General features: G+C 34.3%; 5 protein-coding genes across 18 annotated transcripts; 4 read left to right on the forward strand and 1 right to left on the reverse strand.

Moving 5' to 3' along the window:
- Positions 1 to 1012: 1012 nt before the first annotated feature.
- On the forward strand, positions 1013 to 6100 carry LOC110646187 (phosphoenolpyruvate carboxykinase (ATP) 1). The gene is made up of 13 exons (XM_021799547.2): positions 1013 to 1168; positions 1327 to 1604; positions 2459 to 2628; positions 2713 to 2866; positions 2950 to 3034; positions 3608 to 3708; positions 3926 to 4224; positions 4401 to 4574; positions 4737 to 4802; positions 4900 to 5078; positions 5198 to 5367; positions 5467 to 5635; positions 5795 to 6100. The coding sequence occupies exons 2-13, from the start codon at positions 1336 to 1338 to the stop codon at positions 5936 to 5938; spliced, it is 1980 nt and encodes a 659-aa protein (XP_021655239.2). The 5' UTR covers positions 1013 to 1168; positions 1327 to 1335; the 3' UTR covers positions 5939 to 6100.
- A 1243-nt stretch (positions 6101 to 7343) lies between these two features.
- Positions 7344 to 10000, reverse strand: LOC110646189 (uncharacterized). Of its 5 annotated transcripts, none has more exons than XM_058154391.1 (8): positions 9870 to 10000; positions 9645 to 9722; positions 9520 to 9566; positions 9266 to 9406; positions 8829 to 8870; positions 7978 to 8114; positions 7770 to 7871; positions 7344 to 7677 (listed from the first exon to the last, which is right to left on the reverse strand). In XM_058154391.1, the coding sequence occupies exons 2-8, from the start codon at positions 9719 to 9721 to the stop codon at positions 7549 to 7551; spliced, it is 675 nt and encodes a 224-aa protein (XP_058010374.1). In that variant the 5' UTR covers position 9722; positions 9870 to 10000; the 3' UTR covers positions 7344 to 7548. The 5 variants fall into 5 exon arrangements, with proteins under 5 accessions (XP_058010374.1, XP_021655248.2, XP_021655247.2 ...); XM_021799556.2 differs by having other exon boundaries at positions 9499 to 9566; XM_021799555.2 differs by having other exon boundaries at positions 9499 to 9566; positions 9805 to 9944.
- Positions 10001 to 10153: 153 nt separating this feature from the next.
- Positions 10154 to 16191, forward strand: LOC110646188 (uncharacterized). Of its 4 annotated transcripts, none has more exons than XM_021799548.2 (10): positions 10154 to 10303; positions 10916 to 10998; positions 11099 to 11325; positions 12645 to 12759; positions 13311 to 13391; positions 13565 to 13688; positions 13780 to 14225; positions 14316 to 14455; positions 15196 to 15288; positions 15746 to 16191. In XM_021799548.2, exons 2-10 carry the CDS (start codon positions 10978 to 10980, stop codon positions 15855 to 15857), a joined length of 1359 nt encoding a protein of 452 aa, XP_021655240.2. In that variant the 5' UTR covers positions 10154 to 10303; positions 10916 to 10977; the 3' UTR covers positions 15858 to 16191. The 4 variants fall into 4 exon arrangements, with proteins under 4 accessions (XP_021655240.2, XP_021655241.2, XP_021655242.2 ...); XM_021799549.2 differs by having other exon boundaries at positions 14319 to 14455; XM_021799550.2 differs by having other exon boundaries at positions 13314 to 13391.
- Positions 16192 to 20265: 4074 nt separating this feature from the next.
- On the forward strand, positions 20266 to 32484 carry LOC110646191 (probable starch synthase 4, chloroplastic/amyloplastic). 7 transcript variants are annotated; one of them, XM_021799568.2, is made up of 20 exons: positions 20266 to 20531; positions 20594 to 20641; positions 20743 to 20776; positions 20862 to 20940; positions 21073 to 21201; positions 21673 to 21877; positions 22179 to 22313; positions 23319 to 23423; positions 23599 to 23697; positions 25291 to 25420; positions 26247 to 26297; positions 26391 to 26501; positions 28541 to 28650; positions 28906 to 29074; positions 30246 to 30368; positions 30581 to 30649; positions 31061 to 31174; positions 31526 to 31587; positions 31702 to 31798; positions 31880 to 32484. In XM_021799568.2, the coding sequence occupies exons 1-20, from the start codon at positions 20422 to 20424 to the stop codon at positions 31997 to 31999; spliced, it is 2100 nt and encodes a 699-aa protein (XP_021655260.2). In that variant the 5' UTR covers positions 20266 to 20421; the 3' UTR covers positions 32000 to 32484. The 7 variants fall into 7 exon arrangements, with proteins under 7 accessions (XP_021655260.2, XP_058010376.1, XP_058010377.1 ...); XM_058154392.1 differs by having other exon boundaries at positions 20267 to 20531; positions 30246 to 30332; XM_021799566.2 differs by having other exon boundaries at positions 20280 to 20531; positions 20748 to 20776.
- Positions 32485 to 34537: 2053 nt separating this feature from the next.
- On the forward strand, positions 34538 to 51968 carry LOC110646186 (probable sphingolipid transporter spinster homolog 2). Its single transcript, XM_021799546.2, has 16 exons — positions 34538 to 34818; positions 35018 to 35149; positions 35351 to 35452; positions 36278 to 36382; positions 36500 to 36575; positions 36700 to 36774; positions 36959 to 37061; positions 37159 to 37224; positions 44625 to 44673; positions 46100 to 46197; positions 46906 to 46982; positions 47125 to 47238; positions 47516 to 47635; positions 48720 to 48848; positions 49299 to 49377; positions 51584 to 51968. Exons 1-16 carry the CDS (start codon positions 34760 to 34762, stop codon positions 51709 to 51711), a joined length of 1512 nt encoding a protein of 503 aa, XP_021655238.1. The 5' UTR covers positions 34538 to 34759; the 3' UTR covers positions 51712 to 51968.
- The last annotated feature ends 18747 nt before the right edge of the window (positions 51969 to 70715 follow it).

Below are 70715 nucleotides of genomic sequence, written 5' to 3' on the forward strand. Positions count from 1 at the left end.
GAGAAGATCTCCTTGCCATGAATCCCATAACTTGTCTTGATAGTATTATATTATTATTTTTTATTAGAAAATTATTTTTATATATTTATATATTTAAATATATAATTTTAAAAAAGGTATAGTTTATATTATTAAGATTATGTTTAAAATTTATATTTTTAATTTATAATTTATTTTTAATAAAAAAATTTATATTATATAATAATAAATTAAAATAAAAAAATTTTCACAAGAATCTTGATCTCCAATGAAAAAGTTCCTGTCCCAATCCTGATATCCTGTGAGGCAAGCATTCCCTAATCATGAGTTGGTTTTTGTAATTTCACTATCTCATTGATAGTTTGGTATGTTAAAATTATTATTAAAAAAATTATTTTTTAAAATATATTAATTAAAAAATAATTAAAATTAATTTTAATTATAAAAATATTAAAATAATTTTTTAAATTATTTTTTTTAATAACACTTAAAATAATATTTTTATTTAAAATAAATAATTTTAACCTTCGAAATCCAATACTAGCAGTTTTGTTTCCAACCATTTCCTATAATAATTTTGAGCAAATTGAAGAATCTTAAAAATTTAAATTCATATTGGGTTAATAAATAAGATGTTATTTATTATCTTTTTATTTAAATATATTAATATAATAAATTTTTTAAATATAATAAATTTATTTTGAAATATATATAAAAATAAATAAATAATAATAATAAAACATAGAGATGAAATAGTAATTTTAAAACATAGGGGAAAACATTTGTTGGATTATACGAAACATTGTCTAAATTGCCCAAAAACCCAGTAACTAGCTGCGATGGGGGTGGGGACCACCTGATTTTGTTCCGGTCTTTATCTTGACCCCTACGTTTCTCTGTTTTTTAAATTGAGTTTTTTCGGAATTTTACCCTTTTTTCGGACCTTTTAGTCAGTGCTTGGCTTCCACGAGGGATAAATTCTAACCATGGTTCTCTGTTTTAACTCTGGTTAGTTAACCTCCCCCCTTGCCTTGAACCCTTTATAAGGAACTCACTGGCTTCTTCATTTTCGCATCACTTCTCACAAATCTATCTTGCTAGCTCTAAGCCATTGCATGATCGAATCCTCCATTTTTCTTTAGCTTCTCCTTTTCACTTTTCGAGCTCGCTCGTAGCTTTCACTCTGCTGGTTCGTTCTCTCTTCTCCCTCGTTCTTGCTTCTAAAACCAGCGTTTTTTTATTAAAGACACATGCCACGAATGGCATAAAACATCCGCTAATGTTTGCCACTCTTGTAGCAACTCATGTCTTACTTATTTATTTTTTTGTTAATTTGTCTTTGAGCAGTGGAGAGAGATGGCAACCAACGGAGATGTGGCGATGAAAGGGAACGGAACGGCGATGCCGAAGTCGCCGATGAGGTTGAGAAAGATCACGACGAGCGACAAACATGATGGGATCTGCCAAGATATGAGCGCACCCACCGTGAAGGCCCAGACCATTGACGAGCTTCACTCCCTTCAGAGGAAGAAATCTGCGCCGACGACACCAAATCAAGGAATTCAAGGTGCCTTTGCTGCTATCTCTGAAGAAGAACGCCAAAAACAGCAGCTCCAGTCCATCAGGTATATGATTATGGCGTAGAAACTTAAAAAAAAAAAAATGAAAAAAATTGTTCATAAGTAACATTATTTAAAAAAAAAAGTCATAAATGAAAAATTATTTTTCTGTAAATCATAAAATAAAAATAGAAATATTCTTATCTAAAAAAATAAACTAGGAAAATTATTTATATCAATATAAAAATTTATATTTTCATAAATATAAAAAATTATTAAAATTTAATTTTTTTTAAATATAAAAATAAAATTTTTTAAATATGGCGATCATAAATTTATTTAAAATTATTAATTAATGTTATCAATTTAATTTTAATTTTATCAATAACAAATTTTTAAATTTAAAGTGACACTTGATGAGACTACATCACGTGTTTTATGGGTCTCAGTCTGTCTGTCTTTGTGATAATCGTGATCGTTGACGAGATGATCTGATGTGATGATGGGTGTTTTTGTGGAGCTAAGGAATGGCGGGAGCTGGCCCACTCAAGAAACGACACGTTTCGAGATGATGGAATATTTAAACGCCGGTCAAGGGAGAGTGAATCCGAAGAAATTTCTCATTAAATTTGTCGAAAGTACTAAAATGCCCCTGAAGGGAATATGATAGAATTCTATTTTGGTTTGTTTTTAGATACAAAGCAAGTCATTTGTGAAAAACGCGCTTTTGATTTTGATTGTTTTCTTTCTAAAACTGTTTCTGCTTTTTTAAGAAAAGGAATAAACTTAATTTATTTAAATATTTAATTTAATTAATTTATTTTTAATATATTATAATTTATTTTTTTAATCTAAGAAAATATTAAAAAAATAAAATTAATCATCATTACGTGATAATTAATAAATTTGTTTTGGAACAGTGCATCTTTGGCGTCGCTGACCAGAGAAACTGGACCCAAGGTGGTGAGAGGAGACCCGGCTAACAAGATCCGACCCATTCCAAAAGAAGACCACGTAGCTGGGCCCACCATTAGTGTCAGCGACAGCTCCTTAAAGTTCACCCATGTTCTTTACAACCTCTCTCCTGCTGGTAATTACTCCTAAATCATTAGTTTCATACACATTAATGACCAGTAAAGAATTTTTTTTTTCTAAAGCTATGGATTTGGTGCAGAGCTATATGAGCAGGCGATAAAGTACGAGAAAGGGTCGTTTATTACATCCACAGGGGCATTGGCCACCCTCTCTGGTGCCAAAACTGGCCGGGCTCCTAGAGATAAGCGTGTCGTGAAGGATGATGACACAAGCGAGGAGCTTTGGTGGGGAAAGTGAGTGTAGACTGTAGTGTTCTCTTGTTAATTATGGCTTAATTACTGTTTATGTCCACTTAGTTACTCTTTTGTATTTGCAGAGGTTCACCTAACATTGAAATGGATGAGCAGACATTCATGGTTAACAGGGAAAGAGCTGTTGATTACTTGAATTCTTTGGACAAGGTAGTTTTCAACTTTTCTTTTCCCATGGCTTAGCAATTTTGTTTTTGTTAATAACTTCAATGTTTCTTGCTTCGGTTCCTTTCATGGCTGTGTGCCTGTCACCTGCTTGCGAAATGCACTTCTTGAAAATTGGGATTTGCCAAAATAATACATGAAAAAGATAAGCCTTAAAACGTCTTGGGATGTGTTTACTTTTGGATGATCATTCGTGTCTTTTTCTCTTAGTTGGCCATACTGGTGTTCATCCGTTGGGAGTAGCAATTTTGTCGTTCTATGAGTGATGGCCTCGAGGATAACATTTGTCTAGGGTTAAATATATTCAGATTTATATGAGTTCTTAATTAAATATATTCAGAATTGTTGTTTAACGCAAGTGAAGTTTAATTCTTTATTAGACGTGTATATGTTATGGTTAAATTATTATAATTTAACTTTTTTACGATGAGCTTCAAAAATTTTGTTCTGTATATACATACTTTCGGTAAACAACAATTATCTCCCACATGTTTACTCGCATTCTCATCCCTTGTAGATTTTCAAGTAGTTGACAACTGCGTGAATCTTTATTATCAGGTCTTTGTAAATGATCAATTCTTGAATTGGGACCCTAAGAACAGGATCAAAGTTCGGATTGTATCTGCTAGAGCATACCATTCATTATTCATGCACAACATGTAAGTAAAATATTAGAATTACTAACATTTAACAGCAGTATTTTATCTGTTTCTCTCTTCCACAAAGCCCAAGCCCACCAGATAAGTTTCCTTTATCGTTGATGCCATGTTAATTGTATATTGGATATTATCCCCCCTGCAATGGAGGAAAGTGGTAAGAAAATGTGTATGGTGTATGAGCTAAGTGTGTGCAATTGGATAACTGGGTGGGTGGCAGGTGTATCCGACCCACTCCTGAAGAGCTGGAGAATTTCGGTACTCCGGACTTCACTATATACAATGCTGGACAGTTCCCATGTAATCGTTATACACACTACATGACATCTTCTACTAGCATAGATTTGAATCTAGCTAGAAGGGAAATGGTCATCCTCGGCACACAGTACGCCGGGGAAATGAAGAAGGGTCTGTTCAGTGTTATGCATTATCTCATGCCTAAGCGTCAAATCCTCTCCTTACATTCTGGCTGCAATATGGGAAAAGATGGAGATGTTGCTCTCTTCTTTGGATTGTCAGGTATAGTATCACCATGTCATGGTCGCGATGTGGTGCCAAGCCCAGCCATATGATATGTGCCTTCTAACTTTGTCTTGACACCTTCTTGTTTAGGTTTGAAATAATATTTGGCATATATACTTACTGTTTCTTCTGTGCTTTCGTCGTTATTGATGAGTGTATTTCAATTTCCATAGGTACTGGAAAGACAACTCTGTCTACTGATCCAAATAGGTTCCTAATTGGAGATGATGAACACTGCTGGACTGAGACTGGAGTGTCAAATATTGAAGGGGGGTGCTATGCCAAGTGCATTGATCTCTCACAGGAAAAGGAGCCTGATATCTGGAATGCCATCAAGTTTGGAACCGGTACAATTCTAAATCTCCAATCTTTCGATTATACTATAAATTCAGTACAAGGAAATTGAAAATGATAAGAGAGGCTTTATTTCTATAAAACTGGAAAATTTTATAGTCGAGTTTTGGCATGTTTTCAGAGTGTGAACTGATGCAATTGTTTATGTTTGGCAGTTTTGGAAAATGTGGTATTTGATGAACATACTCGAGAGGTGGACTATGCTGACAGATCGGTCACAGGTGAATGGATCAGCTTGAAGATTTCAATTTGATCCAACATAATTTATTTTAAAATTTGCATTTGATTGAACATAAGGAGATTTTCTTTCTACTGCAGAGAATACTCGAGCATCTTACCCTATTGAATACATTCCTAATGCAAAGATACCATGTGTTGGTCCACACCCCAAGAATGTCATCCTTCTGGCATGTGATGCATTTGGTGTGCTTCCACCTGTGAGCAAGCTGAGCCTGGCACAGACTATGTACCATTTCATAAGTGGTTACACTGCACTGGTAATAATTTATGACTAGTGACTTCTCAGGCCTATTGTTAATAATCTAATATTGACAAACACTTGTAAATGAAAGGCATATAACATTTCAGCAATTAAATTTTGTGATGATCAATGTAGGTGGCTGGCACGGAAGAGGGTGTGAAAGAGCCACGGGCAACATTCTCAGCTTGCTTTGGTGCGGCATTTATAATGTTGCACCCTACCAAGTATGCAGCTATGCTAGCTGAGAAGATGCAGAAGCATGGTGCAACAGGATGGCTTGTCAACACTGGCTGGTCAGGTGGAAGGTATGATCTGCAATGTTTTACATAGAGTGTTGGTCAATCAGAATTTGCGTTAATCATTTTCTAGAAAGGCTGAATTGGGATATGTTTGGTATGTTACAGCTATGGGTCAGGTGGCCGTATCAAGTTAGCTTACACAAGAAAAATCATTGATGCCATACACTCTGGCAGTCTCTTGAAGGCAAATTACAAGAAAACTAATGTGTTTGGGCTTGAGATTCCCACAGAGGTCGAAGGAGTGCCTTCTGAAATCCTGGATCCTGTGAACACTGTCAGTAGCCTGTTTCCCTACTTCTTCATGTTTCTATCACTTGGTTATACTTTTCCTATTCCACATAACTTGTGCTTTTCTCTACCTAGTTGTAAAATCTATATATCAAATAATTTGTACTTTTTACACCATTCTAATTCACTTTAGTTTGGATTGCAGTGGTCAGACAAGAAAGCTTACAATGAGACACTGTTGAAACTGGCTGGTCTGTTCCAGAACAACTTTGCTACATTCACCGACTACAAGATTGGAAAGGACAACAGGCTCACTGAGGAGATCCTGGCGGCTGGTCCAATTTTTTAATTCCCAGTGAATGGAGAACAGGAAGATGATTTCTGAAGGAGTTGGGAGTAGACCAGATAGAATAAGAGTTAGGATGAAGGTCATAGACTTGTAGTTATTTGTGTATTGATATATGTAATCCTGTTCCTGGTTAATTCATAATAGTAGTAAAAAAATTTACAAGAGACTTGTCCATTTTGTGTTTGTTTTTATTCTTTCTATCACGTATTGATTCGATTCTGTTGTTGCTTTTTATATTTTTCAACATGATCAGTATACCATGCGTATGGCTAGCTTCTTCATATGGCATATCTGGAAATCCAGAAACAAGGCTATCTTCAGTGACATTCAATCTAACCCGATGATTACTATTAGGAAAGCCCAGAATGACTTTGCGGAAGGGACGAATATAATATTTCCTTTCCGCAACACCATTCTTGGCTCTCATCTCCTACTCATATAAGGTCTGATTATGGGCGTTGGAGCCCTCCTCCAATGGGAGTTATCGAGATAAATACAGATGCTTCTTTCAATTATGTGGCACGTGAAGCAGGTTATGGGGCTGTTGCTAGGAATTCAGAAGGTAGACTTTTGGATGGGTGTGCAGCGAAGTTCTCTTACATCTCACCAGTAGCGGCAGAAGGGACAGTAGCAAGAGCTGCTCTGTTATTTGCTATCAGCAGAGGTTTTCAATTCTGTCACGTCCATACAGATTCTAATCAAATTGTTCAGCTTATCTGGACTCCACTAGCTCCTATTCCTTGGGAATTAGCGGCTATCATTCATGAAATTAAAAGTCTAAATGCAGCTTCATCCTAGTATGCAAGTTTTCTTCTCTCCAAGATCAGCAAATGAATGTGCAAACTGGGTTGCAGTTAAAACTAGAAATGGTAATATTGTAAGTGAGTGGAGTTCTAATCCCCCACCTCAACTTTTTCTGTTCTAGAGGACTGTGCGTAACTTTTTTCATGAATGATAGTATTTTTCAGCTAAAAAAAAAATGGAACATTGTCTTTAAACTGTGGATTTCCAGGATGCGGGTGACGATTAACAAAAAATGGAACATTGCAGTGGCAAAATCCTTCTGATGTGCCAAATCAATGGTAGAATCGTTGAGTTGCTGTTTGAGTAAATATTTGAGTATGCTTTATGGGCATTGAGGTGGCTTGCTGTTTGAATGAATTGCAATGGCAATAATTCCTCTTTCCAATCAGTCATCTGTATGTATTTGCTGTCATGTACTGTCCCTATCAATACCATTAAGTTTCCTAAAAGATTCTGCCATATCCTTAGAGCCCATTTTGATTTACCCAGAGCCTCACATTCTTTATTGAAAAATCTAGAAATACACAAGTTAGTGTTTTTCCTCCTCAAAATACCCACTGGAAATAAAGAACAGTTTGAAAGAAGCATGCAACACAGAACAGCATTGGCAACATGAATGTTTTAAAACCAAGTTAATTTAGGAAAGTTTACACGCTAATCTATGGAATACAATGTTTCTGTAATTTGCTATATGTGAAATTTAAACATCCACAATTGCCTGTAGTCATGCATGTTCAGAAATCTTTCATATCTGGAACAAAACTTGGCTACCACGAAATGATCTATGCTACAAAAAACAGCAATGACTAATGAATAAGCCTCCAGGCCTGCTGCAGGATTTCATCATTTAAGTAAGGATGCAATGACCACATAAGGCAATAACTCTCCATCTCCCCAGACAAAGATTTGAGATTTAGTGAAGTAACAATCCTTTCCTGCAACAAAGTAACAAGTAACAACCTTCATTTCAACGACTGATTGTAATGTATCTCCACATCAAAAATATTGCAGATGGAAAGTTCATTACCTGCATCATGTAGTCTTGCTTTACCATTCCGTAAATGATCCCCATAAGGGCAGCATAATCTGTCATTCCAAGTTCCTGAAGATCTGCTGAAGATGTTTCTTCCTAATAAAAAAGGAGTTTCAGTATTTGGTGTTAATTTCAACGAGAAATGGTAAAACAACAGTGACTTTATTCTCATACAAGATTGGAATTGACATTTTTCCCCAACCTGGTTAACAGTTGCTTGTTGATCAAATTTTTCACATAGATCTTCATCCCTCAAAAGTGAGAAACTTCCATTGGCAGTTTTAATTGCAGTAGTTAAATCCTCCAGAAGATTTTCAAGTTCATTTAGTATGGTTTTTGCTGCAATGCCCATTAACATACTTAAAGACTGCTTTAAATATAAAAATACCTTTCATTGGAAAGAGAAAGAAAAATGAAGGAGGTGAACCAAACATGGCAAAGAAAAATGATAGCAGCATTGCACTTACTTGCCTAAGAGGCCAAAGTAGATAGTCATGAACAGATCCATTATAAAATTTTGTCTGTTTAATTATGTAATAGTAGTAGTAGTAGTAGTAGTTTTGTAGTCTTCATTCTGTAAAATTACATTAAAATTTTAGAATTTGAGAAAATAAAATGAGAAATTACTATAAAATCAATTTCTTACATTAAAAGTACCATCAGTTCTTTGAGGGAGGCAGATAAATAAAGAAATTAAAGATATGGAATTTGAAAGATAAACAAATAGCTTTTAATGGAAGTGAAATAGTTTTTAATTGAAGAAAGATTATATCTTAAGAAGCCAGTTGGCATTTAAAGAAACTATCTGATTGAGAAGCTTTTAAAACATAAAAATGACACATTTTCTAGAGTTTAACTTTATAATAATGTATAGAAATGTTGTGATATAGATGTAGTCAATAACAGAACATAAAAGCAAACTCATAAATTGATATCAAAGCACCAACTTGAGAAGCAAAGAAACCAACTCCCAGAAAAAGAGGGCAGGAACTACACATTGCAGGCTCACACTCTTTTGCTAAAATCTCAATGTAATTAAGAACCAGAAGTTACCTTTAGTTAAATGATCATGAAGTCCGAGTAGGCATGTATGCACTTCTGTGTGCAAAAGTTTTAAGCATTAAGACCAATTAGTTGTAAGAGAATGAAATGGAATACATAAATGGAATACATAAATGGAAAAATAGAACTACTAAAAGTTTACAACTCAAAAAAGGATTAATCTGTAAGAAAGATAAAACCACACATGGGATATGAGTCAATGACAAGAAAACTAAGAATGCAACAGCCTGCACACAAAATTGATGAATTTATACTTCGTGCTGATCACATACAAATGCAAATGCAATTCACTACAAATGCAAATGGAAAGAAAACAAATACAAATGCAATTCACTATTCAAGTAGAACAGGAAAAGAAACAAAGGTTAGGTCTGCATTGCAAGAAAACCAAAAAACTCATTACGAAAAGAAACTATAATTGCACTTACACTTGCTTATGTTTTGTATGCTATCATGATTGGTGATAAAACCAGCTGCCATATATGATTTAAACCTCTCTGTCTCATTGGCTCGGATGATATTCTCTATTAACTCAGATTTCCTGTTTATTGGAGGCCGCCGAAGAAATTCTACAAGGAGAAATAAAGAAAAGTGGCAAAACTTGAAGACAGAGAAAAACAAACATTACAGTAGACCATAAACATAATAGGAAAACGCCTACCAAGCCCTTGCTGAAACCCACCAAGTAATCTACTTCCAACAGCCCCAAGTTCCTCAAAATTTGCGACCCTACAAGTAAAAGGAAAATTCCACTTTAAATCGGTTCCAGAACTGTGCGGGCGCTGAGCATTTTCTTCTTGCAGTTACCTCGTCAAAAAATCTTTGAAAATCTGAAAAATCTTCTCTTTTAATTCAGCTTTAAACAGCCCTTCTTTGCTTCCCATGCTATAAAGAGATGGAGAAAAAACAAGTGAATAAGAGGTATAAGTTCAAAATTTCAAGGCCACCTAGGCATTTTATCAAATACCTCTTTTGCACTCCTTAACACAGTAATACACGCAAGTGCTACTATGTCGTTTTGGGCAACAATACCTTTTCCTTTGTCGTTTTGTATTATAACGCCAAGCTTTTGATGGGCCAAAACCCAAAACCCAAAAGAGGCGCAGCTGCAGGAAGGATTAGGAAGCGGTTGTTTCGGGATAAAACCAGGAGAGAAAATGGAAATTTTAAGAAAAATAACAAAAACAAAATGAAGAGGGGTGAGCAGTGCACAACTCCGCGCAGGTTAGCATATGCCCCCTTTGTCTCTGGGTCCTTCCGTTTACACCTCTTTATCCCCAAAAAACTACACGCACAAGCCGTCTTCCTCTTGGTGGCCGCCTCTTTGCCATATAGATCTAAGAGATCGCTTTGCTATCTCTTCGCGTTTCGGTTCGTTTCGGCCATTTTCGAGATCTGCGTTTGGATTCGAGTTCGAAAATCGCTCAATTTCGATCCAGTTTCATCGAATCTGGAGAAAATTTGAGGTAATTGACATAATTTCTGATCAGATTTGTTAATTTTATGACTAAAATTAAATTTTAACTGTTAAATTCAGTCAATTCTTTATTTTCTTTTAATTGTCGATCTTTTTTCGTATCTATATTGATCAAATATTTTCTTCTTCTAAATACAATTAGGGTTCATGTTTTTACAGCCCTAATTAGTGTTGGAAATTGCTTTAGGAATAAATTTCTTTGTTCAGTTGAAATTTCTCTATTTCGATCTTAGTTTTCGATTTTTTAGACTAATTTGAGTTATTCGATGCAGCTTCTCGTTGGTTATTTTTCTATTAATTTCATGGTACTTTTTTCCCTTTATAATTTAATTCTTCCTTTTGTTCTATGATGAAAGCTTCTTTTTTTTTTTTTTGGTGGATTGATGCTCTTAGTTCTCATTCTAATAAGAACCAAGTAATTTGCGAAATTGGAAAAAAAAAAAAAAGAAGGAAGGGGGGGGGGGGGTGTTGTATATCGGTTTATGTTCTATGTTCTATCATAATGAATTTTATCTAGATTTCAATTTGGTAATTGCTTCCACTCTGAAATTTATTTCTTTTCTGTTTGATTAATTTGTATTCTCACGCTTCGGGCGTACAGTAGTTGTAAGTTGCAATTCTCTCTGCTCTCTGGATTGATTGAAGTGGAGATAATAAGCTGCAATGCGGGGATATGAAAGAGATGTAAGCCATTCTAGGTTTTATCTAATGCAATATTTCTTGCCATTTGAATGGTTTTTGCTCTTTAATAATTAATAAGGTAATGAGAGTGGTTTGTGTGTAGGATTTTGAAGATTATGATGAATATGAGGAGGAAGGATATGAACAACAGGAAGAAGGTGAGGAGGAGGAATATGAGGAGGAAGAAGAGCAAAAACCAAGTGCAGAGGCAATTGAATATCTTGAATTAAGGCAACGAATTAAAGAACAAATTAGGAAGAAAATGCAGAGGGAAAATGGTCCTGCTGTTTCCAAATCCCAGGAGATAAAGAAGAAACTTCCTTCTGATAAGTGAGTGATATGCTTATTTCTTAATGCAAACCAGGTTACTATTCTCTCTTCTCTTGGCGGAATATGTCCCTTTTTTGCACAAGTAGACAAGTGATGATATGATGACCTCTAGTGAACATAGAAATGCAGCCACACACTTGTAGACAAAAATTTTGAAGATGCTTGATGAGTCACTTTCCTTTGAGAGAGACTGTAGTTGGTATGCAGAGTCCTATTTGAGAATGCACATTATATTTCAAGTCATTATTACATTCCAGAAATATTCATGACGTGTAGCGGTTTAGGTAATTCCTTCATAGATGCTACTTGGAATAATACTTGATGGATGTATGCATATATTTCTTGGTTTAAGTGATAAATATAAATGGATTTTCCTGATGTTTGCTATGACTAGGTTTCAATTTTATTGTAGTTTTATCTGGTTAGCTACACTAATGTAGGAGAACTCTTTATCCAATTCCAATCCATCAATGATGCTTTGACATTGGGCCAGAAGGTCTACGAACCAGTGTTTTCTTATTGCTAAGTTGATCTCTCGTCCGCTTGCCTAGGTGCTCAGGCAAGGTGAAATTCAGGCACCTCACTTGGAAAGCCTCTAGGCAAGGCACCTTTAACTAGGTGCTGCCTATGCGCCTAGGTGAGGCATCACCAGGCGCCCTAGGAGAGAAAAAGGCAATAATTTTTTTTAAAAAAAAAAGAAAAGAAAAGTCGGGGGGGGGGGGGGTGGGGTTTGTAGAAGACCTTATTTGTTTTCACCTTTTGGCATTTACATGATGACTAGAGAATTAGGATTTTGAGTTTGCATGATATAATGAATAAAATTGGACAATGCATCTACAATTTTAAATTATATTATGTGCTTTATGGTTTTTACTTTAACATTTTGTGTTATTAAAGGAATGCTTTTGACTTTAAATCTTAAAACATGTAATATATTATGAAATATGAATATGAAATTTGACAATTTATTGATTGTGTAATATGTTAAGCTTTTTTTTACCTTGTATATTTAATTATTTATTATTTTAGAATAAATTAGTGCCTCATTTTGCTCGGGCAAGCGCCTAGGCCATCGATGAAGGACCTTCTTGTCTTATGGGCGCCTAGCGCTCTTGACAAAACAGGTTGTGATTTGAATGCAATATTTATGCATTGGTAGATGTATCATAGATGTTGTTGTCTAGGCCTGACGCCCCTCACATTTATTTATAGAGTTAATGACATAAAATTAAATTGAATAATTGCATGCATCTTTAATATGGTCATGTATATGATTATTAATGGTTTGCTTCATATGTCTAATTGGCATCTTTCTGCAGTTATGGGTCATTCTTTGGCCCTTCTCAGCCGGTTATTGCCCAAAGAGTAATTCAAGAAAGCAAGTTATTACTAGAAAACCCACATTTGGCTTTCAGAGTTTCAAATTCCCATCATGTATGTATCTTAAACTTTTAGATGTAAAATTGAATGAATATACTACTAATACAATCCAATCTCAAGCTCAAACTTGCTTATGGAGCATTCTTGATTTTTATGAATTGGGAAAATGACAACTCTCTAGTTGCTTGTTTTATTGAGGTTGCTTTGATTTTACAATTTGAATAAAGCTTTCAGCAGTGTGGTAGCCAACTGAAGGAAGCTGCTTGCAAGCCCTTTGTTCAATGCTGGGAGGAAGATCCCTATAATTTGATAAATTTTAAGGGGAAATTGTTGTTTTCCTTGATATTTTAGTGAATCTTACTTCTTGATTTTTGCAACCTGAGATGATGACAAGCTAGAGAAATTAATTTCTTTCTCCACTGAAAATCCATAATGTTATAAGTATCAATTATGGTACAACATTTGGGTATTGGCTTGATGATTTGTTCTCTTGTTCTGTTATGGACTATATTGTCACCCTAAGCACATTTGCCAAATGACAGTGCTGAAAGCTGCTTTGAATTTTTATGTTGGCTTTTGTTGTGATGATCTTGCTGCTGCTGCTGCAGGACAAAAAGACCTCCTCTTCAAGTGGCACAGGTTCAAAGAATGGAGTTCGTCAGCCACTACCCAAAGTCAGAAATGAGGTATTCTAAGCAGCTTCTTATTTATTAGCCCCTCCTGCCACTCCGCCTCCTTTTCTCCCACTTCTCTCTCTCTCTCTCTGGCGCTTGGGTTGAAAGAGAGGATGGGGGACTCTAGCTGTGGAAGGAAGGCTGAGCTGTAACAATAAGGATCATTGATTTTATTATATATGCAGCTAAAAACAAAAGTGCAGAAACTTAGAGATACAAGAGATTACTCCTTCCTGTTATCTGATGATGCGGAACTTCCAGCTTCTCCCAAACCATCTGTGCCTCAAACTGTTGCTACTCCAAAATCTGGTAAATTGCTAATTTAGCATACAATTCTGTTTGTTGGTGCTTAATACATGCTATTGAGAAAACTTATACAGGATTTTTGCTGGTGTTCAAGAGGCACGATCTGCACAAGTGCCACAGAAGAGTAAACAGCTATCAGGCAGTAATGTCAGAGATATTCGTGGTGCTTATGAAGAAAGGAAATCAATTCCTATCAATGGCCGAATGCATTCTAAATCAGGGTTGTATAAGTCAACTTCAACCGACAAACCCACTTCAGCATCAACAGACTTGAGACGGCAGCTTGGTAGCAACAATGGATCCGGGCCTGGTCGGCCTACAGGGCCAAAAGGTTTGCCTTCAAAGATGCCTCTTAGCACCATGGAGAAGAAGTCCATTGCACCAGCTGCAAAAACAATCCTTCCTGCTGCACGCAAACCACTCCCTCCGAATAAGCAGTCATCTGTTCCAAGGCTACAAGTTGAACAGAAAAGGGTATTACCACAACCCAAGAAGAATGTAGTTATGCCAAATAAGCCAGTGGCCTCTTCAAAACCTCAGGTTTAGGCCAATACTTAATTTTTTTTTAAAGTTTGTGACAAGGTAAATCTTTGTGAAAAATTTTCTTACTTTTTACTTCTGAAAAATTAGCAGATAAATAGACCAGTCAAGCAGATTTCATCCCATGCATCATTGCAAAATAATCATCCCAAGAAAAAGCCTGCCAGACCATTCTTTGATGATGAAGATGAGGATACAAAGGCTCTTGATATTATTAGGCAAATGTTCAAGTAAGGCTAAACCCAGCGCGCTGCGGCCCCCGCCCCCTGCCGCTCCACCACCCTCCCTTCTCCTCTTTCTCATTTCTCCTTTCTCTTCTTCCCTCCATCCCTTTTATGTTGGAACGCATCTATTGGTGATTTAAAAAATTATATAATCCTTAGGTTAGGACTTAGAACCCACATATGGGTCAAGGTTTTTTCACTGAAGTTCAGTTTTGATTTAACAATGAATTGATTTGAGTTGACCTTATTTATGATTTTGAATAAGCCAGCCTAATGCTGTCCAGTCATAGTGTTTCTGATGGCTTTTACAAATGTGATAATGGATTTTTGTGTCATTTCATTTCTAGATTCAACAAGTAATTTTATTCTTATAATAATCACTAGTGGGGATGTTACATGGGAACTCCCTGAAAAAGGACCAGCTTCTGATATTTATAAAATTCAATGACTAAAATATTGAATGTGAAAGGAGGGACCAAAATTTATAGTGACTTGAATTTGTGTGTACATGTGTGCGCACATGTGCGTGTACGTGTGCACGCCGTGCACATATGCATGTGTTTAAATATCCCAAATCTTACATTAGTTAAAATTTGTTTCAAGAGCTTCTTTCAGCAATTAGTATATAAACCTGGATTGAAAATAAAATTTATGCTTTTGACCATTATCTTTTTGCTGCTTTTGTTTCTCTGATTGAAATAGTGCAAGTTAGTTTCATATTTAATAAGAGATTCCTTTTTTTCCAGTACAAGAAGGTATGCTGATCGCTATGATGACGAAGATGATGATAGTATGATGGAGGCAAACTTTGATGATATCATGAGGGAAGAGAGGAGAAGGTTAGCGTCATTCACTAAATTTTGTTGCTTATGATTGTTGAGAATTCGTTAAAAAACCAAATTTTCTCTCAATTGTTTTTACTTAGTATTAGCAGTTGATTTAATGCTTCATCTGCTGTCTCTTTTCTACAACTATTCCCATAAGTTTTTCTTTAATATTTTTGAATGCATGCTCTGCTTTGCTTGCAGAAATAATTTGTGCATGAAAAATACTTTTCATTAAAATATTTATTTTTTTCTTTAATATGGGACTTTAAATATGCCTCAGAAAAGTCTTCTGTTTGGCCATTTTGAGATATCTCCATGCAGTAGAAGTAACAGAAGGGCCAAATTGAGTTTGTTGCTTCTGTATTTCTACTCCTTGGGTTTTTATTTTATCTTTCCATGTTGGAATTGTGTTCTTAGTTCAGTCCATTTGTTTAACTAGCCTAGTTCTCTTTTGTACATGGCAATACAGTGCAAAAATAGCAAAGGAGGAGGATGAGGAGCAACTCCGCCTGATAGAGGAAGAGGAGCGGCGGGAGCAGCAGAGAAAATTGGCAAAGAAGCGCAAGCTGAGCCAACATTGACGGAGTGACAATTCCTCATTTCTTTTCTATTTTCTGATTCTGGCAAGGTCCCATCCAGTTCTGCATCACTGCCTATGATGATGTAGTTTGGGTTCTCATTGTGCTTATATTCTTGAATTATAGGAATGTGTTTGGCAGTTTTAGATGCAATTAATTATAGATAACAAGTGAAGGTATTTTTGGCAGTTGCATTTTTTTGACTTAGGAATAATATTGCTGTGTAGTGATTCCTGGCCAATTCATTAGGATTATACTGACCAAGGAAAATGTCTTCACATATGGTCTGGCTGAAAGATTTGTTGGGTTTGGAAAATGATCGATATGTCATTTCTAACTTTTGGTGCGATGGCAAAATTTTGTTTTATGCAATTTTTCTTAACTAAACTGTAGTTACATGCAAATAGTTTTTTTCTGGAGATTACGGAGGTCTGAAATTAATATTAATAATAATAATAATAATAATGTAGTTACATGCATTGTAATTTCAGTGGAGGTTAAACTGTTGATAGGGAATGAGTTAGTTTGGATGGAGTGCTACTGTTTCAAAATAATCACTTTAAATATCTCGGCTCAGTCCTTCAAGTAGATGGGGGATGTGAGGAGGACGTTAGTCATAGGATAAAAGTCGGATGGTTGCAGTGAAGACGTGCCACGAGAGTTTTATGTGATCGCAAGATTCTCAATAAGTTGAAAGAAAAATTTTACTGTGCTATATGACTGGCTATGTTATATGGTAGTGACTATTGGGCATTGAAGGAGTCGTATGCGTCTATTGCAGAGATGAGAATGTTAAGGTGGATGAGTGTCTATAAGGTGGATGAGTGTCTATACTAGACTAGATAAAGTCTGTAATGAGAGTATTAAAGAAAAGGTAGGAGTTATGCCAATTGAGGATAAGTTGAGAGAAGGAAGATTAAGGTGGTTTGGTCATGTGAAGTGTAGACATGCGGAGGCTCAGTTAGACAAGTAGAGCACATTAGGTTAGAAGATAGAAAGAAAAAAAAGAGTAGACTTAAATTGACTTTAAGGATAATAGTACAATATGACCTAGAAGTATTATAAATTTCTGAGGATTTAACCTAAAATCGTTTAGAGTGGAGAAAGCGAATCCATGTAGTCGACTCTAAATATTTGAGATAAAGGTTTAATTGAGTTGAGTTGAGTTGTAATTTGTTAAGCTTATTATTGAAATAATATTTAAAAAAAAATAATTGACAAGTATAATATGAAATTAAAACTATTTATTAGAATGTGATATGTTAGAAAATGTTACTCTAATGGACGATTTCATAAGCAAGTTGTCTTATCATTGTAGATTGAGAAAATGCTTAAGACAACATAGTTTCCATTGGTGGTTTCATAAGCAAGTTAACTCATCATTGTGGGGATACTATAGAAAATGCATTTTTGATTGACATTTTTTTAAGCATTTTTTAGACATAACGATGCGAGGAAAGGAATTTTTGTTACACGGAAAACCCTAGTCAAAGTAGCATTTTCTTGAGATTTTTTTAACTTGAATTTTTTTTTCATTAACCATTTATACTATATAATTAATTTTATAATAATGATGTGAAAAAATTTGTTAACCGTGTATAATAATTACATGCGTGTCTAATAATTTGTTAACCATTTTTAACTTTTCAATAATTACAACAAAAATTATTTATAATCTATATTAATATCATATTTTATTTTTCTTTCTAATGTTTATATCACAACAAATATTTATATTAAATTACTTTAAACATAATATTAATTTGCTTGACAACACAAGAAACAGCCACTTTGACTGGCATTTCCTCCTACGCATCATTCTTTCTCTAAAAAATCATAAGAAAATGCTACTTTGATTAGCATTTTCGACAAGCAAGTTGTCTTATCCGTAGACAAAGAAAATGCTCAAGAAAAAGTAACTTTTCTTGAGCATTTTCTTTCTCTGCAGTGATAGAACAACTTACGAAAACTTCAATCTCTATCTGCAATAATAGGACAATTTGTCTATGAAAATGTCAACCAAAGTGTTACTTTTTTGAGTATTTTCTTTCTCTATGCTGTGATGATATAATTTGCTTATTAAAATGCCAATTAAATTAGCGATTCCTAGCACACCACATTATTTTAGTAAATAATTTTAATTTTACATCATATCAATTAATTATTTTTAACATAATTTTTAATAATACACTGGTTGCCATTAATCTCATCTCTAAGCTTCTTAATTATGTAATACATAAGTATTTACTTATTATATAGTAATACATATATTTTATTAAAAATAAATTTAATAAATAAATTTCAATTATATTAAAATTATCTTTAAAGCTATAGAATTTTAAATATAAGTTTTAATAGCAATTATAAAAATGTGTCTAAAAAAAAGATATCAGCGACGTAATTCTTTCGTCACTAAAGCCTTTAGCGACGAATATATTGTACTCTCATCGGCGTTTTTTACGACGGAAATTTAGCTAGCAGTGCAAGATGCAGTCGCTAAGTCCATCGCTAAATCTCAATGACCGTTAAACAAAATTGTATTGATAATCCCATTGCTAATTCATCAGACTACCATCCCTAAATCTCAATAGTCAATTAGCAATTTGTCAAAATTTTTAATTTTTTAAAATAATTCGTTGTAAATCCGTCATAAACCTATCATTATCTATCATTTAATTTAATTTATTTTTAAAATTTTTCCTATAAATTTATCAGACAATTAATAAAATAAGTACAATAAACTAATTATAATATTCTTAATCAACGTAATTAAAGCACATATATTAATAAAATTAATATAATCTTTATTATCTAATATTTATAAAAAAATAAATTAAAATGTCATCATATCAATAAAAAAATATTATAATTTCACACATAATAATATTTGTAAATACAAACATAAATAACATAATAAATAAATTGAATCATCTAATGAAGGTGTGAAGTCTGAATTAATTAATTGTGAAGATGCTGCAAATTATTCTTTAAATGCGAACATAAACTTTTTTCGCATCTCTCAAACATCTCCGCTTCATTTTGGCTTGATTTATTCTCCAAAACATTGGCCATGTTCTTTAAAACATCAGCTCCATTTTGTCCAAACTTGGAGTAATTTTTATAGTTAATCCTAAATTTTACTCCTATTTTACTTGTCTTCAATAATAATAAATTTTTATATTAAAAAAGTCTCACTAAATTACAGTGTGACGTTTACAAATACAAATTCAATATTTTTCAATGATTGATAAATTCTCATTTTTTATAAGAAATAGATTATTGTGATGATATTGATATTTATGTGATAGATTCGAATAATAGTTAAAAGGAAAAATATTTTTTTAATGTGAGAAGAAAATGAGTAAAATAGTACAGGGGAAGGCAACTAAAAATGATAATGGGTGGGTTTGGGATGGGGATCGCTCCTTTCATACTCGCTCCATAGAAATTCAAGGTTGGGTCGGGGCTAGGGATCGCTCCGCTCATCCCCACCCCACAGGAGTTCAGGGTTGGAGCAAGGCATTCTCCGCCGAGAGACAGGGCGAGATGAGTTTTTCGAGATAAATTTTCTTTTTATTATTTTTTTATTTTAATTTATTAATATATAATATAAATTTATTTATTAAAAAATAAAATATAATTAGAAATGTAATTTTTACATATTATTTTAATAATATATTTATATATTTTATTAAAATTATAATATTTAAATATATAAAAATAAATAATTTTTTAATAAAAAATAATAATATATTACTGTATAAAATATATTATAGGATTTACGGTGAAAGAGAAGATCTTTCAATCCCTGTCTCCTGCAAATCAAAATCAAAATAAAATAAAAAAATTGATAAATTCACGGTTAAGTTTAAAAATTTTTTACCGTTCCTAATAGCAGCATGCAATTCTTAAGAGGGTCGAATGATCACCTAACTCTGCATTCTCTAACTTCCTTACGTATTAATTAAGAAGAAGTTTAATTGCTTTTATTATTACAAATTTTATTTATTACTAAAAAATATTATTACTAAAATTTTTATAATAAAAAATAATTAATAAAATTTTTATAATTAAAAATAATTAATTTTTAATTACATCACTAACATCTATTCGCAGTATTTTTTTTCCTCCATTATATTGTTTAAAAGAAAATAAAATTTATTTATTAAAAATTTAATATTATGCAAAATATTTATATTTTATTTTATATATTCACGTAAAGTTATATTTATTTTTTATAAATAATTATTTTACAAATAATATATTAAATTAATAAAAAATTGACACTTGACGAAAAATAATGTATAATTACATTAATGGAATAAAATATAATTTTAAAATTAATTCCCATAAAAAACCTTCAATGTTATTAATTTAAAAGATATTTATTATGTAAAATATTATTTTATTAAAAAATTTTCTCCGAACAAAGCAATCTTACCTTGGGCGTTGCCGTGATAACGGTGATTTGGAAAACGATCGCTGCCAAGTCATCATCGTTATTATTTGATCAATCTTTCTCTCTGCTTCTTGTTCTGCTTCTGGACTGCTACAACTAACCTCAATAATGGAGATTTCCATAAATGCCGCTATCCTTTGTCCTCTTCCTTTCCCCAAATCCAACACTGCACGCTGGAAACCCTTTAAAGCTCCTTCACTTCGCTTTCGCTTCTTGAGGTAACAAAACCCTACTACTTTAACTAAATTTTGAGATTTCAAGTAATTGATTTTGTTTGCAGGAAGAACGGGGATGCCAATGGCTTATTTAGAGCTCACTCAAAATTGGAGTGAGTGTATTCTTCTTCTCGCTAATTTTTATTAATTATCTTCTTTTTTGTATACTTAAACTCTCTCATCAACAAACTTCGTTAAACAATCTTCCTTTTAGGGTAGAAGATCATGACAATGCAGAGATGCCTCAGGTATGCATTAGTATGCTATGTATGACTTGCTATCTTCTTCTTGTAGAGCATATACTAGATACGGGTTTTTGTTGTTTGCTTATAGGAAAATTTTAAGGAATCTGATTTTGAATCAGAAGTGAAACACAATCATATATGGCAGCTCTTCAAAGAGGCTCAGCAGAGTAAGCCTTTTATCTGATCGTTTTTTTATTTTTTATTTTTCATGATTGCTGGTTTACATCTTAAAAATTTGCGTTTTTCTTGTCACCTGCTCAAAATGAACAAGTTTTAGTACCTTTTGTGATGATATTCAGATATTTTATACTTAAACAATCAACGTCTCCTGGCTGTTGAAGAATTAAACAGAGCAAACCAAGAGAAACAGTTGTTGCTTGACAGAATAGAGCAATTGGAGGCAGAAAAACGAGCTGGTGTAGGAAAAGGTGATCAACACTACCTTGAAATTTTGCATTTAGTGGTATAAGCAATGAATTATGAGTTTAATTACTTATAGTCGGATCCTGTTTATCTTGCTTGTATTTGGGATCTCAATTATGTCATCTTTTCATTACAAGTGATATACCTGTTTGTGTTTGATTAATTTTTTGTGGTCTAAATTAACATCAAATCAGAAATAATTGATTGCGCCCTTGAAAACAGATTTCATGCAAGTCATTGAGTATAAAAATTTTGTAGTCTGGAATCTGGATTCCCTCAGCTATTACCAGGGTTAGTTATGTCCAAAAGTTTGGACGTGTAGCACTATTTTTACTTTTCATTTGAGAATTTTTAGAGCAGTATTCTGTGCTAAAGCTGTTTAGACTTTTAGCACGTACATTTGGTTTTTATGTGCAATAAACTAATCAGCCACTGAAGTCAAGTAATTTCTTTTGTCAATGTCCTTCCTAAACCAGATAAACAATCTTTGTGCTGCGAATTGCTGCTTCGGATTGACTCGATGGTCCTCACTGGCATGATTAACACTGCAGAGGCGTCGAATTTGAGAAAGGCTGTCATGGATTACAAAATTAGTGTAGCTGATATTTCCTTAGACAATGTGCAGAAAAGTGACGCTGAGCTTCTGTCAGAACTTCGTCACTTCTCATATGGGAGCAAAAAGTATAATGATTTTAAGGAAATTAAAATTACTAGTTATCTGTCAACACAATCACATAATGACTTTTGCAAAGACCCATACCTACACCCGTCCACACACACGCACACAAAGGAGTCATATTTGTGCATTTTCCAAAAAATTAAGGATAACATGCAGAATATTTATGAATTGTAGAGTCTCAATTTCTGAACATGCAAAAATTCTGTTTTAAATCTTGATCATTCATAGTTTTCCTACCCTCTTCCCTTTTATCATACTATTCATTTGCTATTGACAAATCACATTAACTATCATTCAATTCAGGAGTGGTTTTCACATTATCCATATTTGTACTGAAATGGCACCAGTCGTAGAGGTTGGATCCTTGGCATCATATGTGACAGGATTATCTTGTGCACTACTGAGAGCAGGCCACTTGGTAGAGGTTATTTTGCCAAAGTAAGCAATGAAATTCATTTTTTGTGTCTTATATGTTGTCTGCTGGCTTGTGAAGGAAATTTTTTGTTATTGTTGTTGTTGTTGTATAAAGATGTATCTGTCTATAAAAAGTTTAGGAATCATCTTCCAAATTTCATAACGGATAATCTCATCTACTTTTCTCTAGTCCTAATAAAATATGTATTATATATGTGTAAGGGAGGATTTATATATATTTTTTCATAATTGGGTTGAATATTTCACAACACTTTTCTCATTTGCTATATGTGTTCACGAAGTGAAATTTTCAAGCATCTCTAAAAGCATTAATGTATTCCCATGCTATTAGAAGTTGCCATTTCCAAAATATTGGAAAGATGCATGTGCCCAAGCAAACTGTAAGATGATTCATTTGGCTTTCATATAGGTTGACAGTGTCCAATTTAAATTAGTCTATTTGATTTTGTGTTAAAAACAAAATTATCCCTTAGCTGTTCACAGATTAATGCATTGAAGACTACTGTGAGCCTGTGAAACACCTTGCAGGCCTGAGATTATTATTCTCCTATCAAATTGTGTTTCTGGTTTACAGTTATATTTCACTGAGGAAGTTTTCAGCACCTTTCAAAAAGTGGTACTTACTTCAATGGTTTTGGCATTTCCTTACTTGAGCTCACTATGAAGCTGCATGTGCCTAAGAGGGTATAATACATCTTGCAATTTTGTAATATAATTATCCATTATTTATTAGAAAGTACTTGATTTTGAACTAGTAGCAAAATTATTCTTTAGGTCTATCGCTGTGATTTAAGGGGGAGGATTCCACAATTATAATCTATTTGACATATGAGACTATTATTCCCCTGCAGTGACATGTGCATCAATTCATAATAGATTGCATGCAAATATTTTTTTCAAATATTTGTTTTTTGATGTGTTATTTTATCATAACTCATTCTTCAAGTGTTGGATGGTGAACCTGAAATTCATAATAAGCCATACTGAAGGAGTTTACACTGTAAACAGGTATGCATGTCTGAACCTCAGTGAAATTCAAGGGTTGCGAGAAATTGAGGCAGAGTCTTATTCTTATTTTGATGGTCAATTGCATGGAAACAAAATTTGGACAGGGTGAGTATTTGTTGTTTTCTTATATACTAAAATTGAGTTCTTGTCTAATATTTCATTTTAGCTTGGAGTTACTGTGGAGAAAAATCGTTCAATGGGTGTGTGAAGTATTGTATCTGCATTGCGTATGACACTGAGGCTTTTTGTATTGATATCATTGTTAATGGCTATTATCCAGAGTTGTCAATGGCATAGGAGTTACTTTTATTCAACCTTTGTACTACTCATCCTTTTTTAACCGTGAGAAGGTATATGGCTACTCAGATGACTTTGAACGGTGAGTTATTTGACTTTTTCCAATTGGTTTGGTTTGCACTATTCTAATTTATCATGCTTGTTTATTGGGTGAATCCCACGCTCAACATAGCACAATTTGACAAAGAGTTAAATGGTTAATGAATGTTAAAGAAAGAAGTAAAATGCAATTTACTATAACATTTTGTTTCAAAATCAAGCATTACCCTTCAAATAATGACAGGCCAAAAAAAAAAAAAAACTATTTAGAATAGCTTTGAGTTTCAAAATCTGGCATCACATTTCTAATAAAAATGGATAATTATAGGAACAATTATAGAGGATTTTTATGCTTGTTGATGTAGCCATAGAGACAGAGGAGCTTTTTACATTTCTTTTATTTCCTTTTATTTAGTTTGAAGAAGTGTTGAATTATACCTTCTAGTTAATTGCAATGTTGTTAAATCTTGTGAGTGAAAGACAGAGGACAATAGTTAGCAAATTTTATAATGAACTTTTAAGTTGTGAAAATCATTGGTTTTATAGGCAATTTTCAGCTTCTTAAAGCAGTAGTTTGAATTTTTTACTAATACCCCCCACCCCCTGTAGCCCCAAAACCAAAAAGACTCTTATAATGAATCCTAAATAAAAGATGTTTGGTTGGCAGTCTTCATAAAATTCTTATATGTCATCCTGTTTATATGATGACTTCCCCTGCCGCAGTCATTCTGCAAATTAATCCGATTATGGAAGTTAAATCTAAGCCATCTATCCCCATTCAAAAATAAATTATTTAAGCAAGCACATTTGTTAAAGGTGTCAGCCATCATGAATCACTTATGCTGCAATTTTGAATTTGACTTTCAATTTAGTTGGATCGATTTGTGGAAAAATCTGCAAGGGCTCAATAGTTCATCGAACTTGTGATTTCTGCAAGGCTCCAATAGACCTCCTCATATAGATAAGATTGGTCAAGAAGACTGGATCTGTATTATGTTGCTAAAGACCTTAAATAGTAAATTCAAAACATAATAATGGGAAGATGTGTTGAGATTGTTGCTTATATTCAGAGAAGATATTGTACACTTAAAACTCTAGGCAATAGGGTGGTAACCCCATGGTGAGGAATATCCTAACTTTGGTGCAGCCTATTAGTAGATAGGTGGGTGCAAGGGTAGAATCCCCTGCAGTTTGGTAAACTCTTATTAGCTTAAGGTAGTTCTAATTATTGGGGGGTTATTTTTGTAAGTTTGTCCTATTGCAACTTGCAGAAGGAAAATTGGCACTTCCAACTTCCTCCTTTTAAGCAGATAATTTCAAGTCGCTCTTTGGGGACGTAGGCACACTGCTGTACCATGCAAGATTTTTGTATCCTCTCTCTCTGCATTTCTATTCTGATATGTGTGTGTATGACTCACTTGTTAATTTTTGACAAGATAAAAGTGGGCGGTTTGATCTTTTTGTGTTTTAGTATTTCTTGTAAAAGCTTATGTCATCCTTTTCTACCCTGATATTTAGACTAGGTATAACTTAAACTTGTTTTATTTTGCTATTTTTTCAATAATTTCCCTTCTAAGTTCTAACTTATTATCTGTAAATAAAAATTTCTTTGTGGTTATCCAATGGATGCTTTCAGGTTTTCCTATTTTTCTCGTGCTTCATTGGATTATATAACAAAATCTGGAAAGCAGCCTGATGTGTTACACATACATAACTGGGAGACTGCTATTGTTGGACCACTTTTCTGGGATATTTTCGTTAAACAGGTGCAAGTTGGACTTTTTTTTTCCTTTTATTTTTTTCCCCTCTGAATGAATCATTTAAATTCGTTTGTAGATTTTAAGTTTTCTCTTTGTGCGTGGGTAACTAGTAGTGAGCTATGTTGTCATTTTTAAGTTAGTTGTGGCCTCTGAGCCAATGGCATCTCCTTTCAGTATAAGAGTGGAAGAGCAGGGAGAAGAGTCTAGAGGACTGTGAGGTAGTAGATTTAGCTTCACCTGGGTGGTTGAATAGATATGCCTGACAAAAATATTTTTGCACTTTAAAGTTATTTCTCATTTATTTTAGAGTATTTGGATTATTGGGCAAGTATGTGTAATTATGTGCTTATTATTGGCCAATCTTGTTCTAGTGAACAATAGTACATAATTCTACTTGGTGGGAAAAAGATAAGCTTTGGCAATGGACTGAAAAATTTTGCCACTTATTTCATTATAAAAGGACTTTGTCTTATTTCACTATAAAAGAACTTTGTTCTTAAGTCTGACCATTCTACTGGATTTATGGTTGAACTACAGACAGAATTAAGTGGAACCTTCAAAAGTTGGGTCCAGAACTCATTGTTCAGTTTGTGAAACCTTGATTTCTTTGACACTGGAAACTTATTTCTGTGGCATTTTTTCCTTTGGTTCAGGGTGAGAAAGGGTTGGCTGTGTTGCAAGTGTTGTATTACATGAGATAACAATGTGGCACATTTGATGTTCTCATTGTACAAGTTTTTATTACTCCTCTAATACTCTGGCTATTGATCGGAAGGAACAGAAAGATGATTTTGTTAAAATTATTCTCATCTTAACTTATTTATATTTGTAGGGGCTTGGGGATACCAGAATATTGTTGACATGTCATGGCTTTGATTCACAGGTAGTTTTCCATGTCTTCCATTCTTGCTTCAAGTTCAAGCTAGGTCCTTTCTTTTGTAGCACTGTTGATATGCCCGGGTGTATAATATTTTAGTGCCTTGAGCAACCTGATAAGCTAGCACTTTGTGGACTTGATCCTAGTAGGCTTCATCGTCCTGATCGCTTGCAAGATAATGCTAAGACACATCTTGTCAATATTCTGAAGGTATGAAGCTTATCTCTTTTTGCTGTTTGTCTAAACTCAACTCAATTCAACTCAACTAAGCCTTTATCCCAAGAATTTGGGGTCGGCTATATGGATTCTCTTTCTTCATTCTAAACGATTTTGGGTTAAATCCTCAGAAATGTGTAATGCTTCTAGGTCATTTTGTACTACTCTCCTCAAAGTCAGTTTAGGTCTACCCCTTCTTTTCTTTCTATCCTCTAACCTAATGTGCTCTACTTGTCTAACTGGAGCCTCCATATGTCTACGCTTCACATGACCAAACCACCTCAATCTCCCTTCTCTCAACTTATCCTCAATTGGCACCACTCCTACTTTTTCTCTAATACTCTCATTACAAATTTTAGCTAGTCTAGTATGACCACTCATCTACCTTAATATTCTCATTTCCGCAACTCTTTTCTTAGACACATACGATTCCTTTAGTGCCCAACACTCACTACCATATAACATAGCCGGTCGTATGGCTGTACGGTAAAATTTTCCTTTCAACTTATTAGGAATTTTGTGATCATATAAAACTCCCGTGGCACTTTTCCACTTCAACTATCCGGCTTTAATCCTATGACTAACATCCTCCTCACATCCCCCATCTATTTGAAGGATTGAGCCGAGATATTTAAAGTGATTGCTTTGGGGCAGTACCACTCCATCCAAACTAATTCCTTCCCTGTCAACAATTCGGCCTTCACCGAACTTGCAATGCACGTATTCTGTCTTCGTTCTACTTAACTTTAAACTCTTTGACTTTAGAGTACTTCTCCAAAGCTTTAGCTTTCTATTGACTCCTTCTCGCATCTCATCTATTAGAACTATATCATTTACAAACATCATGCACCAAGGGATACTCTCTTGTATATGTTTCGTCAATTCATCTAAAACTAAGGTGAAAAGGTAAGGGCTTACAACTGAACCTTGGAGTAATCCAATAGAGATAGGAAAATCTCTTGTGTCCCCTCCCACTGTGCGTACAATAGTAGTTACTCCTTCATACATATCTTTTAACACTTGTATGTACCTAATAGATACTCTCTTTTGTTCTAACACTCTCCATAAGATATCTCTTGGAACACTATCATAAGCCTTCTCCAAATCGATAAAAACCATGTGTAGATCTTTCTTCACATCTCTATATTTCTCCATCAAGCTTTTAATGAGAAATATCGCTTCCATAGTTGAACGAACGGGCATAAAGCCAAATTGATTGGGAGAGATAGAAGTGTTATGACGTAGTCGATTTTCCATAACTCTCTCCCACAACTTCATAGTATGGCTCATGACTTTAATTCTTCTATAGTTTGAGCAACTCTGTATGTCTCCCTTATTTTTAAAAATAGGTACTAAAATACTTCTTCTCCATTCATCGGGCATTTTCTTTGAGTTTAGAATCTTATTAAACAATTTAGTTAACCATGCCACTCCCATATTTCTCAAACACTTCCACACTTCAATTCTTTTTGCTATTTGTCTATTCTTAGTAAAAGAAATTTGGGTTATACTCCTCTATTTAGCTAATAATTCCACTCAACACATTTGATATTATCTTTGTTCCCCCTCACAAAGTCCTCGACCTGGATTTGCCCTCTTCTTTTTACTCTCAACTTGAGTTAAAATAACCATTAGACAATGCAACCCAAGGAAAGCATGATTGGCCATCTTACAAAATGTATTTTGTCTCATCTTTCTGGTGGACCTTTTGAACTGGGGAAGCCATTATATCATGCTTTTTATTTGCTACTTGTCAATGAATAAGCAAGCATGCATATTATGAATTATGATAATTGAATGGTAGCATTATTGAAGAGACAGAACGAAACCTGTCACTCTATTATATTGTATTTTGTTATTGGGTTGTTAGCCTATATGCTATAACTGTATATCTGTAGGGTGTGGACCTGTTTCTTTATTTGAGAATTGAAATAGGAATGCACTTCATAAATCTGGAACTAAATGGAAATGGATTTAGTTCATTTTCTTATTGTAATTCACACTAACAGATCTACTTCCTAAAATATTTTCAGGGTGGAGTTGTATACTCTAATAAAGTTGCGATAGTGTCATCCATGAATTCAAAAAACAGGATTATTCATAGTTTGAATCATGGATTAGAACCTACCCTATCCATTCACAGGTAAGTTATGCAGCAGTCGATGTTTGATTCCGCTACTTTTCCTTCCTTTGCCATGTAAACTGAAATGGAGCAGAAATCTCTAAATAAAACAAATTGATTGGTGAATAGAGTTGCTTTTTGTTCCTTCTTGCATGTTTTTTCCACACAAATTCTTTTCTTCCCCAACACCCCCGCCACCCCACCCCCTCCAGCCCCCTTTTCCCATCTCTCTCATTTTTTAGTTTAATACATGCTAATATCAACTCTCGGTTATAGTGACAAGTTGCTTGTTACTCCTTGTGGATTTGACAACTCCACCTGGGATCCTTCCAAAGACAAATTTCTTCCCCAAAATTATAGTGAAGATGACTTGAAGGGGAAAGCTGTTTGCAGAGTTGCATTGCAACAACGCCTGGGGTTATCTGAAAATTCTTCTACCGTTCTTGTAAGAGTTGCATATAAGATCTTGAAACTTTGGTTTTCAATTTTTCATGTTCTCTTTGTGTTCTGAAGAATTAGATAAATATAAATCATTGATTCTGTACTACTTGCTTGAGAAGATTGCTGTCAAGAAAATGCACTTATTTGTCTGGAAAACTGGCATCTTAAGTTCATGAACTTTTAGCATCCTGTATACTTGTTTGTTGAAGAGTTATTATAGGATAGAGAGAACTGATATCGCAACAATGGAAATTTAGTATTTGTCACTTACAATATTTGTAATAAGGTGCTTGTATATGTCATTGGGTACACATTTGTGTTTGTGTTATGCTTGATGTGGAGTTATCAAATGAGTTGAGGTGGATTAAATTTGGATCAACTAAGAAGCTAGACCAATTGTAGGAGACTGAAAAGAATGTTTGGGGAAATTCAAGAGAGATGAAGTAACTGATAGTGATTGGGGTTCAATGTTTGCTGGATGGGTGACTCAGGAATGAACGATAATGGTAAAATCCTAAGGCAGGTTTTCTGAAGTTGCCACTTCAGGAATGTACTAAGAATCCAACCCTAATTGCTGATGCAAGTTCATAGGTCATGTTGTGGCTTATTATTGTCCTTAGCATACTGTTCGTGTTAGTTAAGTTGGGTGTCCTGAAAATGAGTCTCTGGGACTGGTGCATTAATTATGGGCAATTGTCTTAGCATGGGTCAGTTCATCAGAGTGGTCCATTACACTAAATTGCCAATATGACATGTAGATTCAATTGGAGTAACATGACATATGCTACCATTGCTTGATTTATTCTTATGAGACACGATGGTACACCAACCACATGCAGTTGGAGATCAACTGTCCTGCTATTTTGTACCAGCAAGTAGCATCACTCAGATCAGAGCTTGGGCTCTCAATCAATCCTGATGTGATCAACGTGAGGCTTTTTTTTGGCCTTGAATTCCTCAAAAAAATGTTCTCTTTAATCAAAATACTAGTCTTATATGCTTATTGAATATGTGAATGGAATTCTTTGCCAATATGGATTTCCTTGCCAATAGTTTGTGTTAGGTGTGCACATATAGCTGGTATTGCATGAAGTTTGTACCACTTTCATTTTCATGTATTTTTGTTTTTGTTGGTCAGAATGATACCTAAAAATTAAACAAAAAAAATGATACAGGTAGGATGCATCTTCTCAGAATTATCAGATTTTGAAGTGGATAACCTGAAGGCCGTTGTTTGGAATGCTACCAGGAACTCTGTCCAGGTTCTTACTTCTATCAGGATCATGTATTTCCATTGTGTAAAGGAAAAATGCAATGCTTATTTGTTCAGTGCTGACAGAACTCCTTACTGGCTGATGTGATAGGAGTACTTACAGAAACTAATATAAACAATAATTCTCAATTTATCAGTCAGTATAGGCTTTCTGTGAATTTGTGGTGTTTTCATTGTTAATTTTCAGTCCTGAAGAGGCTTTCATGTGAATTTGATTTGTTCAGTCATTGTCCACAGTTTATCTTCATGGGAAGCAAAATGCCTAGTGCAAACAGGGCACTAGAATCTCTTCAGAAAGCGCTCCAGGTACACAATAGCAGCATACCTCTCTTTTTAATTTTCTCTTTACTGTTATTTTATAGTAAGGAAGTGAACTTCATTAAGAAAATAAGCAAAGCAGCCTCTTCAATGATATCTTGCTGCAAATTACAATCATCCACTCAGCACAAACTGAGTAAGCATCAAGGGGACATGCTTTTTCTTTCAAAACTATCAGTGAAGTACCCACCATATTAGCTGAATGCAAATTGGGTCACAATTTCAGGTTCTAAGTTGCAGAGTTTTCAATTTGCTTCTTTTAACTCGCAGTCAATTCTACTCTCTTCATCCATGCCTAACCAACCCACCAACCCACCCACCCACCCATGAACCCCAAAAAACGAAGAGTTTTTGGCCAACCTCTAATGCTTTGCATTTGGTTTTCTCCAATATTCGCAGGGTGAAAATATGAGATTCATGAACAAATATGATGAAGCTCTATCACATCTAATCATTGCAGGATCTGACATAATACTCTGCCAATCTTTTCATGATCCTTTGCTCCAAATGCCGGTAAGTTCAGCATAATATTTTATCAAAATGAGATCTCCACATCATTCCCAACCAGTGATTTCATTTTTTATCTGAAAGTGTCTTTTTCCCCTTCAATCTCCTGCTTTCTTAGTCCCCTTTTACTTTCATATTTGGTCATCTCAACCTACGGTGCACATTTGTTCTTCTTGGAATATTTCAGCTCATCTCAATACAACTTTATATTCTCATCTCATGACTCAAATAATCTTCAAGTTCCACAGCCTTTTTCCTTCGCTTGTGACCACTAGAGAAATACCTGCAAGAATGTGCATACCTATTTTCAGAGGTGCTATCTTGCTTGTGATTTATTTGGATAATGTAAAATTGTAGCTCAAAGCTTTGAAATATGGAGCAGCTCCAATTGCTGTAGCATCCAATGAGAACAGATTCAGGTAACTGTATCTTGCAGAGAATCCTAAGCAACCAGAAAGCTATTTTCCCCCACGTTTCTTTCTTTTCTGTTTTCCTCCCATTGAGCACAAGAATGGTTTGTATCTTTGAAACAGACCTGTTGCAGATCATGATCAAGAGGCCACTAAATTCTCCCAGTTTATTAGCTCTACCTTTGGAAATATGTCTCTTAGTGAGGCCCTTAACGAAATTGTGAGTATTTTCTCGGGTGATGGCAAAATAGTTCCCTTGTGTATCCATTCTGAACGAACTTTATGTGACTCTTTCTTGTAGAAATACAACCCATCAAAATGGAAGCAAAGTATGGTAACCTCCATGGCAATGGACTTCTCCTGGGATGCAGAGTGCTGTGACATTCATGTTTCTGCGTACACAGTCCTAAAAAGTTTGTGAAGTAGGTGCAACTGTACATGTCTCATGTTCGCATGTATATATTAGACGTCCATGTAGGTGATTTCGTGGATAGCTAATTTCCCCAGCTCCATCCAAGGCTACCGTGGAGTTCGTTAGGGAAGTTATTTCAGCTTCAGCATTGCCATGTTCTGGCCTTCCAGGATATAATGTGTAGTTCAGTGAGATTCCACTTGGCCTTGTCTATTCGCGGTGTAGTTTTTGTATATGTTTGGACTTTAGTACTACAGTGCTATAACAATATTTTAATATTTTGTGGAAAAATAGTATTACTATCGTAAGGTGGTTGACTGAAGAGCCGAGAAAGATATCTTAGTAGGGATAGGGTTTTGTTGGTTAACCATAAGAAGAGAGATAAGAAGAGAGACTTATGAGTAGAAGCTCTGTTTTATATTGAAAAAATAAAGCCTTTTTGTATTTATTTTATTTAAAAAAAAAAACGTAAGTAAAGTAAACGTGTTTGTTGATATTTTGCTTAAATTTCACAGTTTTTAATTTTCTACATTCTGGTTGATTCGATAACAGTTTCCTTGGAAGATTTCCCGGCTGTTAAGTGAAATTATTTGTATGGATAGTGTGACATTCTGATTTTAAGGCCATTTGGTAATATTAGTTATTTAGTAACTGTGAGTTATTTTATTAATTTTTAATGATTAAAGGAAAAATATTTAATAAAAATAGTCAATTAATTAGCTGTAAAAATAATGATATTATTTTTATTAAATAAATTTTCGGTCTTTAAAAAGGTATGGAGGGTAATTTTTTGTAAATCAGATATTTAACTTTTAAATATTATAATAAATATTTAGGTATATAAATAAGAGATTGTGATTTGATTATTGTTAAAATATTAAGGGCCTATTTGGATTAACTGTTGAATACAATGATACATTGGTGATAAGTATTCTTGTTAGTGATAGGTGATAAGCGATAGTGATGATAATTTGCTTTATATTAAGTGTTTGATAAAATTATATTTACTTAATATGTGAAATGACTAATAAGGGTATATATCATATAATTTATTTTATTATTTAAATAAATATAAAATTATAAATTTATTACATTATATTATTTATTTTATTATTAAATTAAATATATAATTATTAAATTAATATATTATATTATTTAAATAAATATATAATTATTAATTTTTTATATTATATCATTTATTTTATTATTGAAATAAGAAAATAATTATTTTTTAAGATAATTAAATAATTTAAAAAACATAGATAAAATAATAAAATAATTATTATTGTTAATAGAAAAATTTATAATTAATTTTAAGTTTTTGGATATAAATAAATATTTTATATTTTATGTTATTAATAAAAAATATTTTAACAAAGTTAAAATACATTAATTAAAATATTAAAATTACAAATAAAAAAATAAAAATATTAATAATATTAATTTTTAAGTTAAATAAAAAAGGATAATATGGTCAAAATAAAAAATAAAATCAGATCATTTATCGGTGATGAAAGCATTTCTAAAAATAGAGCTGATACAAACTGCAGCTGATAGGTATCATATCAGTTGCCCATCAGCTATCAGCTCTATTTTTTTAAACTTGTCAAACACCATAATTTACCTGTTTGGGTGTCTATTAGCTATCAGCTGCACCCAGCAGGTAAACCAAACACCCCCTAAATGTTATCTTAAAGCTGATGCTAAATAACACCTTAAAATTTTATATTTTTATTCACAGGAGATTCAATAAATTGAGTAAATGCCATACTGATATAGCCATGTCTTTTGAATAACTTTCATTAGAAGCATGAAGTAATTGATAATTATTGAGATTTAAATTTGAAATTTTTACACACTTTTAAAGACTAATCAGACTATCTAACTGTTAGAACTTGAATTTCATCCATCATGATACTCACTTTCATACTAAAATAAAGTTTTATAATAGTCCAATTTCAAATGTTTGTTTAAATTTCATTTTGATCATTTATTATGAATATATAATTATAAATTACCAATTGTACTGAAAAACAAATTAATAAAAATAAAAGTAAAAAATTATTAATGATAATAAAATGACATTGACTTGGTTTATAGATGCCCTATAATGAAGTGTATAAAATAAAGAAAATTTATAATTTAATTTTTGAGTTTTGTCCAGTATTATATTTTAGTTTCTAAATTTTAAAATATTAATTATTTAATCTTTTAATTTTATATTATATTATACTTTAATCCTTAAAATTTTAAAAATTAATTATTTAATATTTAAATTTTATACTATATCATATTTTAATTTTTATAATTTTAATATATAAAAGAATTTAATCTTTTTTTAATAGATAAAATTGTTATAAAAATTCAAATATAAAGACCAAATTGTACCATATATTAAAATTAAAGAGATAATAATTAATTTTAAAAAATTTAAAAATTAAAATATAATATAATGTAAAATTTAGTACTTAAATAATTAGTTTTTAAAATTTAAGGGCTAAAATATAATACAAGTTAAAAACAAGGGATCAAGTTACTAATTCCCCAAAATCAGATGTAAAAATACGTTAGAAATGAAAAGAAGCAATGCAGACGTTTGGTTGAGGGGGAAAAAAGACGGGCGAAGGATGATTTCGTAATAAACCAGACAAATGGAGCCTTATTAATTCAGCTAAAACCTCAAGAATTCAAGGTCCTCAACGTTAAATTATTGTATGCAAGAAGGCCAAGTCAATCGTTCAATCGGAAACAACCTCAATCTCCTCCGTAATGGCTCGGACCTCGATCACGCACTCACCTCCCACTCCTTCATGGTTCACTCCCAGAAGGTACTGCCAAATTCTTAGGGTTTGCTTCCTGTTTTCTGCTTATTTTGTTTTGATTTCTTTACATGTCTGCCAACTTAAAAGAGAAGTTTTTTAATTGTGGAAGTACTTTGATATTTTTCGTGTGCCTTGATGGTTGTGACCAGGTACTGGCTTTGGTTTACCTTAATTGTTGTTTTTATTCTTTTTTTTTTTTTTGCAGGTTGCTTATGATTTTTTGTGTGATTAATATGTTAAATTATGTGGATCGTGGTGCAATAGCAAGCAATGGAGTTAATGGGAGTATTAGGACTTGTGATGAAAAGGGAATTTGCAATTCCGGTAGTGGAATTCAGTAAGATTCATTCTATTCTTCTTCCTCTTCTATGCATGGTCTACTCAATGCCATCGCTGGAAGGGCATAAGCTGTCGAATTATATAAATTGGCATATATTAGCAACTCTCAGATTCTAATTTTTTAGCTAGCTGTTTAAGAGTGACGTATCTTTTAAGTTTATTCGTTTAATTAATTACCTGCTATATATTTTGGTTGCAGGGGGGATTTCGACTTGAACAATTTCCAGGATGGTGTTCTATCATCTGCTTTTATGGTTGGACTTCTTGTGGCTTCTCCAATATTTGCTTCCTTGGCTAAAAGGTGAGCACCTGAGTTGTGCATACTTGCATACTTGGTGCATGAAAATATGATTGAATTTTTTATAAGAATAGTTTTTAACCTAAAGATGAATTTTTTATCCCACACCTAATTTTTGAGTGGTTAGAATAAGAGGATTCTCATTTAAAGGGGAAAATTTAATTGACATTGTCTTGGCTAGACTATGTTACATGGTAGTATATTAGCTACAAATTTGAATTTCTCAATAACAAATATAAATCATTAGCTATTGAATAATAGTTTTTACTCAAGTCATCAAAATTTCCAGGAAAAAATCCTAAACATGTAATAATATAATTTGAAAGAATGAACAGAGATAATAAACAAACCACCTAAATTGTTGAATGGAAATTGATAAAACAAAATTCTTTTATTTGTAACAAGAAAGTCATATATTTTATGGTTCAAGATTAAGAGTCAATGAAAGTCTTAATAAAATAAAAATTGGAACTTGGTAGAATGTAGAGTTTACTGTTATGTACTTCTGTTTAAAGGGGTTATTACCATTAGAAAGCATTGTTGTTACATTTGGTTTTTAGGTTCCCTACTCTAATGCATGATAGATGTTTAGAAATGCAAGAGTAATTGTTATGTTTCTTTCCAGAATTCATGCAAGATTCATGAAGCTATTTTAATCTTTACCTTGTCTGGCATCTGACCATAGTTTCTAGTATGCTAATATTGAAGCAATGTAGAAACAGACGTTGATTTTCTTTTCTTTTTCATGCATTTATAGGTACTTGGGTGCAATTTGCAGTTTGTTGCCCAATTTGATTTATAAGTTTTCATATATTGTTGCCCTTGCAGTCATAATCCTTTTAGGCTAATTGGAGTTGGATTATCCGTTTGGACATTTGCAACAGCTGGGTGTGGTAGTTCATTTGATTTTTGGTCTATTGCAATATGCCGAATGTAAGTGTAAAGTGCTAGTGCTTCAAAAGAGTTCATTCTTTTTGTTTCAATTCTATATATACTATTTTCTTATAAATGGTTGTTTACAGTGTGAAACTATGAATATTGCCCTTTTAGGCTGGTTGGTGTTGGTGAGGCTTCTTTCATAAGCCTTGCGGCTCCATTTATAGATGACAATGCTCCTGTTGCTCAGGTATGTTTTATTTTGTATCTTTTCACCTTACAAGATAAGAAGTTTTCAAAAGCTGAACTTGCTGTTTTGTCTTTGTTAAATATGTAAGCTATCTATATCACTTCATTCTTTCTTATGGTTCCAGAAAACAGCCTGGCTTGCTACATTTTACATGTGCATACCAACTGGAGTTGCATTGGGTTATGTTTATGGTGGATTTGTAAGTTTACATGCTGGACCAGTTGTTTTCAGATTATTGTCAGTGTAGTCTCTTTTCAGTTTGTTTCAACTTCAATTATCTTTATTCTGTTAAGGAGATAATTTTTTTCTCTGTCTAGCTATTTCTCAATTATTCTGTTAGATTTTATGGTGAATGCCATTTTCTGCATTTTCTCAATATTTAGGTTGGAAACCATTTTAATTGGCGCTACGCATTTTGGGGAGAAGCATTTCTGATGCTTCCATTTGCTATTCTAGGATTCGTCATGAAACCTTTGACACTGAAAGGTGCATTGTTTTGATTCATCATCTGCAATTTAGAAGACTGATTTTATCCGTTTTAGAGTCTTTTAACGCTTTATTCATAATGGAAATTGTACTATAGGTTTTGCTCCTGCTGAATCAAAGGAGGTATTGACATCAATAGAAACAGTTGCTTCTATAACTGAAGGTGCTGCATGTTCCCATTATTTTCTGTTGTTGTAATTATATATTTTGCCTTTGCTTATATGATCTTATGTACAAAAGTAATTCATTTATTTAGAGAAGTGCCTTACAGTAGATTAGTTGCCTTCTATTGTAGGGTTACAAAATAGATCTTGTATTGTTGAGTGCAATATGAAAAACACTTTTGTAGCCTACATGCAGGAACTTAAGTTAGGATGCTAGTTTTCAAGTGATTCCACCATTTTTTTTTAACTTTGTTGTAGAAGACAGAGAATTTAGAGAATTTCTTTTTCTATTTTTTCATACAAAAATGATTTACAAGAATTATAAATTATATACAAAGGCTAGGACTAAATAGGAAACTAATAAATACAATGATTCCTAATTATATTCTAATTTATAGCTAATTTACACTAATTAAGGGATTTACACTAATTAAGGTTTTCTAACACTTCCCCTCAAGTTGGTTCATATATGTTGCACATGCCCAACTTGCAAACTAGGATATGAAACTCCTTACAACTTAATCCCTTAGTGAACACGTCAGCTAACTGGTCTTTCGACCCTACGTAAGAGATACTTAAGGAACTATTGATAACTTTTCTTTTATGAAGTGTCTGTCAATCTCTATATGCTTGGTCCGATCATGCTGAACTAGATTGTGAACTATACTGATGGCAGCTTTGTTATCACAGAACAAGGACAAACCACTAGCTTCCAACAATTTAATTTCTCAATCAACTTTCGTAACCATAAGCCTCTGCATTATATCTAGCTGTCACATTTTGCTTCTTGCTTCTCCAAGTGACTAGATTACCACCAACAAAAGTACAGTAACCAGATGTCAATCTCTTATCATCAAGAGATCTAGCCCAATTTATACCTGTAAAGGCCTTAATCTGAAAATGGCCATGCTTTGAGAAAAGAAGTCATTTCCCAAGTGCAGAATTTAAGTATCGCAAGATGCGGAAAAAAGTCTCCAAATGAGGTTTACGAGGATCATGCATATACTAACTCACTAGACCCGCTGCATATGCTATATTTGGTCTAGTATGCGAAAGATAAATCAGTCTGCCAATCAACCTCTGATATCTCCCTTTATCCACTGATTCCCCAACTCTAACTTACAATTTGTGATTTGCCTCAATGGGAGACTCTGCTGGTTTACAACTTAGCATTCCTGTTTTCTCCAACAGATCCAGTATGTACTTCCTTTGAGAAATAAAGATTCCTTTATCTGATCTGGCAACTTCTATTCCAAGAAAGTACTTTAACCTTCCCAAATCTTTGATTTCAAACTCCTGTGCTAGTGGCTCCTTTAGATGAGCCATTTCTTCCCTATCATCACCAGTTACCGTAATATCATCCATATAGACAATAAGCAGAGTGATCTTACCCTTATAGTGTTTTATAAATAAGGTGTGATCAGCATTGCTTTGACAGTATCCAAAGGAAATCATTGCCTTACTGAACCTGTCAAACCATGCCCTAGGTGATTGTTTTAAGCTGCAATGCTTTCTTCAATCTATAAACTTTTCCTTTGGTCTTCTTATCCTCAAATTCTGGAGGAATTTCCATATACACTTCTTCTTCCTAATCACCATGTAAAAAGACATTTTTCACATCAAACTGTTGCAAATCCCACTCAAGATTTACTGCACATGATAGTAAAATTCTGATGGTATTCATTTTAGCAATAGGAGCAAAGGTTTCTTGGTAATCTACCCCATACGTCTGTGTGAAGCTTTTTGCTACCAGCCTAGCCTTATACCTTTCAATTGAATCATCTGCTCTATGTTTCACAGTGAACACCCGCTTACATCCAACTGGTTTTTTTCCCAGTGGAAGAATAACAAGTTTCCATGTCTTATTCTTTGCCAGAGCTTTCATCTCCTCCACCGTGGCTGCCTTTAATTTTGGATCAAGACATGCTTTCTTCCAATCTTGTGGGATAGAAACAGAGGAAACAGACAATAGAAAGGCTCTATAGAATGAAGACAAAGAATCATAGGAAATGAAGTTAGAGATAGGATGTTTAGTACAGGTTCTAACACATTTTCTGAGAGCAATAGGAATATCAAGATCATTATTAGAAGAAGGAAAAGTAGACTGAGAATTAAAATTAGACTCCTCAGGAACCAAAGGAGACTCATCACATACCTCAGGATGTTCAGGAATTGAATCTAGAGATTCCGATTGATCAGCAGTCTCCTGCCCGATGGCTATATCTGTGTTGTTCCGCCAAGTATAGATTCTCAAATCTGATCTATTTAATCTCCCTCGAGATTTAGGTGACTCCCCCTAAGTATCATTATTAGGTACAGGCTTTAAACTCATATTTTCCCTTTGAAATTGAAAGTTGGGGGAAGACAAAGAAGAAGGGAAAGACACATCTTCTTCCTTCCTATACCTCCCCTGAAGAGGTGGATGGAAATAAGATTCAAATTCTCTAAAGGTAACATCCATGCTCACAAAATATTTTCGTGTAGGAGGGTGGTAACACCTATACCCCTTCTGAGTACTGAAATAACCAATAAAGACACACTTTAGGGCTCGAGGTTCTAACATCCTCCTATTAGGCTGGTGAACAAAGCAAACACAACTAAAGACCTTTGGATATAGTTATTAAAGGCGTGCCTCAGGCTCAAGGCTCACCAAGCTCGAACTCTAGCGCCTTATGCGTCTAAGTGTGCGCCTTTGTTCTGGGCACAAGGTTCTAGAAAGGCATGCCTTATTTATTTCCATCTTTAGCGAGCACTTTTATTGGCAAAAAAGACTATCATTTAAACTAAAACCAGCAAACCCAATTCAAGATATATGCCAAAGAAAAAAAAAAGGAAAAGTACCACATTTATTTTACTTTTATGGATTTTTTAAATCTTTTACTTTGCGCCTCACCTCACTAAGGTGTGCGCCTTGCGCCTAGGCTCCAGGACTCTTCAGCGCCTTAGTGCGCTTTGAGCCTTTAATAACTATGCTTTTGAAGAAACAGTGTATGAATTTTTACATTACAAAACCTCTAAAGAACTCTTAAATTCTAAAGTCTGGAGTAGTATCCTGTTAATAAGATATGCAGCAGAAAGAATAGCATCCCCCAGTAAGGTTTGGGAATATTCATTGTAAACATAAGAGACCTAGCAACCTCAAGTAAGTGTCTATTTTTTCTGTCAGACATTCCATTTTGAGCACTAGTGTTAACACAACTAGTCTGATGCAAAATTCCATGTGACTTCAAATATTCATGGAAAACTCTATTCATATACTCTGTGCCATTATGAGTTCTCAGCATTTTAACATGAGCATCAAACTGAGTGCTAATTATTTCGTGATACTGTTGAAAAGATGAATATACTTCATTTTTCCCTTTCATCAGATATACCCAAGTTAACCTACTGCAACAATCAATAAAGGTCACAAACCATCTATAACCCGATAAAGATACAGTTTGAGTAGGCCCCCTCACATCAGAATGGATAATCATAAAAGGAACTGAAGCCTTATTATTTATTGCAGGATAAGATTGTCTAGTATGTTTGACAAACTCACAAGCATCACATACTAACAATTTAGTTTTGCATTGCTTAAACAAAGGATGATAAAGTTTCTCTAAAACAATAAATGAAGGATGTCTAAGTCTCCTATGTCACTGGATAATTTCTTCCTCAACACCCATGGACTGTCCCAACATGGCCTGATCAACACAATCATTCAATAAATATAGCCCATCTTGCAGTCTACTACTGCCAATCGTTCTCCCTGTTATCAATTCCTAAAATACACGGTGAGTGGGAAAAAATTCAATTTTGCAGTTGAGAGCTTTTGTGATAGAACTGACAGATGGCAGATTAATAGGCAAACTAGGCACATGTAAGACAGAACTAAGACTTATAGTAAGAGTGCATTTAACAAAACCTGTTCTAGAAACTTTAGATAAGGATCCATCCGCAGTGCGTAGTTTTTCTTTGCCTGAACATGGAGAATAGGATATGAATTTATTCGAAGAGCCTGTCATATGTTTGTTTGCTTTAGAATCTATAACTCAAAATAAATTATTATGATTGACAAAAAAGCATTACCTGAGTTGACGAAGTTAGAAGAGGCAACTGTAGTGGATTGTGATTCAAGCTGTGACAGGAATCGCTTTAGAGTCTGTATTTCTTCATTGGAAAATATCCCAGTGATAGCAGTATCTTCAGAAACACTCACAGCTTCAGATATATTTGCTTGTGGTTTAGCAGAGCCCTTCCTTTTTTCTCTACACCCTTTATTTGGACAGTCATGCAGCTTCCATTATTGTTCTTTGGTGTGCCGGGATTTTCTATAGTAGTCACAATGCAAGTGATCCTTATCTGATGGATCATGTGACTGTTTTCGTAAGGAGTTAGCAGTCAGTCCAGCCTTATCAACAGTTGTAGAATTGATCATGATACTCCTTCTGCTCTCCTCCTGCTGAACATAAGAATATATCTGCCTTAAGGTGGGCAAAGGATCCTTCTCAATCAATTTATGGAACTTAACTGCATCAGCTGGACATGAAGCCTAAAAGTCCTTATAGAAATCCAACTCTTGCCATAGACCACTCAAATCTGCATAATACTGAGTAACAGTCAACTCACCTTGTTTCATTCCATGAACCTTGTTTCTAAGCTTATAAACTTGTGCATCATTCCCAACTTGAGAAACAGTCTGAGAAACAACACTCCAAATGGTAGCTGTACTGTCTAATAGTAAATACCCACGAGCTATATAAGGTTGCATAAAATTGATGAGCCATCACATAACAAAAGAGTTCTCCGACTCCCACTGATTGTAGGTAGAACTAGCACTTTCTGGCTTTTTTTTTATCTCCAATGATATACCCTTGCAGTCCTCTAACCTGAATGAACAGTATATAGGATCTAGACCATGCCAAATAATTAGTTCCATCCAACTTTATAGGACTAATTTGTAAAGAGGGATTATCACCGACAAATTCAGCCTTTGTTTCAGAGGATTACTTCTTTTCATCGGTCATTTTTCAATTAAAGGAATAGGTATTGAGGCAGAAAGCAAGAAACTGGACAACAGAAGGTATCAAAAAAATAAATGCGCAAATCAGGTGTGGAAACACGTTGGTTAGAGGCGCGCCAGACAGGGAAGGTCGTCGGCAAGAGGCACGGCCGGAGAAATTATCAGGAAAAGAGTGCATGCGCCGGCGCGTGAAGAATGACGCAAGGCTTCTAGAGGCATGTGAGCTCACGCACTTCACTGAACGGCGGCGGGACTCCGGGCGTAGGCCGATCAGCTGGTGTCCTTCCTCCTCAGGTGGGGGGTGACAATTACCTCCCTTCCTAGAATGACGTAGAAGCTTGACCCACAAAAAAAAAAAAAAAAAAACTATCCAGAACTACATTGTTAAGGCCAAAAAATTTTGGCACAGCTCTGATACCATGTAGAAGACATAGAATTTAAAGAATTTCTTTTATATTTCTTCATACAAAAATGATTTACAAGAATTTTAATTTATATATAAAGACTAGGACTAAATAGGAAATTAATAAATACAATGATTTCTAATTATATTCTAATTTACAGCTAATTTACACTAATTAAGGGATTTATACTAATTAAGGGATTCTAACATTTGTGTTAATATAAAATTAAAAGTATGCATGAATCATGAATGGACACTCAAAACTTAATTGCTGCAACTTGTTAAGTTTTATTCACTTCCTTTTAGCTTTCATTTCTTTGTGATTTTATTCATGCTTCTAGTGGAGCCATTTGATTACCTTTTGTACTTCACTGAGACCCCAATGAAATAAATCCTTTTGCATCGCTCTGAACTCACGTCTCCTAAGAGTCCTATTCTGGACTTATTTTTGTGGTTAAATACTTGTTTTATTTTATAGATTGCTTATCATTCATATGAGATCAGTTTTATATGTGGCATTGTGGATTGGCATCCTCTTGGTGTTGATATGTAGATCATTTACGTGAAAAATGGGGGAAAATTTATTCAAAGAGTCACCATCAAAAAATCAGGTGGCAAAACTATATTAAGGTTAATTTCTTTGGGCACTTGAATCTGGAAGATAGGTTACATTGGGAGTATGCTTGGCAGAAATTATGCCACAGAATTAGATGTACTTTGTCCATTAACATTTTACTAAAAGAGAACATCATACTACTTGTAAGAATTTTAAATGAAGGTTTCTTACAATCCAAGTTGAACACTTCTTTATTTATTGGCCAAATGATAAAAAAAAAACCCAAATCTTTGCTTGGAATTTCAATTTTATCTAAAACTTTTAATTTTGTAAATTTGATCCTCAAACTTTGACATTATTTTCTATTTTAGCGATTGGGTCATCTCTACCCAAAATTGCTTAAGTTAAATTGGATTTTTCAGTTCATAATTTTTGTTTTTGGTATGAAGCTCATTAATGAAATATAATTTTTTTTTTTTCCAAATCATCAAAGCTATGTTAATAATTTCATTTATTTTCACCTATCAATAACTTAGTTGCTAAAATTGAAACAAATGTCGAAGGTTGAAAGATCAAATCGAAAAAATTAAAAGTTTTGGCTACAATCGAAAATGTGAGCTATGGCTGGATTTTTTAGTCATTTAGGCGTTATTTATTGCATGATGAAGTTACTTTTGGGACTTGACATAATCTATTATATTTTAGCTTACTATTTTACTTAAAGCGGGCTCTAGATCTTTCTGAAGATATAGCCCTAAAGTGGGTGGAATAAAGTAAACAGATCTATGTAGCGGACCCCAACTTGTTCGGGATTAAGGCTTAGTGAGTTGAGTCTATTTATATGTGGTTAATGTGCAGAAAATGGCTGCTGTAATGACTGCGCTGTGACAATGGTCATGTTTCTTTAAACTTTGTGAGCCTATTTCTTTTAAGATGTTCACGTGGCAGCAGAGCCATGTTTTTCAAGCATGCTGAACTGGAACAATCAATAAATCTTTGATTCATGGAATGGACTTGATTTATTTATTTTGGGTCTCATTATTTTTGCCCAGAGAAATTCAATTATCACTGTAGTAGTTTGGACTTAGATGGAAGAGACTTTGTGGTCGTAATACCTTAAAATAAATGTAGCTGAGTGATATATCATGTTGCCTACATGCAGTAGGACAAAATCAGTTTTGCTAGTTATCTTTGTGCGAGGACATATTCATTTTGTAGTGACACTGCTGCTGAATTCCCTTCTTGTTGGAAATTGTAAATTGTGACTTCCATTTGTCAATGAAACTAGCTGATTTTATTAGACCTAAATCTTTTTTTCTTGATTCTGTGAGTAATTGATGCAATCTTCTTTCTTTTGTTATTGGCCTTTCTTTGTTCATCCCTTGATTGCAAGGGCTCTCCTTTTTCTTTCTAAACAATAATTTTCTCGTTGCAGAGGATGATAATGAAGGTATCAATAGTCAAGCATCTGTTAAAGGCTCAAAGTGAGTGGCTCTTGTTTTCTGTTGAATATCAGTAATTCATTATCAGTTTTTGTATAATGAGTGAACTTTTAATTTAAATTGAAAACTGTGTGAAGGAAAAAAAAAAACCAAATTCAAATAAATTAAAAAGCTGCATAGCAAAGAAAGGAAATTCTATACCAAAGGAACTGATTACTTGTTTTTTTCTTGCTGGGGATATTAACTTTTGGTGAGAAGCTTTTGAATTCAAATTACTGTAGAGATATCTCACTCTGTCACTCACTCAAGGAACCTGTCTCAAACCAGCTGCCATATCAAAAAATGAATTTGATTGGGTAAATTCCACCGGCTGTTCCTCAACTTGGGTAGTTGTTTCATTTCAGTCACTCAACTTCAATTTGTTAAAATAAAATCCTTCAACTTTAGTTTTGTTTTAGAAAAAGTTCCTTTAATCTGCAATAGCAGGTATCTAGATTCATTTTCTTTTTTTTTTTCCTTAACAAGCACTAAATTAATATTTAATCAAAATATTTTATAAATTATTATTTATTGTTTATTATTTTTTTATTTTTTATATAAAAAATAAAATAGTGATAAAATATCATATATCACTAAAATATTATTTTAAAATTTAAAACTTGTTACTACTCTATTACTATTCTTCCACGTTGTTACAAATTAAATTTTAATTAATAATAAAAAAACATATATATAATTAATAAGTTTATTAATAAATTTAGTTAAAATAAAATAATTTTGTTGATAATAATTATTAATTGATTTAATCATAAAAATAAGAAAGAGAAAAAGAAGGAAAGAGGAGAATATTCTTTTTAACCTGGAAACCTGCTGTTGCAGGTCAGGAGGACTTTTTCTGAAACAAAACTAAAGTTGAGAGATTTTATTTTAACAAATTAAAGTTAAGTGACTGAAATGAAATAACCACATAAGTTGAGGGATGATTGGTGCAATTTATCCGAATTTGATCCAAGGGATTATAATTAATAGCTAGTTAATGTGTAGAGTGTCCAAAAAAAAATATTGTACTTTCAATACCTTGTTCTGTAGATCATAACTGAATGATGCACAGCAGGCTAAGTGAGGATGAGAGGCAAGTATTGTGCATGCTGAGTTGGTGCAAAACATGTTGCCTTTTATATGTCGATATGTTAAAATTTCAAAGAATACAAACGCGAAATCTTTTCTTTACAAGTCAAACACATGTCATGGATTGATGGCAAGGCAGAGTGGCCAACTTAGTTCCCTCACCCGTGCTAGAGTGCTTTTGTGGTGTTTTGTTTTTCCAGTAATTTGTTGAAGATGGATCACCTTTAAACTATATTTTCAATGCATGCTCAATACAAAATGGGATAATGCATCATTAAACCCAAATAGCCAACATCAATCATTTTGCTATTCTTGATTGTCACTTTATTTTAAATGGCAGGTTGAAGGGCAAAGCTAAAATTTTACAGCAGTTATCACAAGTTTCAAAGGATATTGAAGTGCTGTTGCTTGACAGAGTTTATGTTGTAAATGTTCTAGGTGCTTGCTCTTTTTCTTGTTGTTTTTGCTTGTTCTTTCTTAACTTAATATTTATCCTAGGGTGAGCAGATTTCGGTTCAAATCGAAAAATCGAACCGAAACAAATCAATTCGGTTCAATCGGTTCGGTTTTATATTATAAAAATTTTGGTTATTTCGGTTCGGTTTTGAAGGGAAAAAATTGGTTGAACCGAAACCGAACCGAATAGTAATTTTATATATTCAAATCGAACCAGATTGAATCGAATTGATTTTTGAATTGATTTATTTTTATGGGAAATTTATGAATTTTATTTAATTTTTTATATATAAATTGTTTAATTTTATTGATTAATGGTTATTAGATTCAAATTAAAATCAAAATTAGACCAAATAACTTGAAAATCAAGTCTAAATTAAAAAATCAATTAAAAATCAAAACCGATCGGTTTGAACCGAATCGAACCGAAATAGAGTGGTTCGGTTTGATTCAGTTTTTCATCTATTTCGGTTCGGCTCGGTTCGGTTTCTAAAATATGTAATTCAGTTTTCATAATTTAATTCGATTCAGTTTGGTTCTATTCGGTTTGAACCAAATGCTCACCCCTAATTTATCCAATGCCTTGCTTCAGTTTTCATGGTTATGTTTTCATTGGAATTCTTACCATGGAATGAATATGTGATTTGTAGTGGTTACTTTCAGGTTACTTATTTGTTTCTTAGTTGCCAGGTTATATATCGTACAACTTTGTTATTGGAGCATACTCATACTGGGGACCAAAAGCTGGTTATAATATTTATCATATGGTATTGTTAACTACTAATTCTCGTTTTGCCTTATTTTCATTTGATGATTTTCCCCCTTCCGATAGGGGCCCATCAATTGCTTAGTTTAATTGGCTGTTGTGGTGTTGGTGATGTAATCATTTAGTTTTGAGGCTTTTGATAGAGTAATGCAGACATGATGTTTGGAGGGATTACAATTGTTTGTGGAATTTTGGGAACTTTAGCCGGAGGCTTCATACTTGATCGCATGAATGCTACAATCTCTAATGCTTTTAAGGTGAGTTATTTTAGACATGTTACGTTTGAATGGGAATGAAATAAAGGATTTGATCTAAGCATTTAGTTCTGATTATTTAAATTTGAAAAAAAGACATAATACTATAACAATAACTCCGACAAAAAAAATCAGCAGATCTATAGGTTTACATATAAAGTTAAGAGGCCTACTATATCTCTTTCATATAAATTATTTAAACAGTTGATTAATTTGAAAATTCAATTGCGCCGCTTTTTTAGTGTATTGTACTACAAGGTTGTCTCTCTTTCTATTACAGCTTCTATCTGGAGCAACATTTCTGGGTGCAATCTTTTGCTTCAGTGCATTCTGTCTAAGGAGCTTGTTTGGTTTCATAGTCCTGTTTTCTGTAGGTGAACTACTTGTCTTTGCTACTCAGGTAATATGCTAATCCTATGATTGGGGTTGAAAATCAGTATTTCAAGTAACAATGTTCAGTTCAAAAAAAAAAAATGTCTTCTTGTGTTTGCGTAGATGGCTTTACTTATTTGTTATTTTGTTTATGAACCTTCAAAGGTTATTTATTGACATATAATGCATTTCATTCCCATCAAAAGAATTAAAATATATCCTGTGGTTGATTTGATGATATAGGTTGTCAATATAAACCATAACAACCATGCTTCTCCTAGATAATTAACACATGATGATATTCTACCAATGCATGGGAAATTGAATTTCATAAATGGCAACATGTTTGTTCTATTACATGCTTTCTTGGACAAGACCTCAGTACATTGTTATTGCTATTGCTAATGGAGAATGCTATCTATGTTATTCCAATGTTCCACTATTTGTGAACATTGACTTTAATATTTCAGTGTGCAATGAATCTGATGTCTTCATTGTCCTCATTGTTGCTCAAACAGAGAAGCTTATGCTGTGGGTTTTCATTTTGGCATTATTCTTTTTTTTACTTTTTTTTAAATTTTAAATGATTGAACTTCAACTTGTCATGTTATATCATGTGTTATAGTGTTAATTAGTTTTCATAAACTGACTTCATTCTCTTGGGTCTTATGATCTCCATGGAATGGCACCCTTGTGGCTTGATGTGCTCCAATATGTTCTGGTTTCATTTATATTTATGTTTGGCACATGTTTCCTTCATTACACATTTCTAAGGATTTAACCCAAAATCGTTTACAGTGAAGAAAGCGAATCCATATAGCCGACCTCAAATTTTTGGGATAAAGGCTTAGTTGAGTTGAGTTGAGTTGAGTTGTACATGTTTCCTTCCTATTTTTCTTTTATTGTGCAACATTCTTTATCCCTGAGGGAGAGGCTTTTGCTTAACTACTTTTTATTGTGATTATCTCAGTTCTATGTTGCAACTGCTGGCTTTCTATTTTGTGGCAAATATCCAAATTGCTTAGTGGAATTGGAGAAGTTGTTTGTGTACCATACAGTTGCTTTTTTTACTACACAGATATGTTGTCAATAGGATGATGTTTCTTTTGCAGGCTCCAGTTAATTTTGTGTGTCTGCATTGTGTCAAACCTGGTTTGAGACCCTTATCTATGGCTATCTCAACTGTATCAATCCACATATTTGGTGATGTACCTTCTTCCCCACTTGTTGGGGTCCTACAGGTGTGCTTTGGAATCCAATTCAACCATATTTTTGAAGCAGCAAAAAGTATTTTATGATGTGTTGATTTCGCATGCATAAATAATGTAAGGAGTATATCACAAATGGATGCACCAATTGTTTCTTGTTGATGTTCTAATTTTAATAATATGACTTATAGACCTTTTGCTTTTTTAAAATGAATAAATAATTCCCTATCATTCTTTTTGCAAGATTATTAATGGCTACTTCTAGGTAAGGTAAAGTACCATTGATTTATTGTTCAACTTAGGAAGTTTTTGCTTTAAGGTAATAGGATCTTATGCCAAGATATCATTTGTAGCCCATGTTTTATTTTTGTTTACCAACATAGCCTCCACAGGTTATCTTTTTTCTTTTATCTTTTTTTTTTTTTTTTCGTTTTTCAATATTTTGTCGCCATATCTCTAATATTTTCCATATTCCATTTACAGGATAACATCAACAATTGGAGGGAAACAGCACTTATTCTAACAGCTGTGCTGTTTCTTGCCGCTGCAATATGGTTTATAGGTAACTATCAGATAATTAGCGATGTACTATTCTCCCATATTTTTGAAAGCCCATTAACGTCAATAGAAAATCAGTCTCTTTTCACTTTCCATAGTTGAATTAATTGCAAGTAGAAACTTGATGAAATTCATAAGTTGCATATATGTTGTTGGTTTTTCTATATTTTATTCCATTTTTAGCTATAATAATTCTTTGTTTCAAAAATCTATGCCTATAATTTTAACAATTCACCTAATAAACTTTTGAAATCACCACAACTAAATTATCCAGTCAAATTCTGGTGAAATTAGCAATGAAGAATGCCCAAGTGTAAACTGGACCTTGCAGTTCAATGACTAGAGGCTGACATGGAAAATTAAAATAATAATAATAATAATACCCCATCCATCTCATTTCACTTGTTTTTTAAGGTTTTTGCACAAGGATTAAGGAATTGACTGAATAATCTCATTTTAAAACACACACACACACAAATAATTGACTAAAGTGCCATTGTACTCAATGATAGCCTTTACACGCAAAAACAAGCCTTGTATTGCTCAAATCAAATGTCGCAAGTTCAAACTCCAACTTTAATTTAATTCTCCTTCAAATTCCTAATGAAATCAAACAACTGGGAGAGGTTCATTGATGACCAGAAAAGGTGGAAGATGGTCTAATTGGCTTGGATGGTGTTGGGGAAACCAAAAATGGTGGACAGGTTCAATTGCCACTTCCCCTTCTTATTTCTCGTTGGGTTTGTTGCTCCAATTGGTTGTTTGTTATTTTGTTCTTTGGATTTCTTTTTGATTAGGTTTTAAATAGACTACACTTGTTCAATTTGGCTGAATTTGTTGCTTGTGGGTTATTTAATGATCAATAGACTAAGCTTGTTGATTTTGGTTGTATTTCTTTAGGCTTGCTGATTACTTTGTTGATTGAATTTGAGGTAAGGTTGATGAATTGGAGTTTGCTGGATTGGAGTTTTGTGGAAAAAACATAGGGGAGAGAGAAATGGAGATGTCCAACAAACGCATAGAGAATTATTTGTTTTATACGTCTTTTTGATATGACATTTGCTACAATAGACAATTTTGAGGTAATAACAACAACAACTACTACTAAGTCTTAATCTTAACCTAGTAGGGGTATGGATTTTTTTTCGCCATCCAACTGTGTTAAACATTAGGTATGCATCAATATCCAAAACTTGTACATCTTTTGATACTGTGTCCCTCAACTTCATCTTAAGCCTCTCATTTTTCCTTCTCACTCATTTCTCTATTAACTCATCATATTTTTGTAGACATTTGATTATCTGCATTTGACATGACCAATTCATCTAAAATGAACCTCTCTCATTTTATCTCCAATATGTGCTACATGCATTCTCTGGCAGATTTGGTCCTCCTTAATCTTGTCTATTATCATTTTACTAGACATTCATCTTAACATCCGAATTTTTGTCACACTCATCTTGTAAGTATGTTTAACCATATATGCCCAACATTATCTCGCTACAACATAGTTGGTTTGACAGTCCTATAGAACTTACCTTTCACTTGTTAGGGATCTTCCCATCACGTAATACACTTGTTGCACTCTTCTATTTCATCCATCCTGTATTGATTCTATGAGTTATATCTTCATCTAAAACTCCATTCTTCTATATGATATTGATATTGCATTTTATTACAAAACTCTATACAAACGAACCTCACCTCCTTTTGTTATATGAGAGTTATGTTACACTACATATGCTCTGTCTTACTTCTACTTAGCTTAAAACCCTTGCTCTCAAGAGTCTCACAACTCCAACTTATGATCAACTCCTCCACTAGTTTCATTAACTAATACAATATCATCTGCAAACAAGCGTGCCTTGGAGAATACAAGTATACCTCTACAGAACATGCATCTATATTATTTCTTTAACTAAGAAATTAATGAATAAATTAGGTTAGCGTTAAATTAGGTTAGCGTTGGATTTGAATGTAGTCTTTGCTCTGGATTAATCTTTTATGTGCTTAATTAAAGAGGCTTTCTCAGCATATTGAGGAAGCACTCTGGTGTTTTGTCACTGTAAGCTATTTCCACAATGGACCAAGCCACCAACCATGAATATACAGTGTATGGTATGAATTAACATGTCTGAATGTCTTCAACGCCAATCATGTACTGTGAATCTCCCTGTTATCTTTAAAATTTTTCATATATGCTTGGACAGGGGTTTTTCTGAAGAGTGTGGACATGTTTAATGAGGATGGGGAAAATCAAGTCTCCGCGAAAGCGAGCATGGAGCCATTGCTTGAAGAGGACAGGTCTGAGATGCCAGATAATTTTAATGAAGCATAAATATTCAGAATCCTACCTACACTACAGCTTCAGTTACAGCTCCAGGTTGACGTTGTTTACAAAATATGCTTGTTTCATCCCGCATATACTGCGAAGGTTATAGTTTACTTGTATGTAGTTAACAATTATGTACATATTGTGAGAAATGAAAGAAACATTGGTTCTTTGTACATCCTGCTCATAGTGAAAGGAATTCCAAAAGAATCGATCACCCCATTGAGTCTCTTTAATGATAGTGAACTGATTTGTGTGTGCTACCATCATCTGTTTTGTCAATTTTGCATAATATGGGATGTTTATGTCTTCAAAAGAAAAAGAATTTTCCCTGTTGATTTCTGATAAAGAAGGAAAAGTGTTGGTGAAAGATGAAGACATTAAAGAAAGATGGAGAAATTATTTTAATGATCTCTTTAATAATAGTCAAAATGGAAATAGCGTGAATATAGATTATAGAACAATAGAAAAGAATGTAAATTATACTAGAAGGATTAGATCTTTAGAAGTAAAGGAAGCACTTAAGAGAATGAAAGTAGGTAAAGCCTGTGGACCCGATGAAATACCAATTGAAGTGTGGAAGTATTTGGGAGATATGGGAGTGGCATGGTTAACTAAATTATTTAATAAGATTAAAAATTCAAAGAAAATGCCTGATGAATGGAGGAAGAGTATTTTAGTACCTATTTTTAAAAATAAGGGAGACATACAGAGTTGCTCAAACTATAGGGGAATTAAACTCATGAGTCATACTATGAAGTTGTGGGAGAGAGTTGTGGAGCATCGACTACGTCATGATACTTCTATCTCTCTCAATCAATTTGGTTTCATGCCTGGTCGTTCAACTATGGAAGCGATCTTTCTCATTAGAAGCTTGATGGAGAAATATAGAGATGGGAAGAAAGATCTACACATGGTTTTTATTGATTTGGAGAAGGCTTATGATAGTGTTCCAAGAGAGGTCTTATGGAATGCATTAGAACAAAAGAGGGTATCTATTAGGTACATACAAGTATTGAAAGATATGTATGAAGGAGCAACTACTATTGTGCGCACAGTGGGAGGGGACACAAGAGATTTTCCGATCTCAATTGGATTACACCAAGGATCAGCCATAAGCCCTTACCTTTTTACATTAGTTTTAGATGAACTGACGAAACATATACAAGAGAGTATTCCTTGGTGCATGATGTTTGCGGATGATATTGTTTTGATAGATGAGACAAGAGAAGGAGTCAATAGGAAGCTAGAACTTTGGAGAAGTACTCTAGAGTCAAAGGGTTTTAAGTTAAGTAGAACGAAGACAGAATACATGTATTGCAAGTTCAGTGAAGGCCAAGCGGTGATAGGGAAGGAGTTAGTTTGAATGGAGTGGCACTGTCCCAAAGTAATCACTTTAAATATCTAGGCTCATCCTTCAAGTAGATGGGGATGTGAGGAGGATGTTAGTCATAGGATTAAAGCGGGATGGTTGAAGTGGAGACGTGCTACGGGAGTTTTATGTGATCGTAAGATTCCCAATAAATTAAAGGAAAATTTTACCGTCTGACCATACGACTGGCTATGTTATATGGTAGTGAGTGTTGAGCATTGAAAGAGTCGTATGCATCTAAGATAAGAGTTGCAGAGATGAGAATGTTAAGGTGGATGAGTGGTCATACTAGACTAGATAAAGTCCGTAATGAAAGTATTAGAGAAAAGGTAGGAGTGGTGCCAATTGAAGATAAGTTGAGAGAAGGGAGATTGAGGTGGTTTGGTCATGTGAAGCGTAGACATACGGAGGCTCCAGTTAGACAAGTAGAGCACATTAGGCTAGAGGATAGAAAGAAAAAAAGGGGTAGACCTAAATTGACTTGGAGGAGAGTAGTAGAAGCATTACACATTTCTGAGGATTTAACCCAAAATCGTTCAGAGTGGAAAAAGCGAATCCATATAGCCGACCCCAAATTTTTGGGATAAAAGCTTAGTTGAGTTGAGTTGAGTTGATTTCTGACCTTCTGCTCTTCTCCTTAAGGACGTCATCTAAAAAATTCAGGAATTCTGCCCGGGTTGGTTTGCTTCAGCAGTTGTAAAATTATTTTTTTAGTTAAATTAATTGTTTTTTATTTATAAAAATTTAAAATAATAAAATAATTTTTAATATTTAAATAATGGTTTTAAAAAAATAAATTTAAACCGCAATTAATCTGTTTCTAAAACTAAAATGGCTTGACATTTTTTTTAATATATATATAGTATAAGATTTATTGTATAAGCATATAAATTTAGGTAATTACTGACTGGACGGTGCTTTTGTAATATTTATATACACGTCTAAAATAATCTCATCGATATGAGATAAATTTAAGACTAAAAATCTCACACAATATGAGAATCTATTGTATCACGTAAATATAGATCAATTTTTTCTTTTTTTGAATATATATATTATAAGAAATATTGTATAAGCACGTGAATGGATGGAAAATAATGTGTAGCCATCTGTCTTATTTGTGTGTACAGTTGGAAGGTGTCCAACCAGATGCTATGTTTGTCATATATTGTAGTTGAAGCATGTGCCCTCTTTACATCTTTCATGTGAAATTTTCTCATCCATCCATGTCATCTCATCTATCCATGTCAACTACAGAGTATACCCAATGGATCTTGTCTAATCATACATAACATTCTGTTCCCTTCCAATTATATATATATATATATATATATATATTTCTGAATTTACATAACTCTATTTATTTTTAGCAAAATATTTATTAGTAAAATATTTTTTATATTTATAATATTAAAAAATTAAATAAATAAAAAATATTTTTCTAATTAAAAATAAATTAAATCATATTTAAAAAAATAACTTTCTCTTTGATAATTATATATATATATATATATACACACACTATTAGATTAAAATTGTAACTGAATAACAAAAATTATTTTAAAAATAATTTTTATGAAAAATATTTTTTATATAAAAATTATTTTTTACGGAATAAATTGAGTCTAAATCTCTATTTGAATTCATAACTTTAATTTAAAATTAAGAATTTTAAATGTGAAATTTCAAATTTTGAAATTTATAAGTTTAAAGTGAAAAGGGATTGGATGGGATTTAAAATAATAATATAAGGTTAAGATTTATTTTAAATCCATCAATTTTCTTATGAAATTCATTAAAATATAAATCCTTCCAAGTTTAGCAAATTGATTAATTTTGTTAAATATAAATTTGATAATATAAAATTCAGGAATTCTACACACAATCTCTATGTTATGTTGGATGTTTTTAATAAATGCTCTTAAAATAAGAGTCAAGCTTAATGTGCATTGTTATAAAATTGAATACTTCCTCCACCCTTATGCAATTGCACTTTAGAATAATTAATGACTTTTATTTTTTAAGAAAGTGGAGTGCAGTGAATAATTCATTTATTATCAGTTTTGACCATAATATAAAAAAACAATAAAATTTTATGACACTCCTAATTTTAAAAAAAATTATTTTATATGTATATATTAATATTTTATTGTATTAAAATTATGAGAATTTATTTGAAATTTTTTGAATTTTAAAAATCGGGTTTGATTTTCTTAAACTAATAAATTTTATTGATTTATAAAAATTAATTTAAAGACTACGTGATAAAAATAAAAATATATTTGGACTCCAAAATTTTTTCTGAGTTTTTTGAATTTTTTTTTAAATTTTTGGTTTTCATTTTTTATCTCAGGGTAGAATAAAAATTCAAATTTAGATATCTTGAATCGCACTGGCCGAGTCGAATCAGATCGAATCAGACTAATCGAATCGAATCGGTCCCTTTCCTTTTTCTTTCCTCCTCCCTTTCCCCGCGCGACACCTTTCCTTCTCCCCTTCGATTCTCTCTCCTCCCTCCTCCTTCGGCCAGTCGACCACTTATGTAACATCCCTAATTTCAAATAATTATTATATATATATATATATATATATATATATATATATATATATATATATATATATTATTCTAACTCTGGTATTGTGGACTTCGCGTATGTACCTTCATTTCGTGGAAATTCGATTGTCGCCAGGAACTACAATTTTGGGCTGAGCAGATAAGCTGCTGAAACCATTTCAGAACCGAGTCAAGATTATAGGCTACCCCACCATTTTCAGATGATCTGGACGCATTTTAGTTGTCAGATTTGACATAGGTAAACTCGAATTCTACATTGCTCAAATTTTGCCTTGTACTGGGTTAGAATAAAATTTATAAAATATTTGTGGATGATAAGAAAATTACGACTCTTATTGCAATAGCCTTATAATATTGTTAAGGACCGCGAGGCAGGTTTATAGATTTTTTAAAGTTAGTTTGAATATTTTTTTGAAAAATATTAGTTTTAAAGTCTTATAATTGAGTTGTTTGATGATGATGAGATATAGGTTAAGTTTAAAAGTGTTATTTAAACTATTTTGCAGATTGAGTAGGTCATAGGTATAGGGGAGACTTTGCTGGATTTTCAGCACAACTTAGGGTGTCTTTGGTCTTTTCTAAACTTGTATTGAGTTAAATATATTAAATAATTACAATGAAATTGTCAGGTGAGCCAGGACAGCCTTCCTCCTCCGCCCAGCTGTCGCAGTAACCTCGGTTCAAGTTTGTGAGTAAAATATTAATTTTAATTATAATTTCGATATTATTATATGTTCTAGCATGCCCATGCATCACTTATAAATATGTATCTATGTAGTTAAACACTAGGCACGTTTTATATTGCATTCATAATTGTTTAAGTGCCATGGATGTTGTTTGTGGTAATTTGGAGCAGTGTGTGTGCGTGGCGAGTGTGTGGTATGGTATTAGATATGGACAAGACAGGTTGACACAGCTTGAGAGACACTCGCTGGGACCCGGTCCTTCGGGGTAGACACAGCTTGAGAGACACTCGCTGGGACCCCGCATTTAGTTTATTAAGCGAAAGTCCGGCTTGAGAGACACTCGCTGGCAGAGGTTGGATTAAGAGGGCTGTATAGGGGATCAGCTCCCATATATGTATTGCTTGACAGTGTTGGGTGTGTGAGTGCTCCAAATTGCCTTTTTGCTGTTATGATATGAAAATTATGACGATTTTGCATTTTTCTCCACAGGGTGCATTAGCTTTAGATAGTTATAGAGATTATGATTAAAATTGGTATTTTACTCTCTGAGTTGAATGCTCACTCCTGTTCATCTATTTTTTCAGGCTACAGAAGGATTATTTGTTGTGGCTAACCTACTCTTCTTCTTCGCATGTCTATTAATAGTATTTAATGTATTTTGTACAATTGAGTTAAATTTTAGATTTCGCTTGTGTTAGAAGTATTTATTATTATTTTGGCCCTGTATTATAAAAGTTATGTTGGACCTGTAAAATTATTAACTATATGTATGACTGGATTGGATGAGGGAGCTGAGCTCCCATTGGACTTTTGATATTATGAGCATGTAGAGGGTGAGCTGAGCTCTCCAATTTATTATGTATTATATTTACAGGTCGGGCGAGTTAAAAACTCCTCGTTGAACTGTTCATTTTATGGTCGGACTCTGTTTGGTTAAATTCTTGAAATTGGGCCAAATGGGCCTTAGTATTGGGTTGAGGAATAGTTAGGCTTACTGTGGGCCTCGGGAGCTTTAGGTTGGCCCAGGTCCTAGTGCCGATCCAGCCTATAGGTTTGGCAATGACAAATGTGGTATCAAAGCTTAGGCTTTAGATTCATGGGAAAGTGTGTACCTAGAGTTGTCACATGCAGAGTATAGGATTTTATTTCGTCTTTTTTCTGTAATTCTTCATTTTAGATTCTGCGTTATTCCTCGGTTAATATAAGAGTGCTTCAATTTAGCACCTCAATTTTGTGAAGTACATAGAAGTATGAAAGAGAGTTAGCAGACATGTTGAGGTCTGCCATGGAAATACGTTCTCCAAGAAACACAATATTTCTATCAGTATGGGTCTAAGTGTTGTGCCTATCTAGTGTTAGGCACGAGTACATAAAGGTGGATTTTGATAGTATAATTGCACTAGATAAGGGTGAGGATACCACTGCTGGCAGTCGTCAGTGGATGACCTAGTCAGAGTAAGTTTATGATAATAGTATATTCAAGAGAGATAAGAGATTAGGAGACCTAGTCTGTCAGGACGTATCATAGTAACTATACAATGTTCTCGATGTCTACTTTGTAAGCTGCAGATTACAGTGTAACTATACAATGTTCTCGATGTCTGCTCTGTAAGCTACAGATTACAGTATCGAGATGAGATTATTGTGTAGAGCTGTGTGCATTCCTATGGTGCTCCATAATGAGGGTGTTTACAGATGGCCTCTATTTTAGTACAATTATGCTAGAACAGAGTTTTATATCTACAGAGGAGTTGGGAACTCCTAGTTAGGGATCTAGAGCTAGAATATCGAAATGTCACAGTTGGGTGGTAACTAGAGTCAGTAACTCGGTTACCCTAGCATGAGCTCAAGTTACATCAAGAGTTGCCATCAGACCAAAGGTTGCGGATTAGTTACAAAGTAAAAGTGACATCTATAGAGTGAGACCCTCTGATCTTCGGTATGGAATTTTGGATGGTTTTTGCAGTACGACAGATGTTTTGCTTAGAGTTTAGTGAAAATAGTATATCTTGTGTGTATGAGCAAGGTGTAAAGTACAACCCTACTACCTAGGGAAGGTCGGAACTATTAATTGATGATTTACAGAACTATGATATGATAAGAGAGTCATTAATTTGACATGGTTTTGGCAAGGTGGTAAATGTAGTACCTTTATTGCAGTAAGTTAGGGTATAGTCCTATCTTTTCAGAAAGGATCAAAGGTTATTTCTGATAATGATGACTTATGGAGTAGTGTCCCAGATGGGATTGTAGCGTGAGATAGAGAGTTGTTAGCTCAGGTGTTCTAGAGAGGGTACAAGTTCTATGTAGGAATTATAAGATGTAAGATCAAGATGTATGTAAGCCTTTAAATTGAATGACGAGTTTGGATACCTAATATTTTAAGTTTCAGCTAATTAAATGAATATGAAAAATTATAGTTGCTACAGATCCCCTCCCTAAGGTAGTAGGGGGCAGTATGTAGTCCAAAAGGATAAGAATAGAGATCACGCAGGAAAAGTATGGCTACTATTCCCTAAGTTCATCCTTAGCTTCTTAATGCCTAAGACTAAAGTATACTCCAAATAAAGTAAAAGAAAAAGGACAAAAGTTAGCATCGATAAATCATAGAACATGTATATATATATATATATATATATATATATATATATGTGGAGTGCGGTTCAAATGCAGTAGGAGAGATAGCCTGAATGCCAGTAGAAGTCTAGCCAGGGTAGTTAGAGGATCAATTCTGAGTAATATTGAGGTATAGATAACGTGGTAGGGATAGTGGAAAGGTATAAGTTTATGATATGATAATCAGGTTCAAAAAGAAAATAGAGCTAAAGGATGGAAGAGTGAAAGTTCAGATTTGGGTGAGATAAAAAGAGTTGGCTAAAGAATAAACTGGAAAAACAGATTAGGATAAGATTAGGAAGAATAGAGCCAAAATACTGAGCAGGTGAATGTGGTTCTAGGAAGGGTAAACGAGATAAAAAAAAAAAAGGATAGAGAGCATTGAAAATGATGGCATTAGGAAGAACATTGTTAAGTTATGGAACCCAGAAGTACAGGACTTAGAGCAGGTCATAATTTATGTAGTGTTAGGAGCCTGAGCCTAGAGCTTAGAGTTACCGGATCTGAATTAGACCTTATCTATTTTCTACTCCCAAGGTAGGATAATGGGGCAATGACACAAGAACCCTTTTGGTTGTTGACAGTATAATGGAAATTAGGTGAGGTGTGCAACCAAAGTAGGTAGTAACTGTTGAGCCTATTGTGGTAACTTGAATTGTATTGTCAGATGAAGAAGCAAGATCAGTAGGAGTAAGTTGGATAAAAGTCAACATAAGGGATATAAATATGCAAAATGAGGGATAATATCACAAAGGCTTGACATTAAAATTTAGAGTGGTGAGACCTAGAGTAAAAAATTAGAGGTAGACATATATTTTTAGTGTGATCAATAAAATAATTATGTAAAAAAAAAGAGTAATAATAAATAAATAAATAATAGTATGATAATATGTAGCAGAACGCTAATAACGGTCAGAATAGGACAAGATAGGTATAAGTGTAATTATAAGATATTGAGAAGTACATGGATTAGAGGAGTGATTGTTGGTAAGATTGGAGTAGATCTGAAAGGATCTGTGGGTGCTTTTATCTTCTAGAATATATCTAAGTATAAGGAGCATTGGACAAATAATTATAAGTGTGAAAGATAAATGGAGAGTAAAAAGAAAATAGTAAATTCTAAGATGATATGTCAGGCAGGACAACAGTATAACAAATGGTAGATACAACTGATATCTTGTAATGACGCACAATAATTACAAAGAAATAATGAAACTAAAAAGGGAGACTAAGGGGTATGAGCTAAATCTTGTTTATCAAACAATGGTATACCATAAATGATGGGAGAACATTTCTCTTTCTTTTCAAATTGGCTCGTGTTTCGATTCTACGAGATTATGTTAAGAAGAGAGGTCGTGTCAAAGTGATCCAATTAATTGAAAATTTGATGGGCGTTAGTACATATCCAATCTTTTGAGGCAAAAATGACGATAATGGTGTACCTAATATTAAGTATGAAAGAATGATCAGAGAGGTGATAGGAGTTAAATCGAGCTTGTTACTATGGCTTACAACCCTTTTGAACTATAAACTGGAGGAAATGTTATTTGCTAATGAGTTACAGCGAATGAAATTGTTGCTAATGGGAAAAGTTGAGGCTGAAGTTTGGAAAGCTATGGGTAGTATATGTGATTATATTAAGGAGAATGAACACGTGAAGTATCTTATTCAGAATTAAGGCATGGCACATATTTCCCACAGCCGTGTTAGTTCAGATGGAACTTATAATTTATGGGGCTCCTATCCATCCAGGATGAGCAATTTCCAACTAAGACTGGTAGGGAATGATAATGTTCTGATTGGTAAGTTGGGAAAGGGGATACAAAAAGAATTTTCTATGGTTAATTACAAGTGTTACGTAATGTGAAGAATGTGCTGATAGGAGTCAATCGTAAAGTTAGAATTCTTGAAGTAATGGAACTAGTAATCAAGATAAGACTAAGAAATAAAAAAATAAAAAGAAAGTTAAAGTTGATGATGGGATGGACATCCTTGAAGGAAAAGGTGAAAGGGTGAGATAGGACTAAGATTAAGGAATAAGTACAGCATGTTAAAAAGATATCAACGATAGCAGAAATAGGAAAAGAAAGTGGATAAGATCCAAAGGATAGGAAGAAAGCTCGGTAGAGCTAGTTATAATGATGAGGATAAGAAGGAATAAGTATGCTAGGAACACACTAAGAGATGTTTGAAATAAGTTATTATGAGATGATAGATTAAAGGAGTAGTAGAGCCTCGATCTGAGTGCCAATGTGTCAGAAGTAGGTCACATACTAAGAAGCTTTAGGAAGAAGTCTAGATATTTCCATTCCAGAGAAGGAGTGGGAAATGATAAAGTTGCATTAACTGGGTTGTCAGGGAGTACAAATACATTTGTCCTATAAGAGAAGAGACCCAGTTCAATATTGATAAGTGGTGTAGGGTATGCTTGACACTTGGATGGAGCTCTACATAACTAGTTACATAAAATGGACAAGATCTGGTCTAAGGACCTTAGTAATGACACAAAAGAGATTGAAAATTTGAAGTATCATGGGAGTGAGAAGATTTATAAGTATTGACCATTGAGGTCATAGGACAAGTAAAGGTTTCGAATGAGATGTATATGATAGGTGCTACAGGAAAGCATTTCATAGGATACTATAGGGTAAGGAACATAAGTCATGTTTTTTGGAAATAGAGATTATTAAAACAAATGAATGAGGACTGAAGTCACTAAGAGACACGTTAGGGTGTAATAAAAGTGAGGTAAGCACCAAAGTTGATTAAAGTTATCAGATATCAAGTCGAGAGTAGTGGAGTTATAATGAGTACTAGAGATGACAAAAAAAAAAAGAGGGGTAAACGAGTAGTCAGATGTGATAGTTTAGACTCAGAATGAGGACAGTAACTGGCATACTACAACAGGGGCAGATAGACATAAAAATTTTTAACCATCCATGCAGATCCAAGGCAGAAAGATGTAAAATTTGCAATGGGTGACTGTGTTCTTGAAGGTTTCTCCTATGAGAAGGGTTATGAGATTTGGAAAGAAAAGGCAAATTGGCACTCCGTTATATAGGACCTTTTAAGATCATGGACAGAGTGGGAATAGTTGCCTATCAGTTAGAGTTACCACCAAACCTTTCTCATATCCACCCAGTATTCCACATTTTCATGCTTGGGAAGTATGTTCCCGATCCTTCTTATGTGCTGCGACCAGATACTGTGGAGTTAAATGAGAATTTGATCTTTGAGGAGCAACTAATAGTCATAGTAGACTATCAAATGAGACAACTTTGATCAAGACAAATCCCTATAGTTAGTCCTGTGGAGGAGTTAATCTATGGAGGAATGCACTTGAAAGTTAGAGTGGGATATGTACAGCAAATACTCATAAGTTTAATATGCAACTATGTGTCATTGTTCTGCTTTGTATAAAATTCGAGAACGAATTTTCTATAAGGGGGGAAGAATGTAACATCCCTAATTTTCAAATAATTATTTTATATATATATATATATATATATATATATATATATATATATATATATATATTGATAAGCACCCAAATGAACATTGCCTAAGGATGCAGACCTCTAATGGAACCCAAGGATCATCAACACCAAAACAAGTTTTCTTTGAACAAAATAAGATGCAATCTCTATGGAACAAGAAGCACCAGAATATATATTTCAAAGAGGAACAGATCAAGTGTCAACACAATAACCCAACTTGTGGGAGATTACATTGATCATCAAGTAAAATAGGCAAGTGATCAAGTTGCCTAAGTTCTAGTTCTTCCAGAAACTAGCAAGAAAGAAGACTCAAACTCTCTCCAAGGGAGGTTCTCATGTATAGCAGCAATCAAAAACTGAAGGAAGAAGATGGTATTCTCTTCCTTATAAACCTAGGGTTACAGAAACATAAGCTAAATTTGTTTAGACAAAAGTTACAAATAATTGTGCTATGTTGGCTATCCTAACAAGAATAGAAAGTGCATTAATTATAAAGACAAAAGATGGCAGCAGCATTTATTGCAAAAGGGCAAAAAGGTGGCAGCAATTAATCCCTCTTTGTGGCAGAATATTGGGGCCCACTTGGTCAAAAAGTAGCTCTCTTTAATTCAAATGAACCAATGAGCTCCCTCCACGTGGCATGAACCCTACAAACACCTAGGTGGCTGCCAAGTGGACTCCAGGGTGGCATGAGGCATGTCCAAAGTGGCTGGTGACGTGGTCGATGACGTGGCAATGGAATCTGACGTGGCTGGTGACGTGGCAATGGAAGCTCCAACTTGGCACATGGTGATCCACTTAGATTCTTGGAGCAAGCAAGCTAGGTCTTCCTTATGCAGCTCCCCTCCTAAGCCGAAAATCCTTTTATGGTCCATGAGCATGCTTTGAAGTTGCTTAGCTCTCGCCCTAGTGATTGCCCCTTTGAAGGGTGGTGGTGCTCCTTGATGATCCTCATCATCCTCTCCCACTTGAAAAGAATTCGTCCTCGAATTTGTTTCTGCACCAAGGAAAGGAGTTAGATCAGTTACATTAAAAGTATTACTAACACCATAATCACTAGGCAATTCTATCTTATAAGCATTATTGTTAATTCTTTCAAGCACTTGAAAAGGGCCATCACTTCTAGGATGCAACTTAGATTTCCTTTGGTTAGGAAACCTTTCCTTTCTTAAATGGATCCATACCAAGTCACCAGGTTCAAAAATCATAGGCTTTCGCCCCTTATTAGCATGAGATGCATATTGCTCATTTTTCTTTTCTAGATGCAACCTAGCTTGTTCATGCATCTTTTTAACCATTTCAGCCTTTTTCTCACCATCCAATGAAGCAACATGATCAATAGGCAATGGTAACAAATCCAAGGGAGTAAGTGGATTAAAACCATAAACAAGCTCAAAAGGAGAGTATCCACTAGATGAATGCACAACCCTATTATATGCAAATTCTATGTATGGTATGCATTCCTCCCAAGACTTTAAATTTTGTTTTACTAAGGCTCTCAAAAGTGTGACTAAGGTTCTATTCACTACTTCTGTTTGGCCATCAGTTTGGGGATGGCAAGTAGTAGAGAAAAGTAGCTTAGTTCCCATTTTTCCCCAAAGAACCTTCCAAAAATGACTCAAGAACTTGACATCCCTATCACTCACAATGGTTTTAGGTATACCATGTAACCTAACAACCTCCCTGAAGAATAGATTAGCAACATATGTAGCATCATCATTTTTGTGACATGGGATAAAATGAGCCATTTTTGAAAACCTATCCACAACAACAAAAATTGAATCATGACCCCTTTGTGACCTAGGCAATCCCAAGACAAAGTCCATGGACAAATCAACCCAAGGATGCTTAGGCATGGTTAGAGGTGTGTATAGCCCATGAGGCATCACCTTAGGCTTTGCTCTCTTGCAAGTCTCACATCTAGCACATAGTCTCTCAATATCTTTTTTCATGTGGGGCCAAAAGAAATGCTTCCTAAGGACATATAGTGTTTTGGCAGCACCAAAATGCCCCATAAGGCCTCCACTATGACTCTCATTTACAAGCAATTCCCTCAAAGAACTTTAAACAAATATCCATCATGCCTAAAGTACTTTTGGAATGTAAATTTCTCACATGCATGGAATATGGCAGCAAAGTCATCATCATGCTCATATAATTCTTTAACATACTCAAATCCCAATAATTTAAAATCAAGAGTAGTAAGAAGATTATACCTGCTGGAGAGTGCATCAGCTACCACATTCTCTTTGCCCTGCTTATATTTCACAACATAAGGAAAAGACTCTATAAATTCTACCCATTTAGCATGTCTCCTACTCAACTTATGTTGGCTTTTGATATACTTCAAAGACTCATGATCAGAATGTATGACAAATTCCTTAGGCCATAGATAATGTTGCCATGTCTCTAATGCCCTAACTAATGCATACAATTCTTTGTCATATGTAGAATAATTCAATATGGCACCATGCAACTTTTCACTAAAGTAAGCAATTGGACGTTTCTCTTTCATGAGAACAGCTCCAATCCCTACTTCTGATGCATCACATTCAATCTCAAATGTCTTGTCAAAATTAGGCAAAATTAATAAAGGTGCAGAACACAATTTCTCTTTAAGCATGGCAAATGCATGTTCATGTTCTTTACCCCAAACAAATGTCACATTCTTTTTGACAAGTTCATTTAATGGAGCAGCCAATGAACTAAAGTTAGGTACAAATCTCCTATAAAAACTTGCTAATCCATGAAAGCTCCTAACTTCAGATGCATTTTTAGGTGTTGGCCATTCTCTAATTGCCTTAACCTTTTCACCATCTACTTCAACACCTTTGCTACTCACAACAAATCCCAAAAACACAATTCTTTCTAAGCAAAAAGAACACTTTTTCACATTTGCATATAATTTTTCTTTTCTCAACACATCAAACACAAGTTTCAAATGATGCAAATGATCATCAATGTTTTTGCTATAGACAAGAATATCATCAAAGTAGACAACAACAAACTGTCCAATAAAAGCTCTCAAAACATGATTCATAAGCCTCATGAAAGTACTAGGGGCATTAGAGAGACCAAAAGGCATCACTAGCCACTCATATAAGCCATGTTTTGTTTTGAAGGCAGTTTTCCATTCATCACCATCTCTCATTCTAATTTGATGGTAACCGCTCTTCAAATCAATCTTACTAAAAACAAGAACCATGTAATTCATCCAACAAATCATCCAATCTAGGAATAGGGTGGCGATACTTTCTGATGATTTTATTCACAGCTCTACAATCCACGCACATCCTATATGTTCCATCCTTCTTTGGCACAAGCAAAACAGGAACCGCACAAGGACTCATGCTCTCACGGACATGTCCCTTAGCCAAAAGCTCATCTACCTGTCTTTGAAGCTCCTTAGTCTCAGCTGGACTACTCCTATAGGCTGGTCTATTAGGAATTTGAGCACCAGGAATGAAATCTATTTGGTGTTCAATACCCCTAATAGGTGGTAAATCCGAAGGTATCTCATCCGGAAACACATCCTGGTATTCCTGCAAAAGAGACACAACAAAAGAAGGAAGATTGGGGTCAAGGTCAGAAACATTTAAATAATTGTCCTATACATGAGAATGCACAATGGCATCCCACCCCTCAAAGCTCCCCTCAACTCCCTTCCCCCAACATACAAGCTCATCTTTTTCTCTCTTCTCTCCTTTTGTCCCGAGCCCTCTCCCTTTTCCATTACACTCACTTTCTTTTCTTTCACTTCTTTCTTTTTCTTCCCATCACTATTTTCTTTACTTTCTTCACTCTTGTGCTCGGCCTCTCTTAACTTTTCACTGCAACTCTCTTTTCTCCCCGACAGACCCTCAATATTCTCATTTGGTCCTCATGTGCTTGTGATGGTGACAAGGGCACCAAGGCATGTGTGCGGCCATCTTTCTTCAAATTATAGTGATTCTTTCTCCCATCATGAATCACATACCTGTCATACTTCCATGGCCTACCTAGCAAGATATGTGTAGCTATCATGGGCACTACATCACATAAGACCTCATCATGGTAGTTCCCTATAGTGAAAGCTACCACTACTTACTTTGTTACCTTTACTTTGTTGCAATCATTTAGCCATTGTAACCCATAAGGTTTAGGATGCTTAAGGGTAGGCAATCCTAATTTCTCCACGAGTAAGGAACTAGCCACATTGCAACAACTACCCCCATCATTAATCATGCTACACAATTTCTCCTTCACCACACACCTAGTATGAAAGATATTTTCCCTTTGCAACTCATCACTATCCACAATAGGTTGAGCACTCAAGGTCCTCATGGTAACCAATACAAAGTCATACCCATCGGATGGCTCTTCAATGTGCACATCTTCTTCATTTTCATTCCCTTAACTAACATCAAAGGTTCAGTCTCATTTTCTTCCTCACTCTCTACCTCCCCATCTTCCCTAATCACCATGACTCTCTTGTTAGAACATTGGGAAGCATAATGCCCATATCCCAAACACTTGAAACACTTCACATCTCTAGTCCTAGTAGTGGCAGTACCCCCCTTCTCTTTATCTTTACTTTCTACCTTTTCTTTCCCCTTCCACTCTTCTTTCCTAAACTTAGGAATTTCTTTCTCACCCTTAGAAGTCTTATCTACATTTGGTTTCCAAGGGGCCTTTGGAGCTGAATGGACACCACTACCATACTTCAAAGCTCTCTTCATCTTCAATTGTTTTTCTACTTTAATGGCTATGTGCACCAACTCAATCAAATTAGTGTAAGAGTGCAACTCAACAACATGTGCAATCTCTATGTTAAGACCAGCTAGGAAACGTGCCATAGTAGCCTCTGGAGGTTCATCTAATTGTGCCCTTGCTAAGGCTATCTCCATTGCCTTATAGTACTCCTCTACACTCTTCCCTCCTTGTGTCATCCTTTGCAACCTTTGGTAGAGTTCCCTAAAGTAGTGTTGGGGAACAAATCTCTTCCTCATTGCTTCTTTCATAGCCTCCCAAGAGGCAATGGGTCTAAGACCTAAAGTCCTTCTCCTAACCATTAACTGGTCCCACCACACTATAGCATACTCCTTAAACTCTACAGCTGCAAGCTTCACCTTCTTTTCTTCACTATAGTTATGACACTCAAAAATTAGCTCAACTTGCCTTTCCCATTCCATGTAAGCATCCGGATTCTCCTTCCCATGAAAGGGAGGAATTTTCATCTTAATATCGCCCACATTAGTGTCTACCCTCTCTTACGGTCCCCATATCCATAATCACCATATCTATACTCCCCAAATCTAGGCAACCTACCTCCTCTTCTACCTCTAGCTCCCCTGGCCCTAGGTGGTCTATAACCCCTACCACCATAGTTATAGTTCCCAACCTCAAATTCTTCTTCTATTGCTTCCTCAAACTCTTCCTCAACATGCAATTCACCCTCAAGGTTCTCCACCCTTGGTTCCCCTATATTTCTCACTTCTTGCCTTCTGTCCCTAGCATCATCTCTACCCCTTGCTCTCTCTTCCCTATCCCTTCTCATCTCCTCCAAAATCCTATTCATGTCATCCCTCAACGTATTCATGCCCAAGGTCAACCTCTCAAATTGTGCAGCCACGGCGTCCCTATACATAGCTTCATCAACTAGGACTCTCTCCCCACTACTACCAGTTTCATTTGACATGATTTTGAGCTGCAAGAAAACAAGTTAGTAGGAAATGACTAACCCTCTCTAGGTGTTTCACACAAACAGGTGGCTTTTACCCTCTAATGCACTCACACCCTCAAGCCTTTTACCACTCACTTCTTGTTGCTTGGTTCCCTTGGAACTAAGATACCAATGGCAATTCAAAAACTCACAAATTTTAAACAAAATGATCAAGAACGACAAGGAACAAGACGTGACACAAGAACAAGCAATGTGACACTAGGGTCAAAATAAGATATAGACACCAAATGAACAGTTAGTAAACTGGAATGAAGATAACCTAATGAAATGATATCAAGCTTAAATATCAAATTTCATAATCAATGCAGCACAGATATCAGCAGTAAAAATAATTTCCAAAAAATTTGCTCAAATTTTGTTTCACCACACACACGACTCTATTTTGATCTGAAATTTGGCACACACTGGAAACCCAATACGGACTAACTACTGGTAAAATTTCAGGAGCTTCTGAGGGGTTTTACTATGTAAACTAAATTTAACCAGTGTCTGCAGCAAAATTTTGGTTCAAGAAGAGAACAACGATGTCAAACGACCCCAAAATTGACATGAGAACTATGAAATGGGGTATAAATAGCCTATAAACTTTCGAGTTTTCAATTGTTTTCTTATGCCAACTAAGTTTGGACAACTTTCTTGCAAAATTTTGGTTTGCTAGGCAAACAATGTCAAACAACTCCAAAAATTGACACAGAACTAGTGAAATGAGGTATAAAGAGCTGTAAATTTTGAGTTTTCTAGGTTGGTTTGATATGTGAACTAAAAATAGTCCGGTTTCTCGCAAAATTTGGTTGATGAGGCAAGCGATGGTATTTTCACCCCAAATTTGGTATGAAGCACAATAATTATACCCAATTGATTCGTGAAATTTCAAAGCCAAATTCAAGCTTTAACCCCACGTTTCTATAATTTCCCCAATTCAATAATGGTAAGAAATCACAATTTCCACTCAAACACCACAAACTCCAATAGTGCATTAGATATATCATCAAAATTACACTGCTATGATTACTAATCATGTCAATTCCCAATTTGAGTCATCAACTCATCAATCTCTGATAAATCAAAATTACTGCAGTTGGCTCAACATGCTTGATATTATGCAAGAGTTCAAAGAAATTAGCTAGCACAAAGATGGTATAAGCTAGAATATAGATTAAACCCTAAGACAAAACTGGAATCAAAGACAGATCTAAAGAAACTTCTCTAAAATCCTAGATGAAGATTTCAGCAGCAAGTATTAGAAACAAAAATGAAAAGCATGGAAGATGAAGAAAAAGAAAAACCCTAGAAATGTCCTCTTTGGGAATGCCTTAGAAGCTTAAACCAAAGAAAAATCAACTAAATGAAGATAAGGAATGAAGGACACTTACTTGATTTGATGCCCTAATGCTCTGATACCAATATGATAAGCACCCAAATGAACATTGCCTAAGGATGCAGACCTCTAATGGAACCCAAGGATCATCAACACCAAAACAAGTTTTCTTTGAACAAAATAAGATGCAATCTCTATGGAACAAGAAGCACCAGAATATATATTTCAAAGAGGAATGATCAAGTGTCAACACAATAACCCAACTTGTGGGAGATTACATTGATCATCAAGTAAAATAGGCAAGTGATCAAGTTGCCTAAGTTCTAGTTCTTCCAGAAACTAGCAAGAAAGAAGACTCAAACTCTCTCCAAGGGAGGTTCTCATGTACTGTGACAATCAAAAAGCGAAGGAAGAAGATGGTATTCTCTTCCTTATAAACCTAGGGTTCTGAAACATAAGCTAAATTTGTTTAGACAAAAGTTACAAATAATTGTGCTATGTTGGCTATCCTAACAAGAATAGAAAGTGCATTAATTATAAAGACAAAAGATGGCGGCAGATTTATTGCAAAAGGGCAAAAGGTGGCGGCAATTAATCCCTCTTTGTGGCAGAATATTGGGGCCCACTTGGTCAAAAAGTAGCTCTCTTTAATTCAAATGAACCAATGAGCTCCCTCCACGTGGCATGAACCCTACAAACACCTAGGTGGCTGCCAAGTGGACTCCAGGGTGGCATGAGGCATGTCCAAAGTGGCTGGTGACGTGGTCGATGACGTGGCAATGGAATTGACGCGTGGTGGTGACGTGGCAATGGAAGCTCCAACTTGGCACATGGTGATCCACTTAGATTCTTGGAGCAAGCAAGCTAGGTCTTCCTTATGCAGCTCCCCTCCTAAGCCGAAAATCCTTTTATGGTCCATGAGCATGCTTTGAAGTTGCTTAGCTCTCGCCCTAGTGATTGCCCCTTTGAAGGGTGGTGGTGCTCCTTGATGATCCTCATCATATATATTATTCTAACCCTGGTATTGTGGACTTCGCACATGTACTTTCATTTCGTGGAAATTCGATCGTCTCCTGGATCTGTAATTTCGGGCCGAGCAGATAAGCTGCTGAAACTATTTCAGAACTGGGTCAAAATTATAGGCTACCCCACTATTTTCAGACGTTCTGGACGCGTTCCAGCTGTCAGATTTGGAATAGGTAAACTCGAACTCTACATTACTCA

This window comes from Hevea brasiliensis, chromosome 10 (genome assembly GCF_030052815.1).
Source record: "Hevea brasiliensis isolate MT/VB/25A 57/8 chromosome 10, ASM3005281v1, whole genome shotgun sequence".
NCBI classification, from domain to species: Eukaryota; Viridiplantae; Streptophyta; class Magnoliopsida; order Malpighiales; family Euphorbiaceae; genus Hevea; species Hevea brasiliensis.

Bases quoted from the DNA above. Each gene is read 5' to 3' on its own strand.
- LOC110646187 (XM_021799547.2), top strand. From the start codon at position 1,336: ATGGCAACCAACGGAGATGTGGCGATGAAAGGGAACGGAACGGCGATG. The intron at 2,629-2,712 runs GTAATTACTCCT...GATTTGGTGCAG, and splicing joins TTACAACCTCTCTCCTGCTG to AGCTATATGAGCAGGCGATA. The intron at 5,079-5,197 runs GTAATAATTTAT...TGATCAATGTAG, and splicing joins TAAGTGGTTACACTGCACTG to GTGGCTGGCACGGAAGAGGG.
- LOC110646189 (XM_021799556.2), bottom strand. From the start codon at position 9,721: ATGGGAAGCAAAGAAGGGCTGTTTAAAGCTGAATTAAAAGAGAAGATT. The intron at 9,567-9,644 runs GTAACTGCAAGA...TTTTACTTGTAG, and splicing joins TTCAAAGATTTTTTGACGAG to GGTCGCAAATTTTGAGGAAC. The intron at 8,871-9,265 runs GTAAGTGCAATT...TGCACACAGAAG, and splicing joins CATACAAAACATAAGCAAGT to TGCATACATGCCTACTCGGA.
- LOC110646188 (XM_021799548.2), top strand. From the start codon at position 10,978: ATGCGGGGATATGAAAGAGAT. The intron at 10,999-11,098 runs GTAAGCCATTCT...GTTTGTGTGTAG, and splicing joins TGCGGGGATATGAAAGAGAT to GATTTTGAAGATTATGATGA. The intron at 15,289-15,745 runs GTTAGCGTCATT...ATGGCAATACAG, and splicing joins ATGAGGGAAGAGAGGAGAAG to TGCAAAAATAGCAAAGGAGG.
- LOC110646191 (XM_021799568.2), top strand. From the start codon at position 20,422: ATGGAGATTTCCATAAATGCCGCTATCCTTTGTCCTCTTCCTTTCCCC. The intron at 21,878-22,178 runs GTATAATGATTT...CATTCAATTCAG, and splicing joins TTCTCATATGGGAGCAAAAA to GAGTGGTTTTCACATTATCC. The intron at 31,799-31,879 runs GTGAGTATTTTC...TCTTTCTTGTAG, and splicing joins GTGAGGCCCTTAACGAAATT to AAATACAACCCATCAAAATG.
- LOC110646186 (XM_021799546.2), top strand. From the start codon at position 34,760: ATGGCTCGGACCTCGATCACGCACTCACCTCCCACTCCTTCATGGTTC. The intron at 36,576-36,699 runs GTATGTTTTATT...TTATGGTTCCAG, and splicing joins ACAATGCTCCTGTTGCTCAG to AAAACAGCCTGGCTTGCTAC. The intron at 44,674-46,099 runs GTGAGTGGCTCT...TTTAAATGGCAG, and splicing joins GCATCTGTTAAAGGCTCAAA to GTTGAAGGGCAAAGCTAAAA.